Genomic DNA, 72,089 nt, shown 5'->3' on the forward strand with positions numbered 1-72,089 from the left:
AGTTGTGCTATATAAAAAAAAAACTGCTCAGCAATAAAGTTTTTGTTATTTTTTAAAGACAGTTACACTAATATTTGAGTGTCAAAAAGCTACATTTTTTGAAGATTTTTTTTTTAAAGATTTTATTTATTCATTTGACAGACAGAGATCACAAGCAGGCAGAGAAGCAGGCAGAGAGAGGAGCAAGCAGGCTCCCTGCTGAGCAGAGAGACCAATGCGGGGCTCGATCCCAGGACTCTGGGATCATGACCTGAGCGGAAAGCAGAGGCTTTAACCCACTGAACCACCCAGGTGCCCCTTTTTGAAGATTTTATTTACTTTTAAAGATTTATTTATTTTAGGGGGTTGAGGGGCAGAGCACAAGGGAGAGACAATCTCAAGCAGACTCCCAGCTAAGCGAAGAGCCCAATGCTGGGCTTGATCCCACGACCCTGAGATCACGACCTGAGCTGAAACCAAGAGTTGGACGCCCAATCAACTGAGCCACCCAGGCACTCCACTTAAGATTTTTTTTTTAAGGTTTTATTTATTTATTTGACAGAGAGAGAGAGAGGGAGGGACAGTGAGAAAGAGATTGAGAGAGAGAGAACACAAGCAATGGGGAGCAGCAGGCAGAGGGAGAGGGAGAAGGAGACTTCCTGCTGAGAAAGGAGACCGATGCGGGGCTCAGTCCCAGGACCCTGAGATCATGACGTGAGCCGAAGGCAGATGCTTAACTGACTGAGCCACCAGGTTTCCTCCCCCATTTAAGATTTTATTTTTAAGTAATCACTGTACCCAACGTGGGGCTCGCACTTACAACTCTGACATCAAGTCACATACTCCACCAACTGAGCCAGCCAGGCGCCTCCAAAAAGCTACATTTTTAAGTGCATTATATATAGAGTGAATATAACCAAAAGAACTCAAGTTATAGTTGTACCAGATTGACGTGACGGTTCAATAAATTTTCCAGATTGCCAGTCTCTCAAATACTTGACTAAGTGTACAACCCAGTACCTACTCTTGACTTTCCCTTAGATGCAAAGCTATTTTGAAGGTTGAGAAATATTTTTTGGACCAAACCCAGTGTGAATAAATTTCTTTTTATTCTCCAGACAAATATTACAATTGAAGAATATGTAGAAATAGCATAGAATAGAAAGCGCAAAGTAACAGGCTAGAAATAAACCCGAATAATGGTGTTTCTGCCATAATATAACATATATTCTTGAAATACCTTACATTCTGTGAAACCAGACATTAAAAATTAGACAGTTTAAGGGAAAAATAGGGTGGGGAGAGATTATCATACTTAGCCATAGTCTACAACAGCCAATAATACCCAACCAGAGAGAATTATGGAGAGAGGTGAAAGGATCACATAAACATAAAATTACTTATATCTGTGTGGCACGCTATCTTTAATAAAACTAGCTTGGTCCTAATCAGATACTTGATGGCTTATTGTTCATGCCATTCTTCTTACCTCTAATTATATATATAATGAAATGGACTTTTTCTTTTCTTTTCTTTTCTTTTTTGAAATGGACTTTTTCTTCATGGCATTGCAGCCAATGCAACATGGGCAGGGTGGAGGGAGGAATAAGAGAACTCAGAGAACCAAATTGCTCATGCACTCTTTTTCCCTCACTGTGGATGTGTGTGTGTGTGTGTGTTTCTTTTAATATCAGCTTTATTGTGGTATAATTGGCAACCAAAATTTGAATATGCATTTTTATCTTTTTGATGGGGGCACATGCCCAAGTTCATGTTATTTGAAATGCAAGCATAAGGAAGAACTTCAGGGAGATTGGAAGTAATTTCAGATGTTTCTGTGAAATCAATCATTTCAGAAAGTTCATGTGAACTTTTCATGTTGAGACGAGGGAATGAGGAAGCGTGGTTTCTTGAGGAAAACAGAGAATGGTGTTATATTTAATAAAAAACAGTTTCGAGAAAAGATAGTGAGCATAGTTTCAATCTAAGGTGGTATTCAAAAGATCAAATGACCTTTTTGGTACCCCGCAGTTTTATTAGGTGCCGTGTAGGGGCAACTCCAAGGGAGTATGAGCCTGTAATGATGGGTCACAGCCTCAGGGACCAGATGGGCATTGGGCATTTGTCTGCTGGGTGCCAACACTGCCAGATGGAGTGGCATCTTCCCAGCAAAGGACTGGGCCTTCTCTATCTGGGAGGACATATAAAGATGGGCACTGGTATATGGGAGTTGTCGTGGGCTGGCTGGAAGGCTACTGGGTACCAATTGCTTAAGTAACACCCACTTGGGGCTCTCCAGACCCAGGGGGTTCGGTCAGTGTGGGAGGGAGGACTCAACAGGCTTGGGGTAGCAATTATTTGCCAATGGGCAGGGGAGCATTTCTGAATTTAACAACCTGGTTTCAAGATCTTCCTAGTAAAATTTTTTTTTTTTTTGTGAAATTCTTAATTCTTTAGGGAGTTATCAATTAGAACAATGAACAAAGAAATTGACAAATAGGGTAGGGGGTTTATAGGTCAGAGGCTAATACAGAGTTAATCACAGAGGTAGAGCCTAAAACATTTCCTGCAGATGGCAACTTTCTCCAGTGCTTCTCATAGTCCCTTTGGCCTTGAATTAGTTTAAACTGGTTTCTTTGGTTCTTTTCATTTCTTTTCTTTGTTGACAGTTTGACATACCTCCCCACTCCCAAGTTGCTTTGCTCCTGCAGAAGATTAAAATTCTCTCCCAGAGAGCAAAAATGCCCACTAACCAAGATAAATTGTAGTTGCAAGTGTAAGTGTGTCTCATTTAGTGTGTTAGCCTTCAAGGGGGGGGGGTATGCATGAAAAATTGTCTGCAAAATTAATTTATGTAAAGTGATAAATTTTTTGCAGCTGATTATGTTTTCAGAGATAACTCTTCGGAAATGAGATCACGGTTCTGTGAATGCTCAGTAAAAGATATTTTGCTCCAAACAAAATGTACTGCTGCCGTAGAGTTCCTAGTTCAGACAGGCAGTGAAAAGTAGTGCTTCTTATACACTGTGAAATTAGCTAATTTATATGGTAGAATGGATTTGGATTTGAGCTTTCCAAGTCTTTTTTTTTTTTTTAATACGAAATTGTCTGCCTCCTGAAGTTTCTGTCAGCCAAGCAGTTATTTATGTTGGCAAGACATCACAGTTCAGCTCAGCTCTAAGCTTCATGCCATGATGTAGGACCTACAAATGAGCCCTAGACCGAGAGCCATAACCCTTGACTTCTAGGCCCAGCTCAGCTACTAGGTAATTGTGGGTTTGTGGCCTTTGTGTTTCAGTATGAATTCAAATGGCCTTCTACACCCAGTACACTTGGTCTCTTGACCTGCCTGGGCTTTGCTAATTTTATAGCATGAGTTTTCCAAGTTAAAGGTCTGCAAATATTTCGTGTAATAAATCACCACATACATGTTCTTCGGTGTTGATGGGGGAGATTAGCATGTTTCAAACATGCCAGCCTTATCAAATTACAATTTCCTTTCAGTATCTACAGAGATACCAGGTGGTAGGGAATCATAAAAATTCAGTGGATATGCATTTAAATGTCCATTTATTGGAACATTATGGGCCCCATTACTGTAGCTGCAGAATATTTCACTAACTACTACAGAGTTAGCCAAACAGTTCTTTTCAAATTAAATTGACATTGATGAACCTAAACAGTAATTTATAACTCAAGAGCACGAACAACAGCAATAAATAATCTCACCAACTTTGAGATACTCCCATAATATACCAAAACAAAGTATCCTTCCTCAAAGTCGGAGTCATGTCATCAGCATGTGCAGAGGGATTTTCTGTGTTCCTGCTGTGGGGACAGGGCCTGTACAGAAGGGGTTTCAAGTTGCAGCAAAAGTTAGGTAAAGGATGAGTATTAGGGTACGAACACCAGATTTTTAAAAAAAGATGTTATTTATTTATTTGAGAGAGAGAGTGAGTGAGCATGAGGGAGAGAGAGAGAACATGAGCGCATGAGCAGAGGGAGAGGGAGAAGCAGACTCCCTGCCTGCAGAGCAGGGAACCCCTATGTGGCGCTTGATCCCGGGACTCCAGGATTATGACCTGAGCCAAAGGCAGATATGTGAATACTTAACCCGCTGAGCCACCCAGGCACCCCTGAATGGCAGATTTTTTTTTTTTTAAGATTTATTTATTTTTTAGAGATAGAGTTAGAGAGGGAGAAGTGGGGAGGAGCAGACGGAGAGGAAGAGAGAGAATCTCAGATGAACTCCGCGCTGAGCATGGAGCCTGATGCAGGGCTTGATCTCATGGCCCTGAGATCATTAACCAGAGCCAAAACCAAGAGTCAGACGCTTAAGTGACTGAGCCACCCAGGCACCCCCTCCCCACTGTTTTTCTATCTTGCCTGCCCTACAAAGTCCAGACTAGGATAAATGCAGCCCTTATTCTTTCCATCCATCCACCTGGGTTGTTGAGGGCTCTTGAAGAAAACCATCTAACTGCAGATTTGCACCACGAAGGGACCGCTAGAATATCAGCAGTAAGGCCTCAAGGTCCACTCCACCTCACTACTGTGTTAGTTAAAAAGGCATAATTTCAGAGCTGACCTGGAAATATGAAAGGGAAATCACCAGGTTCAAGACAGAAATAAAGAAAGAGGGAACTCAGAGCATTCACAGTGATGTTCTGGTGGCCCAAAAGACTGCATGTAAAATCATTTATACGGGCTAAAGTTTAACATCCACAACCTAGAAAAAGATTCAGGTTCCTATGCCCTTGTTGCAATCACAATGTAGATTTCCCTATGCTAGGGCCATAGAAGGCTAGGACTGTCCACCCAAGAGAGATGTCCTTGGCTCTGTGCGAGGTGGCGAGCTGGAATTGGAATGCTAGACTAGAGCTGTCCACCAGCAAAGGCTGCCCCTATGTGTAAGAGTAACCAGAAGCCTCTGCCCATGGGTCTAGGAAAGAAGCAGTCTTGTCTCAGGTATGGTCTGGGGTGAGGGAAAGTAAGTCTCCTAGAGAAATTAAAACCCTAAACCCGTATCGTAAAGGTGTGGAGCCTGAACTTATAGTCCCCACCTGGTGTGGGAATCCCTGGCCAAAGAATTAATGTAAGCCCAGCAGTACCCAGTGTTGTAAGGCAAGTAAAATAAATAAGGGCACAACTATTATAAAGGCAAAATAAAACTTATTACTTGTAGATTTCATGATTGTGGATCTAGAAAACCCCAAAGAATCCTCAAACTATTAAGATTAATAGGTAAATTTAGTGAGATCGCTATATATGTATATGCAAAGGCAAAAAAAGGAAACAAAACTAAAATCTTACCTCATGCCTCAAACCCACTGGTCACCCCATCACTCAGCAATGATCTTGTCTTGTACTGCATAGGGAAAAAGGAGGCTCTGAGTTTTGAGCTCCCACAGTTTCCTGACTTTGTGACTTCATACCTTCCTTTCAGCCTTACCCTTGCCTCCTTTCTGTATTCATAAGGGGCACCCCTTTCCTTTTTCCTTTTACGAACACTTTTCTTTATGCTTTTAAGTCCCTTCCCTCCCTTCTCCACTGGAGTAAAGATAAGGCTTTTTTTTTTTTTTTTTTTCAATATATCTTTGTCTTATGGGGTCAACCTGGCTCCTTCCCTGTAGCCTTTAAAGATACTCAAATTGCTGTTATCTTAAACATACACACACACACACACACACACACAAACAAAAAACTATTACAAGCATTGGCAGACCATCCACCCCCCATCATCTCTAGCTATCACGATTTCAGAAGAATAGATGAAACTTGCTGTATCCCTTTCCCACTTTTTTAAAGACTCTTATTTCAATCAGATTTCCCTTCCTGTTACAGCTCTGAAGTGGATTTTTGTTTTTGTTTGTTTGTTTTTTATCAAAGTGACCAAGTGGCCTTCTTTTTTTTTTTTTTTTATAAGATTTAATTTATTTATTTGACACAGAGAGAGAGATCACAAGTAGGCAGAGAGGCAAGCAGGCTCCCTGCTGAGCAGAGAACCCGATGCAGGGGCTCGATCCCAGAACCCTGAGATCATGACCTGAGCTGAAGGCAGAGGCTTAACCCACTGAGCCACCCAGTGCCCCCCAAATGGCCTTCTTAACTGCTTAACTTCTTTTTTTTTTTTTAAAGATTTTATTTATTTATTTGACAGAGAGATCACAAGCAGGCAGAGAGGCAGGCAGAGAGAGGAGGAAGCAGCCTCCCTGCTGAGCAGAGAGCCCGACGCGGGGCTCAATCCCAGGACTCTGAGATCATGACCTGAGCCGAAGGCAGCGGCTTAACCCACTGAGCCACCCAGGCGCCCCTAACTGCTTAACTTCTTAACAGCTCAAACCGATGGACACTTTCCAGTCCTCTGGCAGCCACAGTTGGGTTGCTCATTTACCTTACCTATACTTTGTGAACTTCTGGGTGTTTGTATATATCTGATTGGTTCCTTGACTCTGTCCCTAATGCTCACCCAGTTTTGGCTCAGGTCCTGTGGTCCTAGCTGAGGGTTGTCTACATTCCTCATGATGGGAACAAGGGCTTGGGAATTTGGATATTTTACTGGGTGAAAGTGTGGAGTCAGAGCAGGCAAAGGTCTGAGATATAACATAGGAATTAGAACAAGACTATGGCACTGTCATTGAGACAGCCTCTGGAGTCAAGGGGTTTTTCTCTGGCCCTTATTATTCACTGATGAATATATGCACCCCAGGAGGTAGGAAGTGAGTATAATACACGGGTCACTGGACTTTTCACTTTTTGCTGTAACCACTGTAGATCAGTGATTGATGATTGATTTGGCATTGGGACGTTTTACAATCCATGGGGAAGGGAGGAGAGATGGGTGCAGATGATTAAGACTGGATTTCTTGCCAGCCAGGAGGAAAGAGCGCTCAGCGTCCAATTTAGGTGGGCTTAAAGACAATAAAGAGACATTAGCTTTCTTGCACAGTTAAGTTTGTGAGTTGAGATCCACACCTGTTTCCTATTAAAAATGTCCACTAATTGGGTAGCCTTTAGTGTAGGGAATATCCATAATTATCTAGTTCCCTGAATCTGGCACACTGTGGGACTCAGCTGTTGAAGCAGAAATGGTCTGCTGCACAGATTTCCGTGATGGATAGGACTACTTCCTACTGCAGAGCAAGCAGAGGGATAAAGATCATTGCACTGAAGAGGTGAACTTGTCGGGTTACATGACCTAAAGAAGGGGACTTGAGGGACTCATGATTTTGCAATGGGTAGAGACTGAGAAAGAAAGACATTTGGTTATTACAAGCCCTGAAATACATTTGTTCTAAGCAACATTTCTGCCCAAATGCATTAACTAATGCAAGAACAAAATTTGAAATTTCAGCTCGTTATCATTCCAGTTTTGGCAGCGCAGTTTTCCCTGAGGCTTTTAATTCTTTCCTTAGAGTCCTCTATATTAATTTTGAATCCTTGATGTGTTTTCAAATATTGGCTTAAATATTGGCTTAAGTGTTTTCAAATATTGGCTTAAAGTGTCACAGGTTATTTTATTTAAGTGAATAAATTAGCCATCTAGATGTATCCTATTTAATATACAAATGCACACTTTCATGGAAATAAAACAAACTTCCATAGGAAACTGTTCATGTTATCAGGTGTCATAGGAAAGTCATGCATATTTATTTATTCTCAGAGTCCTGGCTTCTTGCTTATATTATTGTTAAATCATTTATTTATACCATTACCTTGTTAGGAGTGGGACTAGATGTCCTGAAGCACTTCTTTCTTATTTTCCTCACATCCTGTATCACACACAAACAAATATTTAAAAGAAAACCCCGTTGATGTACATATAGGAAGCATTTTTCTAGCCATGATGATCCCAGTGGCAAAGTATCCTCTTCTACACATTCATTCCACCCATCTCAGTCTTTTGACTTCCAAATTTCTTAGCATTGGACCCCTGAACCTTTATTATATTGTGAACAACCTTTGTTTATTTTCAGGCAATGACAGAATTGAAAGTCTGGAAGGTACTTTAGAGCGTTACTACTCAAAATGTGGGCCATTTTGCCCCATCTCTGTTAATGTTCACTCTCCGTCTGTAATCTGAATCACCTGTGCCCTAAGTGTGTAGGGTATGATTTTGCCATAGCTTTTTGGATATCTTTGTAGATGTCAGCTACTATATGAGTGTCAACATGCTTAAAACCAAAGTACATGCAGACATGGCAACACATAATCAACTCACCATACCCCCTTCACGTGCTTCCTTTTCTTTACTGCCTTTTTTGTTAATGACATTACCATCTCCTTGGTCATCTCAACTGGACATGGAAAGAGCCTTACAACATCTCTGTCTCTCTTTCAGTACTACTCCTCAATTTAATCAGTCCATAAAAGCTGTTAATTAAATTTCTGTCAGCCCTGGGCGTAGATCCTTTCTTCCCTATTCATCATCACTGTTCTTACTGTTTTGATTTACATTTTCATTGTCTGTTGCCTTGCCTAATGCCAACTCTAACTTACTTCTCTGTCTTCTCCAGTCTGTCTTCCCTCCAAGCCAATTGTATGATCTATTTCTGCATCACAAATTACCCCCAAACCTAACAGCTTGTAATGACAAACTCACAGTTTCTATAGGTCAGAAACCCAGGAGCAGTTTAGTTGAGTGGTTCTGGGTCAGGAGCTCTCCTGAGGCTATAGTCAAGGTGTTTTTCCAGGCTGCAGTCATCTGAGACATGGCTAGGGAAAGCTCTGCTTCCAAGCTCACACATAGCATTTTTAGCAGGCTGTTTTTCACCACTCGGGCCTTTCCACCAGGCTGCCTTAGCATGTGGAAGCTGGCTTCTCCCACAGAGTGATCCAGGAGAGAGTGGGAGAGACTGAATGATCTCCCCAGATGGAAGTTGCAGTCTTTTTATAGCCTAACCTTGAAAGTGACATCTATCATTTCTGCGGTACTTAATTCATTAGAGGAGAGTCACTAAGTGCATTCCACAGTCAAGGGGAAAGGAATTTTGTTCCATCTCTTGAGAGGATTGGTATCAAAGAATTTGTGGGTGTACCTTTAAGGCCACTACAATTTGTCCTCTGGCCATAAATTCTTTCTTTCTCCCCTGTGCAAAACCCATGTCAAAGACTTTGTGGACATACCTTTAAAATTACCATACCACCTTACACTTCACAGAAACAGGGATCTTGAGACGTATCTTTGCTTTAAATATTTTTGCTGATTCCACTTTACATATACAGGAGGGCTGAAACTCCCCAGGTCTTTTACCATCTGGTCCCAATTACATATTTTCCATCACTTGCTTATGGATCCTGCATATAGTCAAGCCGAATGATTACCATTTCCTAATCACACCCGAAACTTAAAATTCTCTGTACCTTTGTGGATGTCATTTCCCAGCCCGGAAGGTGCTCCCTTATCTCTTTTCAAATTCTCTGTAAAAGCCCTAGCCATACTCTCATACATTATTTCCTTCATAAAGTGTGACAGCGCCCCCCCAAACAGAATATATCCACTCTATTTGATTGCAAATTCCTAGAAGACAGGAACTGTACCTTGATATCTCTATATCCCTCAAAACAAGAAAATTTCATTACATCCAACAGATGTTCTACAAAGGTTGAGTTAAATTTATATGAAGATAGTACTTCTCTAATTTAGGCAAAAGAAATACTTTCAGCTATTTGTGTCCATGTGGTACACCAACACCATGGTAGCATTTTATTTGTTGCATACAATCTGTCTTTCAAAGACACAATGCCAATTTTACTGTGTGGGGCACCCTGACAGAATTGGTGGTAGAATTTCCAAATGATATCAACATCTTCAAAGTAACAGCCTTCTGCTGCTGTTTGCAAGGCCAAAAAAAGTTCATTTACCAACATGTTGATGGACCGTGTATATCCTAGAAATGATGGAGCTGTACAGTGTGACTGTCTTTAGCCATGCTGTAGGAGGACATCTCCTGTTTAATTTCTGAGCTCTCCCCTCCCCCCGACATCTTCCCTCCTTTCACTTTCTTTCCTTTGTTCTTCCTGCCTTTCTTTCTTCATTTCATTGTCCATGTCACTTTCTCCTCTGACCTGTCCTTGTTAGTTTCTCCCGACACACCGGGGTTGGGATGGGATCACTGTCCTTTAAATTTAGTCAAACAGAAGTTCTCTCTTTGTTAACAGCTTTACTGAGGTACAAATTACATACTGTGAAACTCATCTATTTTAAGTGTACAGTTAATGATTTTTAGTTAATTTATAGAGTTGTGACACAATCGCCACAATCCAGTTTTAGACCATTTCTTTCATCCCAGGAAGATCATCTGTGCTAACTGAATTAAAAAAAAAAAAATGTACCTTTTTCTCTTTTTTTATAATGATAATACAAAGTCACTTGGACAATTTAGAAAATACGTAAAAGCAGAAAGAAGAAAATAAAAATGATCTTCATTCCGCAACCTACAGTGATCATTGCTATTGGCATATATTTAATCCCTCTCTCTATTTTATCTACCTATTTATTCATATCCTAGAAAGGAAGATACTATATAGGGGATGCTGAGAAGTTGATTAGCTCTGGGGACACCAGCAGCTGTGTATTAATAATTTAATAATAGCAGAGAAGATCTCTTTTTATCTTACTGATTTTAAAGAACTTGACTGAATTTTTGACTTTGAGATACCACATTACATACCTATTTATGTGTGAGGCTAAGAAGCCAATTAAGGCAATGAATAGGCCAGTGTGTAGTGGGATTGCAGTGTGGGGGGCAATAGGGGTGGTTGAGGGGGTTGAGGGGGGAAGAGGATACAGTGGTTATGTCGCCAGCTAGACCCCAGGACCTGCTTGTGCTCACTAACCTTTGTCTTATGTTTTCCCTTAAGCTCTTCTGGCTTTCCTCTTGACTTGGGCAAATGAAACCCTAAAATATCCCCAACTCCCAGGTGACGTGACTGCCCTGACAAGATCTCCTCAGGCCCAGACCACCCAGACATTTAGAGGTAAACCCCCAATTTGCACTTGTGCAGATGGACTGTGGAGTGACCTCTGGAATGACCTATAATCACCTTTACCTCTTAAAAATGCTAAAATCTCTGCCCAGGGAGGAGCCTCAGCCTCATTTACATAACATACAAAGTGTGTATAGGCATGTTTCCTTAAGGCTTGACCACCAATGGCCAGGCTTCCCTATCTAAATATTCATTCTAACCCTAAACAAAACCCTAACCTAAACCCATTCATCCTCTCTCAGAGAGTCTGGAAGACTCTAAATGCAGAAATTGTGAGGTGTGGTGGTGGCAGGGATGCAAGCTTGGGAAGATTAGAAGAAATCTTGTGAGGAAAACATGAGAAGTTGGGCTTCAAGTGCCTGCCTCCAGAGTAGGGGCTCTTGGGGGTCCCCAAAGTTTCTTTGAAATGGGAAAATGGGAGGAAAGTTGAATTTAAAAAGGAAGTGTTTATGATGATGCAGTAGGAAGTTATCATGTCAAGAGGCTTCTGATTAGCTTAGTTGAGTACCTTGCCCAGAGTAAGAGTCAACAAACTAAACAGTAAATGAGGACTGTGAGTGTCGTGCCAAGATTTGGAATTGTAGGATTAAGATGGATATGTGGCTTTTGGGATTCTTTACCCCTGGCCGGGAAGTTGGCAGTTTGTTCTGTGTTAGCAAAGACGTTGGTTAAATTGTTGCCCGTGGCACCTTGGGACTTAGACCTTGTAAGTACTGAGGCTGAAGCTTTGGGGGAATGGGTAGAAAAACAAGCCAGAGTGTTAGAAGATGCCAGTGACTTTCTGTGGCCTTCAGTAGTTCTTACAAGAGAGAGGCATCTCAACTTGGGGCTATTTTGAAACTTTACTATTAGAGGTCTTTCTGCCAATAATCCAAATTGTTTGAGAGTCAGGATATCATGACCCTTGCAGGACTAGAAAAGGTGAATTGTCTGTGAGAGGCTAAAGTAAAAAAAGAGGGCAGGAAACAAAGTAGGTAGTGAAACTGGGGACTGGGAACCACTCTGTACTGCCACTCCTTCTCGTCTTCTGCAGCGTGTCCTCTGTCTGGTACAGGTTTAGAACATGCAGCCTGTGGGTACAGAGTACCTGTGCCTCTTCTTCCTGCTACTGTTTGCATTTCTCTGAGTCGGAGGTCAAGAGGGACACCATTAAACTGAAGGCCAGAGGCGAGGCAGAGTACTAAGACAGCAGTTCTTAGGTTAGGGTCTAAATTCATGGGCTGTGACTTGACAAGATTTCTGACTTTGGTTCTTAGCTCAGAAAATGGACTGAATGAATAAAAGCAAAATACTTCTGATGAAGTTCTAGAACCTAGGTGAGGTTCGGTGGGCTGAGGTCCGGAGCCGATGACCAAGAAAGAATTCTTGAGACATCTTTGGTGCAAAATGGTGGTTTATTAAAGCATGGGGTCAGGACCCGTGGGCAGGCGGAAATGCAGCTGCCCCAGGTTGTGAGGGATGGCGGGTTATGTACCCTGCGGTTGGGGGAAGGTGAGGGGAAGGGAGGTTTCAACGGAGCTTTCATATGCTAAAGAGGGCCAACAAGGTGCCAGGATATCGGAGGCCTTGCCCTTGCCCTTGCGGCTGGATCAATGTTGTCTTTAGGCCAGCCATTAACATCAAGATAGTTGGGAGATTCTTGGTGGGGTGTCACAATCCTGCTACCAATCCTCTTTGTTAGTGAGATTTAGGTTTAGAAGATATTTAACTTTATTTAGGGCTTGAGGAACTGAGTTATTTGCCTCTGGCTATTGATTTGTAAACCAAGGGAGACCCCTGTCTTGCAGGATTGTGATCTCTGCAAGTTAACTATTTGTTTATCGTTTATGGCAGTCAGGGGTGCCTGAGGAATGCTACACACTTTACCGACGGGGAGCGGATGGAGAGGGGGTGCGAGGTGCCAGCTTTTGCTTTGTCTTCAGCCAGCCTCCTGCTCCCTCATCACTTCCTAAGCTTTTAAAGAAGGTTGCGTTGCAGGAGAAACCCGACGTCCAGTAGCAAAAGTTCGTGATCTCCTGGTTAACCTAAAAGGTTATTTTCTGGACCCCAAACCTGCAACAGTGGGAATCAAGTTGCTAAAAGATGCAGCCCCCTAAGAGGAGATTCTCCTACCAATGCCCAACTCAGATGGAGATAGAGAGGACAGTGAGTAAGAGGGCTTCTGTCAGAAAACAAAGCAAGAGGCAGCTGGTTTTCTACAACAGGGAGTTGATATTCCTCTCAAGTAGGATATATTGCTTATGATCATTGTGGGTTTTTTCCTCCTTTTTTTTTTTTTTCAAATGGGAATTGTTTTTCTTTTTCTTTTTTTTTCTTTCTTTCTTTCTTTTTTTTTTAAAGATTTTATTTGTTTATTTGATAAAAAGAGAGAATGAGAGAGAGAGCATGAGAGGGAAGAGGTCAGAGGGAGAAGCAACTCTCTGCCGAGCAGAGAGCCCAGTGTGGGGACTCCATGTAGAACTCGATCCCGAGACATCAGAATCATGACCTGAGCTAAAGGCAGTTGCTTAACCAACTGAGTCACCCAGGCGCCTTGTAAATTGTTTCTCTAATGGTGATCTTGTTTCCCACTCTACTCTCCCTCCATCCTTTGTATACCGGATCTGTCGGGGTGGTTAAATAGTCTATCCAGACTTCTTGGGGCGCCTGGGTGGCTCAGTCAGTTAAGCATCTGCCTTCAGCTCAGGTCATGATCCCGGGGTCCTGGGATCAAGCCCAGCATTGGGCTCCCAGCTCAGTGGGGAGCCTGCTTCTCCCTTTCTCTCTGCCTCTCTGTGCTCTCTCTGTCTCTCAAATTAATAAATAAAAAAATTAAAAAAAAAATCTATCCAGACTTCTAGGCAGTAAGAAACTACATGTAGACTTGTCTGGGAAATAGTGCCTAGATACCTTGAGTAGAATAGTGTAATGAGATTTGGCATTGGGGCATATCCTTTTGGGAAGGGGTAAATGTAATTTTGGTGACATATTGAATAGTTGCATAATGTTGGGAGAACACATTTTTAAAAAATTTTTAAAATTTACTTATTTTTTATTTATTATTATTATTATTTTTTAAGATTTTATTTATTTATTTGACAGAGAGAGAGATCACAAGTAGGCAGAGAGGCAGGCAGAGAGAGAAGGGGAAGCAGGCTCCCCGCTGAGCAGAGAGCCCAATGCAGGGCTCGATCCCAAGACCCTGAGATCATGACCTGAGCTGAAGGCAGAGGCTTAACCTACTGAGCCACCCAGGTGCCTCAGGAGAACACATTTTTAAACTGTGTGTAAAGAAAGGTTTATAGATGCTACCAAGTCAAGGTGTGGACTGTAGTGAGTCCTAGATGCCATTGTTTGCTACAACTGTGACTGAAACTAGAATTCCTTCCCTTTCCTTTTCAGTTAATCAAGTTGATAATTTCTCTTTTTAGTACAAATGAGTTTGAGTTGGTTTTATTATCACTTGCAACTGGAAATGTCTTGACTGATAGAACACACATATATTTAATACATATTATCTTATAGGGGAGGAAAAATAATTTTCTCTCTACTTGCTAGGTTCTTGGCTGAGTACACTAGCAATAAAAGACAAATTACCGGGTGAGAAACAAACAGAAGTTTTGTAACATTGTATACCTCCTATATACTTGGGGAAAGACTCAGGAGAACTAGGTAACTCCTGAGAATGGCCCAAGCCAGGTTGTGATGCAGATTTGAGTCCTGCCTTCTCTAGAGATTTCGAATCATGTCCCTCTGGCTGGTACTGAGGGAGACACCCTTAAAAATGTGATTTCCCTTATGTATGTAAATGTCTTTTTACAAAAGGGTGAGCTTCTGCTCAGTTTTCAGAGCTTTATCTGAATCTGCTGTTTCTTAGAAATAAACAGCCCCAAATAATCCTTATCCCAAAGAGGCATATTTTGCTGTGGCAAATTCTACTCTCCTTCAATTTCAGAGTCTTGTATACACACAATTTCCAGGAGAAAATGGTGTTAGCAACTAAGAAAGTAGACATAAATTTGTAAGTAGATCAATTTGTTTTTTCAAATATAAACTGATGTGGGAAACAAAGGCAGAAAAAAAATCATTAAATTTCCTTACTACCTACAGCCCATTGATAAACTCTTGAAACAAACAGAGGGACTTTACTCTAGGAACTCAGCTGCATTGTTAATGCTTTGCTAAGGGCACAACGCAATCTTAGCCCAACACCCAGAATCCTGTAAGTCTACTTTAACATACAGAAATTCCTTTGGAAACTTCCTTTATTTGTACCCCCACTGCCCCAGATAACATGTTGGCAATCACCCTCCAAGCATATGACCCACGGATATACATCTGAAGAGTCTCAGGGAATAGTGATAAATGACCTTTCCTAACAATAGCTAGCCCCCTCAGGATCCTGGAAACCTTGTTTCCAAAATACCTGGGAGGCAGAAACTATACTTAACACCGTCCCAACTTGGAGTATATGATGGGCCACCCCTCATGCCCCCAGGGCAGCTCTTTTTGCCCATGGGTCCTGTCCCCCTGCTTTAATAAAACCACCTTTTTGCAGCAAAGATGCTTCAAGAATTATTTCTTGGCCCCCAGCTTTGAACTCTAATGTCTTTCCTACATCATAAACTTTTTTTTTTTTAACAGATTTATCCTTTGAAGAGAGGGAATATTTCTGGCCATGTTTGCATTCAGGGATCTGATTAAGTTAATTAATGGATCATATATTTCTCAGATTTTAGTTAACAGCCACAGCCATGTGTGGGTTCTAAACAAACATAAGGGAATCAGGTAATTTGTTATGGTATTTTAAAAATTGTGTTTCATTACTGCTAAATACATTTGGGTGACAATCTAATCTTCATGACCATCTAAAGATCCTTGGCCAAAGAAATTTTACAAATACTTTCCTAAGCTGTGAATCTTGCCTGTGTGATTTACAGATGTCTAAGGATACTGGAATGATATATTAATGCCGACAGAAAGATAATTGCTTTCACTCATAATTAAATTAACATTTTCCGATAACATGTTAAATATTACTTCTCTGTTCAGGCATTGAAGACTTTGTTCCACACCGTAGACCATTTCATTTCAAGTGAAATCTGAAATGGAAAAGATTAGGTTATGTAGCCTATTTGCTAAAATTCACTATTAATAGTATTATTTTCAAAGAGCTCCTCCAGGACCTTGCTTGCTTTTTCCCCCAACTTCCAAAATTTTTACGTAGTTTTCTCTTCTCCTTTACCTCGACCTAAAGAAAAAACAAAAAAAAATCCCTTCTTGAAAATCCGTTTTTGATAGTTTTAATGTAGCTTGGGGAAGGAACAAAATTGGATAGGTTTTTCATCTGTCATTTTAACTTGGAAGGTACCACTATATATTTTAACTGTCTGGCCCAGAATAGGTAGACAGTAAATGGTAACTCTTATTACTGTGGGAGGTGGCGATGGTGGAGCACTAGGAATTAACCAATGTATTTATTACCTTTATTCCTATGTATGAAATTGGGCTTTTGATGAATTTGGATGAGCCTATCCTACCTGGTACATGTGAAACACACATGTTTCTTATGCTTTGATTAATTTTTGGATTCTTTTTTCCTCTTAGTTTTCTAAGAAGTATTCAACTTGAATTTATTTTGTGAGAAACACAAGGAAACAAGATCTCCTTAAGCATGTTGGCATTTTTTGGTGGGGGTCTTTGTGCCATCAGACTTGGTCCGTAGCATTACTTGATGTTTAGTACCGGTAGATCCCTCTGACTGCAAACTTGCATATTCTTTCAAATTCCTTTCTCTTTGTTTAACTGAATTCATCATTGTGATGAATTCATCTGATTCAACTGATTTCATCATTGTGGCATCATTCCACGATGTATAGAGGAGGAGGCCTCAGCTTTGGTGGGCGGAGTACATCATATCAAATTCCATAAGCATTAACTATTAAGCATCATGCAAATGCAAGGCCCTGTAGGAGAAATATCAGTATAAAGATGTGATCTCTGACCTCTGGTGTTTGAAATTTCGTTGGAATGATAAGACAAAATCTGCAGGTGACTAGCATAAGACAGAAGATAGCAAAGTACATGCCATTATATAAAGTACTTACTCTGTGATTGACTCTTTTAAGTACTTTAAAAATAGTTAATCATTAGAACTTTAAACAATTATTATTATCTTCATTTTCATATGGGGAAACTGAGGCACATGGCAGTTAAGTAATTTGTCTAAGTTACAAAAGAGGTAAGTGGTTCATCTGGGTTTTGCCCCCAGAGAGTCCAGTTCTAGAATCCGCATTCCTGTATTAAGCCAAGTGCTGTGTGCCTATCGAGTGAGTGTGTGCATATGTGTGTATGTGTGCATATGTGTGTGCATGTGTGTGCAGGGAACAGAATGGAATTTAAAGAGGATGTGGTGGGGCACCTGGCTGGCTTAGTTGGTAGAGCATGCAGTTTGTGATTTCAGAGTTGTGAGTTTGACAAGCCACATGTTGGGGGTAGAGATTACTGAAAAAAAAAAACCCAGATGTGGCATTTGAGCTATATCTGTTTTCATGTGCTTCTATGTCCAGTTTGTTCCATCTTGATCTTTTCTTAACTTTCCAATTAAACTCTGCTTGAAACCCTTCAAAATTCCTGGACCTCTGATTTCTCCCATTAGCTAACCCTATCTAATCAGGTCAGAACTTTATGACTTTGGACCAAAAGCCTTTGTGAAATTTCTAGGGCAAAGTAAAAGTACATTATGTTCTGTAGAAAAGTTGTAAGATTTCAGATGAACAGAATGTAAGTCACTGAGTTTATGACCACACATTATAGAGGCTGGGTTTATTATGGGAATTACCAGACCAATTCATCACTGCATCCAGTTGGTTCCAGTGTCCAAAATCACTTTAACTCTGATTTTTGAAGTGGACTGAGTAATGCTAGGAAGTGTGGATGATGTGTGTATGTCTGTGTTGGATAATAAGTGAAGCAAGGATCCCTGCTTGGGCCTAAGCTGTGACCAGTCCTGTAATTCACATATATTTGGGAGGAGATATTAATGGGGCATCGAGGGTCTGTACGCAGGAGGGTTTGGGGAGGAATAAGAACAAGAGAGCTCAGGGATGATTATGGAGAAAGACTCTGGGGAGGAACGCATGGTGTCTGTCTTGGAGATTTTCTCTAAAATGGCGCCATGGGCTCATGGTTAAGGTTTGTGGCCTGAGGAGCTGCAGGCAACAGATTCCGGAGGGACTTTTCTGCAGAGTATATGTATAACTCAGGAACACAAAAAATACCATGTAGTTGCCCATGTGACAAAGTATGACCAAAGTGGGGAAAGGGGCATTCTTTTCCCATCCTAGGGAGCTCAGGGTGACCTCAGGGTGTCAGGAACCCTGGAGAAGATAGGGTGATCCTCAATGGGGACAGTGGGCAGGGGTTAGAGCCAGCCTAAGTGGTAGGGACCTGACTGATTCATTTGTAGTGTATGTGAGACACATTTGGAGATTCCTGAAAATAACCTAAATGGGTCTGCAAGGTAAAGATAGGAGAGAGTGAGATGTGGCTCACATTCTGCAGAGTACCTACTAGCTAGTGCAGCCCAGAAAATGGGTGATATAGTAACTTATCTTTTACATATTAGTTCTTGAATGAGTTCTGTTATGTGCACTGTTCTGTATTCATAAGACAGGCTACCATATGGGCAACCAAGAAGACGACTTTGAGACAAAGATTCTATGCAAATAGTTCATTGGTAAGTTAGTCCCAAGAAACACCGATAGGGAGTGGGGAAGTGAGACAGAGAAAAGAAAGAAAAGAAGGCAGCCAATAAAGGGTAGGTTATTTTGTTTTTTTTTTTTTAAAGATTTTATTTATTTATTTGACAGAGAGAGATTGAGAGAGAGAGAGAGAGAGATCACAAGTAGGCAGAGAGAGAGGAGGAAGCAGGCTCCCTGCCAAGCAGATCCCAGGACCCTGAGATCATGACCTGAGCCAAAGGCAGAGGCTTAACCCACTGAGCCACCAGGCGCCCCTAAAGGGTAGGTTATTAAGCCAGTTACTACTGTGGACAGCTGGGGACAGTCTCACTGGAGGAACCCTAGGAAACAATGTAGAACACAAATCTCAGAGTCAACTCTCCTGAGAGGCAAGGGAGTTGGGGTATTTAATTCACCCACTCTAGTGAAGTCATCGGTAGAGGGTTATTCCCAGGCGGATGTTAATTGCCCAGCACTTCTACCAGAGAAAGCTGCTCTGACAGCCAGAGCACAGGCAGAGAATGGCACAGAGTGGTAGTTGGAAGTCAGGTTGGTATGCATGGAAATGGGAAGTGTGGGGGTTGTGGGTGGGGTGCAGACAGAATCTGCTACTATTATGGCATGGAAGGTCTTCCGACTTGTTAGTTGTGCTGTTTAACATCGTTTGGATTGTGTTGTGGCTTTCCCTGCCTACCCACACCGGAAAAATTCTACCATCTCCTCTTTTCCTACTTCCATTCTGCATGACTCTTCCTCTTCGTCTTTCTGCTTCACTCTGTTTGTCACTTTTGGCCTTGGTTTTGGCATTGGGGACCTCTAGACAGTTATTTCCTTTTTTGAGTCTCATTTCTTCCTAATATTTAAGGTAAGAATAATAATCTTTTTAGAACTCTGTGTGTTGAGGAATGATTTAACATATAAAAAAACATGTCAGGGGCGCCTGGGTGGCTCACTGGGTTAAAGCCTCTGCCTTCGGCTCAGGTCATGAGCTCAGGGTCCTGGGAACGAGCCCTACATCGGGCTCTCTGCTAAGCGGGGAGCCTGCTTCCCCTTCTCTCTCTGCCTGCCTATCTGCCTGCTTGTGACCTATCTCTCTGTTAAATAAATAAATAAAATCTTAAAAAAAAACAAAACACATCATAATCTGATTCAGAAGGGCAAATTCTTTTTTTTTTTTTTAATTTTATTTATTTATTCGACAGAGAGAGAGAGAGAGATCACAAGTAGGCAGAGAGGCAGGCAGAGAGAGGAGGAAGCAGGCTCACTGCTGAGCAGAGAGCCCGATGCGGGGCTCGATCCCAGGACCCTGAGATCATGACCTGAGCCGAAGGCAGAGGCTTAACCCACTGAGCCACCCAGGTGCCCCAGAAGGGCAAATTCTTTTCCTGTGGCCATACTTGTTTTTCCCTTGGCAAAGCCAAAATTTGGGGACCTTATCTTTCTGGTACCTTCAAGAGCAGACATATATAGATAATGGCTGGATTTGTCTTTTAAAAGAAAACTATAGGGGCTCCTGGGTGGCTCAGTGTGTTAAAGCCTCTGCCTTCAGCTCAGGTCATGATCCCAGGGTCCTGGAATCGAGCCCCACATCTGGCTCTCTGCTCAGAAATCTTTAAAAGAAAACTATATTTTTTGTTATTTTTCTAATATTTTATCTGAGTTAATTTTATCGCATTTTAAATTTTGGTATTTAGTGGAATAATGCAAAGCATACTTCACTGATATCTAAGCATATTGTATTCTGCAATAATATCTAAGCATATTACATATTATTACATATTAATAATAATATCTAAGCATATTACATATTATTTTGCTGTCTTTTATCATTTAGCTTATCCCACAAATAGTTGGGGTAGGAAACAGGGGAACTCAGCTTTATGAATCCACAGCCATGGCTCTGCCCTGAACTTAGGCCAATTTCAGAGCAATTTATTGATTCAGGAGACTGTGGTCTTTTATATTCCTGGCATTTTGTGTCTTGTGGTATCTATGTTGGCTGTTGATTTGATGGATTACTGCTTTGTGCTCTGAATTATTTAAGGTGGAAGGAGTGGGAGGGAAAAGGAAGGAAGGAGTGGGGAGTTGGGAGGAGGAAGGAAGGCTGCTATTATTGGCTTCTGAGTAAGTGGTAATTACTACAAAGGTACTTTCCTATATATATTCATGCTGTACATGATTACAAGTCCTTTTAAAAACATTAAAAAAATTAATCCTCATAGCTATTGCAAAGAATGAGCAGGAAAAGAAAGGATCTATCAATAACAGGTTTGCACTAATCCTTTGGAGGAGGCAATTGTGAAGAAAAGGAGACTTAGAGAAGAATAGGATTCAAGTATCAAGGCAATGAAATCACACCTTTGGTTTGCTTACCGAAAAAATAATGTGCCTACCAGGGTTTATGTGAAGGTCTTCATTATTTTATATGCTAGTGCAGGGAAGGGTGGCAGTACTGAGATTTGAACCAGTTGTGGCCCTGGCAGTTCTGATATGACTCATTTTGAGAAAGGCCTTTGATTACCATGAGCCCTGATTTCCTTATCTGCAAAAAGGAGATAAAAATACTTGGGTGATATACCACCACATGGGGCATTTGTAAGAATTTAATAAAATGCATGTAAAAGCACTATGCAAGTTGTAAAGAACTGTAATGGGGTGCTACCTGTTGATATTTCCCTGATAATGAACACAGGATCCTGTAGAATCAGGACAGTATAAAGCATAAAACCAAGAGTTGACTTCTTAAAAACATTATTAGAGATCCAAAGTTTACTTATTTGGAGGTTTAAGATTTGTCTGGTAGAAAGTTTTTGATTATTTGTTTGTTTTTAGAAGTAAAATAACAACACTGGTTTCTTTGCTCCATGCCTTTATGGAAAGTGGAGAAGTAATATTAAGATAGCATTTTGGAGGCACATTTATCCAGAAATTTGGATAAAGTAATGCTTATGTAATATAGAATTGTTAAGGATTTTCCCAGTAATGGCAGGAACCTCTACTGTGTTGGGTTGCTGGGTTTTGAAAGACCTAAGCTCAAGTCCATATTTAGCTACACAATAGTTGTGTGATCCAGGACAAACTATTTATTCTGGTTTTGTTTTGTGTGTGGTCTTTTTTTTTTTTTTTAATTTATAAGATAAGACTGCAAGTTCTCCTAGGGATCATTGTGAGGATTGAATGAGACACTGGGAGCAAATTCTCTGAAAACTATAAACAACTCCATAAATATAAGGTGATGTAATTATTATCATTACTTATGTTCAAAGAAATAGAAACCAGCAAGCAAATATTTAATAATACAAGTTGAAGAGAATCAAGCCAGAAATTAATGAGGTATAGTCAGTATAGAGACACAGATTACTTTCTGATGGTTTCTTTCCATATGGTTTTGGTAGGGGATGCTTACTGGTGATAAATGGGAAACTATGCAAATCTGATGCATGTGCACAGTTCCTTTCAAGATTCATACCATGTCTTGCTGGCAAGCTATGAACTTCTAAGAGTTTAATTTGAACCTGTTCAGTCTATTGCCTATTTGAGATTTAGTGGATTGTTAATAAGTTTGATTTAGTCTGCAGCAACTCCATAAGAAAGCTATAGGGATAACAGAGCTCCAGGTGTCAGAGGGTGGGGTAGAAGTTATAACTCTGCAGAAAGGGCAGGGCTGGGTGGCTATCCAGGCCAGGTCTCCACAGGATATCCTTAATGGGGTGAATTTGCTGCAGCCCATGTTCTGGATGTCTGCGCTGTAGCATATGGAATCCAAGTTTGTCAACTTTTGGAGTAAATCTTTCTTTCTGAAGTAGATTCACATTATCTCTACTCATCATCCAAAGTCTAAGATCTAAATACCAATTAATTTTCAATGAGAAATACAGTTCCCAAGAAGGACCAAGTTTTCTAGTTAACATGTGAGAAGGCAAATTACAGTCAGAAAATTTCTTGGTGAACTTAGTATCTAAACAGGTATCACTGATCATTTGATTAGAATGTGAAAGCATTTATCAGTCCAACTTCCCCGGTGGAAGCAACAAAATTCTCTGTTGACTCATCTAAGCAGAAAAGGAATTCACTGAAAGTTCTTGAGTAGCTCACAGAAATGATGAGCAGCTAGAGAACCAGGCTCAGAAAACAGTAGGAACCAAGAGAGGCTATGAATAGAGAATAGGACCGGGCATGCTCTGTTCTACTCAGGGTACCATAGCTGTCCCAACTCTGAGCTGGTAACGTTGCCAATACCTATGGATTCCCAATGCTGATAGTACTGCAGGCTTTTTGAAAATATTCATACCACCATGTGTAGCCTCTCAATTGTCCCTGCATCTTTGTTTCTCTCCTTCAAAATTCAAAGGCCCAGGTAGGAGCATCTGGTTGCTGAATTTAGGACATGTGCGTCTACACAACTATTAGGGTGCTAGGAGGGGAAGTACAAGGTCCCAGACTGCTTCTCCAAGCGTAGTCTGCAGACTGGTGGCAGGCTATGGACTAATCGTTTTTATTTTGTGATGAGGCAAAGAACTTGTGTTATAATGTAAACCAACTTAGTTCTTTCTCTATTGAGAAAACTTGGCTATGGAAAAAGTATCAGCTTAATTAAACAGTGTACTACCAAACAGAGCAGCACCTCCCTAGACTTCATGATGGGAGGCTAGAGCCTGTCATCAGAGGGCTACCCAGGAAAGGAAGGGTGTTTTGGAAGCTGTGTAGTCAGAAAACAACCAATGTACAGTACAAACGAGATCAGGACTCATTAGGACTACTCCACCACAGAAACATACCTACCATTGGGAATGTGTGACTTATGTGGATCTGGACATACTCTTACTTGGCTGGTGCTTGTTGGGCTTGGTGAAATTGATTCTGTTGCTGCTACTTTTTTTCTTACAGGGTGGGTATCTAACTACCCTCTTGGGATTTTTTTTTTAAATTTTATTTATTAGAAAGAGGGAAAGTGAGCACAAGCAGGAGGAGTGGTAGGCAGAGGGAGAAGCAGGCGCCCCACTGAGCAAGGAGCCCTATGCAGGATTCGATCCCAGGACCCTGGGATCATGATCTGAGTGAAAGGCAGATGTTTAACTGACTGGGCCACTCAGGCATCCCTTGGGAATGTTATAGACACATTTTATGGTCTAAGAGCAGTTCTGTACTACTAAGATGGACTATGTTTTGCTATTATAGATCAGTCCGAGCTGCCTACCATGTTCCCCACCTAATGAGAGATTATTTCTGTATCTTTTCAAATGTTATATGGTGGGTAGTTTAAAAGAATTGAAAATTTCTGGTATGATTACTTGGAATAGAATGGTTAATATTCTGCATCTGTTAATGGACTCATGCCATAATTATTCATTTTTCCTATGAGGAAAAGAACTGGAAATCTGTTAACTTTAGTCATGTTAGTGCAGCCTCCTTCCAAAGAGATTTGCATTGGTGAAGGAAAAATTATTTTTCCTGAGGCTAGCCGAAGACAAATGTGTTTTAGGCATTTATTGGTTCAATTAAAAACTGATCTTTTTTAGTTTCTACATCCCATAACTCCAGATTCAATGGACTTGACTTTACCAAGTTGATCTGTTTTAGTGTTATGAAAATGAAAGTGTAGTAAGTGGCTAGGGGTGAAATGTAAAGTCAAGGAGAGTGGGGTAGAGGAGGAAAGAAATAGTGCATGAGAGGAGGACAGCAGAGCATATACCATCATCACATCAGAAGATGGAAAGGGGACAGGTAGGTCTCCATCTTTACAAGGTACAAAAATTCTCTGAGGTTTCACATTTATGGGACAAAGAACAGTGTATCAGCAAACATTTCAATGAATATTATGCAACATGGAGGGTAGAGATTGGAGATATTAAAATATAAACACATGCAAAATTATAGCATATTCTATATGGTAAATGTTCGAGGCTGAGTAGAAGCAAGCAGTATTAAGGACTCTGAGAGGTTAATAAAGTTACCTTGGAGGAGTTAGACCTTGGTTAGACGTTGAAGGATGGGATGGTAATGTCAAGAACTTCAGGCTCTGAGATTTTACCCTTTAGCTTGCTACCGTTTCGTGGACGCTGCCAGAAGACCTAAGATCAGAGAGCGGGCTTTATTGCCCCTAGCACAGTAAGCAGAATGAGCTAGAAATTTTTTTCTTATTTTAAAAGAGAAATTTATAGAAGGAATAACAGGGGAAAATAAAGAGATCAGGATGTACAACTTGTTCCTGACCCAGTAGAAAGTATGAACCCAAAATGGGGTTTACCAGAGTAGATGTGGCCCAGACAGTAGGGCTGGCTAAACACAATTATCTCTAAGATGAGGGCTGGCTTCTGGCTCATTCCCTATTTTTCCTTCATGGCTCACTCCTGCTAGCCTTGGTCTCTGATTTCTGGAGAGACCCCTAATTCTGCTTCTAAATGAAACATAGTGAATGAGGGGTTGTTATCCAAGAGTCTTTTCTCTTTCAGGGTCACGTTGTCCAGTACTGTTGCTAGGAGTTCCACGTGCCTACTGAGCACTTGAGCTGTGGCTAATCCATATTGAGATGTGCTGTCAATGCAAAATACACACTAGATTTCAAAGATTTAATTTAAAAAGAAATGATCTAATTAATAATTTTAGGGGCGCCTGGGTGGTGCAGCCGTTAAGCATCTGCTTTTGGCTCAGGTCATTATCCCTCGGTCCTGGGATCGAGCCCCGCGTCGGGCTCCCTGCTTGGCGGGAAGCCTGCTTCTCCTTCTCCCACTCCCCTTGTTTGTGTTCCCTTTCTTCCTGTGTGTCTCTCTCTCTGTCAAATAAATAAATAAATAAAATCTTAAAAAAATATATGTGGGTACAAGAATTTTTTTTTTTCAGTTTGATTGAAAATACAAGGAATTTTAAATTCTATGTATGGTTAGTATTTGTGGCATACATTATATTTCTGTTGGGCAGTGCTGCTCAGGTACATTTGAGAAAGAGGGGAGGCTCTCTTGGTTCCTCCTTGTTATCCTGCAAGTGTTGTGTGACTTCATGTGCCATCATGGACCACAGCTGGGCATGACCTGGCTGCTGATCTGCATTAAACTGCAGTTGTCCTTGATGTGCTCCCACTGCTGCCTCAAACCAGAGTGTTCTTAGACTGGGGCGGTGGTTGGTGGGAGGGTGTTGGGATATGGTCAGGACTCACCTTTCCTTGTGACCCTATCCTCTCACTTCCCTTCATAGCACTCCCTCACAAAAATTTGTAGGTGAATTAGGCTTTCCTAAAGGGTCAAAGAACACTAAAGGAAATTGCAACCTAGGAAGGAAGAATTTTTATACCATGTATTGACTATGCCTTATTTCGCATGGCCTGTGGAAAATGGAGTCAAAGATTTAAGTGCATTCTGGCTTTCTGAAAATCCCACCAAAACAACCTGTTGATAAGACAAAACTGAGTTTATCCCCTTTTTTTTTTTTTAAAGATTTATTTATTTATTTGAGAGAGAATGAGAGAGAGAGAACATGAGAAGGGGAGAGGGTCTGAGGGAGAGGAAGACTCCCTGCTGAGCAGGGAGCCCGATGTGGGACTCCAGGATCATGACCTGAGCTGCAGACAGTCACTTAACCAACTCAGCCACCCAGGTGCCCAAAACTGAGTTTATTCTTACTGTGGTAAGGGGGAGCATACCTTGACAGAGTCTTGGTAGCTTCCTTAGGGGGAAGGGCTGAACTGGGATATTTGTGAGGTTTTAGAGGCCAGTTTAAAATGGGCCTTTCAGGGGTGCCTGGGTGGCTCAGTCAGTTAAGCATCTGCCTTTGGCTCAGGTCATGATCCCAGGGTCCTGGGATTGAGCCCTGCATGGGGCTCCCTGCTCAGTAGGGAGCCTGCTTCTCCCTCTCCCCTGCCACTCCTCCTGCTTGTGCTCTCTCTCCCATGTGCATGCTCTCTCTCTCTAATGAATAAATAAAAATCTTTTAAGAAAATGGGCCTTTCGTGAAGAGGCTTGATTAACACTGAGTAAAGATCAAGATGTAATAAGTTAGGATTGGTGGACACAGCAAGGCGTGGATCTTGAGGTGAATGTTTTAAAGAGTCATGGGGAGTAAAGTTGTCAATGCTGTCTGTCGAAGAGTTGAACAGTTTTATTTTTTATTTAAATGGTTTTCTTGGTAAAGATTTCTGGAACAAATAATAAAGTTATCTATGACTTATCCTCTTAAACGAGGATATTTTGGAAGAGTAAAGTCATGTTGATGAAGACAGTGGACTAGTAAAAGTGGTCTTAGTGAAACCAGCTGAATAGGAAATGTAGATAGTAGGCTGTGTGGGGGTGGATGGGGTGGTTCTTTACCCTCAGCAGGACATGTCCCCAGTTTGAGTTACTCAGTCTGCAAGACTCCAGAAAGGAAGTGTTGGGTGTTCTGCATCTACTGAAGAGTAAGGTACACATTGCCTCACCACACACATATAGACAGATATGGCCTGTCTTACTTGGGTTTCCCCAAGAACAGACTTCAAGGCAAGGATTTGGGTGGAGATGTTTTATTTGGGAGGTGATTCCAGGAAGAGACAGGGAAAGTGGAGTCAGTCAAGAAGTGTGTGAATGGGGGCACCTGGGTGGCTCAGTGGTTAAGCCTCTGCCTTCAGCTCAGGTCATGATCTCAGGGTCCTGGGATCGAGTCCCACATCGGGCTCTCCGCTCTGCAGGGAGCCTGCTTCCTCCTCTCTCTCTCTCTCTCTGCTTGCCTGTCTGCCCACTTGTGATCTCTCTCTGTCAGATAAATAAAATCTTAAAAAAAAAAAAAAGAAGTGTGTGAATGAGTGGGATACCACTGTGGGCGACAGAGGTTCAGACCCTTTTGGGACCTTCTGAGAGATTATGGAACAGTTCCCTGAGGAGTAGGATGTTATGATCTTAATCTACCCACTCCCATCCTAGCATTTCCAGGGTATGTAGGCAAGCACATTCCTTTAGTGGCCATGGAACACCCTGGTGGAATCTCTTAGACTATAAGGTAATTCTCTGCAGGTGACCTCTGGGAATATCTGAGGGGTATAGCAGAGTACCTTCAGCGTCTGCTACATTGCCCAATAAGGTGCTAGACCCATAGCAGGTGCTTAATAAATGTTCATTGAATGAATGAATAAACATACATGATTTAAGAATAAGCCTTAGGGGGTGCCTGGGTGGCTCAGTGGGTTAAGCCTCTGCCTTCGGCTCAGGTCATGATCTCAGGGTTCTGGGATCGAACCCCGCATCGGGCTCTCTGCTCAGCAGGGAGCCTGCTTCCCTTCCTCTCTCTCTCTGCCTGCCTCTCTGCCTACTTGTGATCTCTGTCTGTCAAATAAATGAATAAAATCTTTAAAAAAAAAAAAAGAAAAAAATGAATAAGCCTTAGTTCTCAGACTATAGTCAAAACTTGAGTAGGAAGAAATTTTTCCTTATCTGCCCCATAATTGTAAGGTTGCTCCTCTTGTAATAGAGTTAGTACCTCAAATGATTATGCATCCATCTCTTTTGCCCTCTTTTCTCCCCTTAGGCCTGTCAAGAATGAGTAAAGTGTGGATCACAGATTCCCTTAATGACAACTATTTTAGCTTCATGAAGATTAGAAATTAACTTACAAAGGAACAGCAATTTTCTTTTTTCTTTCTTTCTTTTTTTTTTTTTTTTTTAAACAAAGGAACAACAATTTTCTTAGATGGGAAATACACCCCCCTCCCATCCCTGCCAGTGGGGTTTGGGGAGTTGGGAGATGAGCTGACATGTGTGTTCTTCAATGACAGAGTTGTTTGTTTCAACATCCTTTCTCCCTGGTTTTGATGTATTTTTACTGAGATTCTCTGAAAATGATGGGATTTGGGGGGGTAGACTATGAGTCTTCAAATCTCATGAATAGAAGCCCGATCTGCTGAATGTGAAGGCCTTGGTGAAAGTCAGTGCCAACATCATGAAGAGAGGTGATCCAGGAAGACAAGAACTAAATGTATGTGAGGAGGCTCCTCTAACAATAGATAAAACTACAAGATACGTAGCAACCTAGAAAAATAATTATTTAGCAAAAATTTATTGAGTGTTAACCATATATTATTAGGAATTTTGCTAATATTATATACCCAACTATGATACAGTAAAATTGTATTAATATGAGACTATGAATTTTTAGGTCATTAATTAAGTTATTTACTATCTGTCATCTTCTCAGGGACTAATTTGGGGGAAACCAAGTTTCACTATATTATGTGTGAAGTAGAAGTGTTAAAGATACTTTTCTAAAAAATGTTAAAATCAGGACTTGTAATAGATATAAAATGAACACATATAAAATATATTATTTATCTCATTAATTACTGGGGGAACCAGTAAGATGTTTCAACTAGTTCAAAGGAGAATTCAAAGAATGCACATATAAAAGCAATCAGAAATGCTTCTGTTGTGGAGGGAAATTTTTCCTTTACCCTTCAAGATTCTTCTAGCTGGTCTGAGAATTAAATTGACAAAAGTTTAAAAGGAGAAAAAACAAATTTAATTCATATGTACAGATATGGGATATGTACAGATATATGGGATCCAAGAAGTGTTATAAAATGAAATTCAACTTTGTAAATTTGAAGATTTAATTGGCTTTGTTAAGCAATTCATGAATTGGGCAGTATCCCATCTAGCAAGTAGAGAGATATTCGGATGAGTTGTGTAAAATAGAAGGTTTCTATAGGAAGGAGGGTTGCAGAAGTAAAGAAAGAATTGTTTGGATCTCAGGACCCTGGGATCATGACCTGAGCCAAAGGCAGACGCCCAATAACTGAGCCACCCAGATGCCACAGGACATCATCTTTTTGGTGAGAAGGGAACCAGCAGGGTTTTTATCATGCAAATTATCTTACTAGTGCTTATCAGATTTCACATTGACTGTTAAAAGGTCACATTCCTAGGAGAGGTTGAAACTGTAATGGACTTGGTTTGTTGTTGTGGAGGGTAAATGACTCCAGTTTGGTCTTGTTTTTTCTTTTCTTTCTTTCTTTCTTTTTTTTTTTTAAGATTTTATGTATTTATTTGAGAGAGAGAGAGTGCACAAGAGAGGGTAGTAGGGTCAGAGGGAGAAGCGGACTCCCCACTGAGCAGTGAGCCTGAAGCCGGACTGGGTCCTGGAGCTCCAGGATCATGACCTGAGCCAAAGGCAGTCACTTAGCCAACTGAGCCACCCAGGTGCCATTGTTTTCCTTTTTAGCAGAAGTGACCAACAGACATTAGACATAAAGATCTGTAGGACTTGGTAGGACAAAACAAACTTATGTTTGGGAGCTTCAATTAATAAGGAATTCAAAATAGAATTTAGGCTGGGGTAGTATATCAGTTAAAGTAACAAGGTTTTTTTTATATAAGCTTCTTTGGCTCTGACTTTCCCTCTCTGATGATAAGGATGTCTCACTGCCTCCTGGTACAGGAAGAGTACCTTTCACATGGGACATTATTTCCTGCTTTCTGGAGGGCCAAGAGGGTCAGAGTGTTCTTGCACTGACTCTTTCTTACATAACTTTAATTCAGAATAATCAGTATGCTACTGTGTCATATCTTGGGGCAGCCTGCCTTAGGCCCAAGCACTTCTAGAATTCAGAAGTAGATATAAAACTGGTCAATATCTACAGACAGTAATCCATTCCATCCACTAAACTATTCATTTGCATTTTGATGAATGTGAATCATTTACATCATTATCATTTTTGTACGGTTTACAGAGTTGTAAAATAACTCAAACACTCTGAAAGGTATAAGCTCCCAGGGAATTGGATAACTTAGAAGGGTGCACCAGATGGGACACCCAGAAAATAATTTTGTTTGGTTCATTTCATAGTTTTTCACAAATTTATCTGACAGAAGTAAAGAAATATTCTCTGAGCAGTCTATTAGGAAGCAGAATATAGATTGCAGACTGACCAGGTCTTCTGAATCAAAGGAAAAATGGTTTCTTGTGGCAACACTGCTTGCTACCCAGGAGATAGCTGATGAGTCATTTGGGATTGCATTTTTTAAGTACAAGAATACTAATCTTTATTGGGGAAAGAACAATTAAAGAGAAATTTGATGAAATTTGCCTTCGGGAGAGGAATAGGAGTAATTTAGCTGGTATTTCAGTTACAAATTGTTCAGCTGCAGATCAAAACTATTGAGGGGAAAAAAAGGAAGTTCATAAAACTTTCTTAATTCAGACTCCCTAATTCAGATTTCATAATGAATTTTGACATAAACTGTCATGATTACTTTTATTTTCTGTTTTTTAACAACTGTATTGAGATATAATTCACGTACCATGGAATTCACCTATTTAAAATGTATAGGTTTTTTTGTTGTTATATTCACAAGATGTGCAACCATAATCATAATCTAATTTTCATTCCCCCTAAAACAAACTTGGGACCTATTAACAGTTACTCCCCACTCCCACCCTTCTCTTTCCCCCAAGCCCTAAGAAATCACTAATCTGCTTTCTGTCTCTATGGATTTGCCTGTTCTGGACATTTCATATCAATGGAATCATTTAGTATGTGTTTTGTGACTGAATTCTTTCACTTACCACTTGGCATAATGCTTTCAAGTTTTACCCATTAGTACTTTATTCTTTTTATTGCCAAATAATACTCCATTGTACGGAAGTGATGTTGTGATTTGATAATAGATATGATTTTGTTAGGTCCGTGATCAAAGGAGCGAGACTGATACAAAGCGAAGGTCAAGCAGAGCTTTATTTTGCGCCAGTATCGAAAATCAAACCAACCGGACAGGGCGGTCTCCAGCAGACAGCGCGACCCCTCCCAGCCTCACAGACTAATTTTTATAAAGCAAAGGCCATGTGGTTGAGCCTGCCCACACACAGGTCGCCAGTGAGATTGTAACACACAGAGAAAGTTGCATAGTCATGCTAGGTCACACACGGGTGGCCAATTGAATTACCATTCACCCTATAGTAGCTATTTGAACTAGCCTATCACTCTGGTCAGAATTGGCGCCCAAAAGTTGCCCAAAAGGCAGGGCCCACATTCTTTGATGGTTAGGGAGGTGCTTTACTGATTGGATGTCTCCACGTGGCCTGACTCATCCTTGCATTCTGCACTCTGTTATCTCCCCCTGACCTGGCACGTCCTGGTATATGGGTTCTGTTATCAGGGGCTGGTGGGCCATATTTTACTGGTTTCCCAGACTTGTTTCTAAGTAAGTTCCTCTTGGGGGGGGCAGGGTCAATCTAAGTTTACTGCATAAACAACAAAATGGCTATTTAACCGAGATAGAGTCTCTCTGGTTAAGTAGACCCTTACAGTTTTTGCCCCCCACCCCCTTTCTGGCACAGAGCTACTGAAAACCTTGGAATTTCCTGGGCTGCCTGGTTGGCTCAGTCCGTTAAGCATCCAGCTCTCGGTTTCAGCCCAGGTTATGATCTCATAGATAGTGAGATCAAGCCCCACATCAGCCTCTGGGGAGTCTGCTTGGAGATTCTCTCTTTGCCCCTCCCCTCACTAGCATGTGTGTGAGCACATGTGTGCAAGTACTCTCTCTCTCTCTCAAATAAATAAATCTTCTTTAAAAACCTTGGAATTTCTGTCCTTTGTTATGTTAATGAGGTCAGTTTTGGAAAACACCTGATGATGGGGGCTGGTTGCCAGGGAAGCCAGCCAGGTGATTGGAGGGTTGGAACTTTCAGTTCCAACCACTGACCTCTGGGGAGAGGGGAAGGGCTAGAAGTTGAATCAGTTGCCATTGGCCAGTTCTGTAATCAATCATGCCTCCATAAAAATCATGAAATGATGGGCAGGGTTCAGAGAGCTGGGTTGGTGAACAAGTGGAGGTGCTGGGAGAGTGGTTAGTTTGTAGAGAGCATGGAAGCTCTGTACCCTTTCTCCATGCCTTGCCCTGTGTATCTCTTCCATCTGGCTGTTCCTGAGTTAAATCCTTTTTTATTTTTTTAAGATTTTATTTATTTATTTGAGATAAAGATAAATAGTGAGAAAAGAGAGCACAAGCAGGGGGCAGAGGGAGAGGGAGAAGCAGACTCCCACTGAGCAAGGAGTCCAATGGGAGGCTGGATCCCAGGACCCTCAAGATCATGACCTCAGCCAAAGGCAGACATTTAACTGACTGGACCACTCAGGTGCCCTGAGTTATATCCTTTTTTTTTTTTTTTAAAGATTTTATTTATTTATTTGACAGAGAGATCACAAGCAGGCAGAGAGGCAGGCAGAGAGAGAGGAGGAAGCAGACTCCCTGCTGAGCAGAGAGCCCGATGCGGGGCTTGATCCCAGGACTCTGAGATCATGACCTGAGCCGAAGGCAGCGGCTTAACCCACTGAGCCACCCAGGCGCCCCGAGTTATATCCTTTTATAATAAACTGGCTATTTAGTAAAAAAACAAAGAAAAAAGGAAAAAATGTTTTGCTGTGTTCTGTGAGCTGCTCTAGCAAATTAATTAAACCTCTTTCAGTTAATTTCTGAGGAAGTTACGGGAACCTTTAATTTATAGCCAGTTGGTCAGATGTACCTGGAACAACCTGAACTGGGCATCCTGAGTTGGAAGGGATTGTTAGAGACTCCAGTCTGTAGCCAGTCAGTCAGAAGCATAGATAACGACCTGGGGTTGCAAATGCTGTCTGAAGTGGGGTGAGGGAGCAGGACTGAACCCTTAACCTGTGGAATCCGAAGCTGTCTTGGGTGGGTAGTGTTAGAATTGAGTTGAACCCCAGCAGGGTGTCTGAGAATTGCATAGTGTTCTGTGGGAACCAGCCCCCCCCGCCCCGAACAGACACATTGGAATTGGGCCCAAGAGCACTAAAAAAGTGAATGTACCAAATCCTGAACCATTTGTCAGTTGATGGATATTTAGGTTGTTTCCACTTTTTGATTATTTTGATATGGGGCTGCTATGAACTTTTGTGTACAGGTGGGTTTTTTTTTTTTAAGATTTTATTTATTTGAGAGAGAGCAAAAGAGAGCACACACACGAGCAGAGGAAAGGCAGAGGGAGAGGGAGAGGGAGAAGCAGACCCCCACAGCAGGAAGCCTGACTCGGGGCTTGATCCCAGGATCCTGAAATCATGACCTGAGCCAAAGGCAGATGCTTAACCAACTGAGCCACCCAGGCGCCCCAAGTGTTTGTTTATTTTTATTTTGTAAACTTTTTAAAAAAGATTTTTATTTATTTGAGAGACAGAGAGAGAGAACACAAGAGCGGGGAGGGTTAGAGGGAGAAGCAGACTCCCTGCCGAGCAGGGAGCCTGCTGTGGGACTTGATTCCGGGACTCCAGGATCATGACCCAAGCCGAAGGCAGTCACCCAACCAACTGAGCCACCCAGGGAACCCCCACCAAGTGTTTAAAAAAAAAAAAGTACTTATTTACTTGAGAGAGAGAGTGGGGAGTGGGGTGTGGAGGGGCAGAGGGAGTGGGAAAGCAGACACACCATTAAGCATGGAGACTGGCTCTGGGCTTGATTATAGGACCCTGAGATCATGACCTGAGCCAAAATCAAGAGTCAGACACTCAACTGACTGACCCACTGAGGTATCCCTGTGTGCAAGTTGTTGTTGTTCTTTTTAAAGATTTTATTTATTTATTTGAGAGAGTGAGAGAACCAGTACCAATTGGGGGAGAGGCAGACAGAGAAGGAGAAGCAGGCTCCCTGCTGAATGACCTGAGCCAAAGGCAGATGCTTAACCGACTGAGCCACCCAGCTGTCCCTGTGTGCAAGTTTTTATGTGGACTTATGTTTGTATTTCTCTTGGGTATATACCTCGGAGTCAAATTGCTGGTTCATATGGCAACATAATTTTTAGATTTTTGAAGAATTGCTCAACTGTTTTTCAAAGCAGCTGTACCGTTTTATATTCATACCAGCAGTGTATGAGGGTTCCAATTTTTTTACATCCTCTACAGCCTTTGTTATTGTCTTTTTTTTTTTTTAAAGATTTTATTTATTCATTTGACAGAGAGAGAGAGCACAAGTAGACAGGGAGGCAGAGAGAGAGAAGGGGGAGCAGGCTCCCCGCTGAGCAGGGAGCCTGATGCGGGGCTTGATCCCAGGACCCTGAGATCATGACCTGAGCTGAAGGCAGAGGCTTTAACCCACTGAGCCACCCAGGCGCCCTTTGTCTATCTTTTTGATTATAGCTATCCTGGTGGGTGTGAATTGATATCTCATGTGGTTCTGATGACTAATGATCTTGAGCATCTTTTCATGTTCTTATTGGTCATTTGTAGATCTTCTTTGGAAAAATGTCTATTCACATCCTTTGCCCATCTTTTTAATTATTAGTCTTTTTATTATTGAGTAGTAAGAGGTTTTTTTTTTTTTTGCATATTCTGGATACTGGTCAGATATATGATTTGCAAATGTTTTCTCTTTCTCTGTGGGTTTATTTTTGCTTTTTTGTTGGTGTACTTTGAAGCACACAATTATTAATTTTGATGATGTCTGATTTATTTATTTTTCTTTTGTCACTTGTGTTTTTGGTGTTGTGTCTGAGAAATCATTTCTAACCAGAGGGCATGAAAATGTATGTTTATGATGTCTTTTAAGAGTTTTATAGTTTTAACTTCTACATTTAGGTCTATGATCCATTTTTTAAAAAAGATTTTATTTATTCATGACACAGAGAGAGAGAGAGGCAGAGGGAGAAGCAGGGAGTTCTGCCAGGAGGTCGATGCAGGACTCAATCTCAGGATCCTGGGATCATGACCTGAGCTGATGGCAGCCACTTAACCATCTGAGCCACCCAGGCACTCCAGTCTGTGATCCATTTTAAATTAATTTTTCTGTATAGTGTGAGGTAGGGGTCCTACCTCATTCTTTTGCATGTTTTCCCTCTCCAGGTGTGGAGAACGACTGTCTTTCCTCCACTTGCTATTCTTGTCAAGAATCAATTGACTGTAAGTGTAAGGGCTTATTTCTTGACTTGAAATTCTATTCCATTATTATTTAAAAAAAATATATATATATATCTCCATATGCCAGTTCTACAGTTCTCTCTCTTTTTTTTCTTTTATTAACATATAATGTATTATTAGCCCCAGGGGTACAGGTCTAGTGAATCGCCAGGTTACAGTTCTCTCTTGATTACTGTAACTTTGTAATAAATTTAGAAATTGGGGGACACCTGGGTGCTCACTTGGTTAAGCAGCTGCCTTCGGCTCAGGTCATGATCCCAGGGTCCTGGGATCGAGTCCCGCATCAGGCTCCTTGCTCGGCAGGGAGCCTGCTTCTCTCGCTGCCTCTGCCTGCCATTCTGTCTGCCTGTGTGTACTCGCTCTCTCTGGCAAATAAATAAAATCTTTAAAAAAAAAATTTAGAAATTGGGAAATGTGGTTTTCCAACTTTATTCTTCTTTTCCAGATTTTTTTTGGCTATTATGGTTTTCATTTTTGTTTTTTTGCATTTCTGTATGAATTTTAAGATCAGTTTGTTAATTTCTGAGGAGAAAAGGCAGTTGGATTTTGATAGGAAATGCATTACATTTAAAGATCTAAAGAATACTTTTAGAATTTAATGAAAAGATTTGCTAAACTGAATTGTTATTTTCTGATATTTGAACTTTATCCATTCTCATGTAAATCTGTTACTGTGTTCATTTTATTTCATTAAGTAGAGTGGATCTGTTAAGACCTTTGCTGATAGCACATTGGCATTGATTTATTTATAATGCTCATTTCACAGATGTGTTAAATTTTCCCTCCCTAGTTAGTTCAGTTTATAATCCCAAAAGATGGGGAGAAGATGATAAGATTTGTTATAAAAGTAGTGTAACACATCCTGGTAATGAAAGGACCTGTCTTTTGACTGTTCATTTGTGTTCCAAAGTTTGGTATTTCGTGTTCTAATGTGTTTCATCAAGCACAAGATGTTAAATAGATCGGTAGTTTTTGTTGAGTTTTCCCCATAACTATGTAAACAGATGTAATGAATTTTAATGCCAAAAATTGTTTTCAGGGAGATTAAATTTCTTTTTTTATTCAAATGTTATGAGATTAGCAAGTGCTATTTTAATAAAGAGAATTTTTTTTTCATTTTGAACATAACCTCAAGATTTTATCAGCTTCATAAAACCAAATATGAAGCTTAGAACTGGATCACTTGGCCTTTTCTCTTCTTATCTCCTCCCGGTTCAAAATTCTTGCATCTCTTAATAGCCAGCATTTTCTTAGATATGTGGTTGGACTCAACACATTCAAGCTTCAGCACAGTCCTCTTTGTAGTTTTAGGGTTTTTTTTCCAGAAAATCGGCTTAGTCTGCCTATCATGGACACTCTGCTTACTGTTATAATGCTTCTTTCCCTGGGCATACAGAGAATCCTTGTCCTTCTTGTATTGTGTCACTTTGTGGGGTTGGTGGTTGCCACACTTCTTACAGAAAGTCTAGCAGGTTTTAGGAACATTCACCATGTTTGCAAGAGCACTATCAGCAGGGAAGGCAATAATGAATATTTTGAATGAACCCATTATAATCACCCCAAACTCCAGAAAAGCAAATGTATTTGAATGAAAAACAGAGTTACTTTTAAGAATTTAGAGGCACCTGGGGTGCCTCAGTGGGGCACCTGGGTGGCTCAGTGGCTTAAAGCCTCTGTCTTCAGCTCCTCTGTCTTCAGCTCAGGTTGTGATCTCAGGGTCCTGGGATTGAGCCCCGCATTGGGCTCCCTGTTCAATGGGGAGCCTGCTTCCCCCTCTTTCTCTCTGCCTGCTCTCCACCTACTTGTGATCTCTGTCGAATAAATAAATAATATCTTAAAAAAAATTAGAATTATAAACTCAGAGTATGTCTTATGTATACCTGAGATTATGTTTGATTTTATAAAAAAATTGTCAAATCAAAACATTTATTATTTAAGATGCTATAAATTAATCTGGAATATAAAAGCATTTATTAGAGATAATTTTTATCTCTATTGTTAAATAAATAAATATTTTTTTAAAAAAATTTATCTATTTGACAGAGAGAGGGCACAAGCAGCTGGGGGGGAGGGGGGAGAGCGGCTGGCAGAGGTAGAGGGAAAAGCAGGCTCCCCAGGGCAAGGAGCCCAATGCGGGGCTTGATCCCATCATCTGGGATCATGAGCTGAGCTGAAGGCAGATGCTTAACCAACTGAGCCACCCAGGTGCCCTTATAGACATAAGTCTTAAAAATATTGACCACAAAGTGTCACTTACCATCCTACCAAGAAAATGAAAGACATTTAGGCAGGGCGCCTGGGTGGCTCAGTGGGTTAGGCCTCTGCCTTTGGCTCGGGTCATGGTCCCAGGGTCCTGGGATTGAGCCCCGCATGGGGCTCTCTGCTCCGCAGGGAGCCTGCCTCCACCTCTCTCTCTGCCTGCCTCTCTGTCTGCCTCTCTGCCTACTTGTGATCTCTGTCTGTCAAATAAATAAATAAAATATTTTAGGAAAAAAAAAAAGACATTTAGGCTGTAGAGACAAACTGAAAATACCTGTGACCCAGACTGGTTTGGCTTTGAAGCAGGTTGGACTTCCAGAGCTACACAGAGTGAAAGTGGGACGTAATGAGCCAGGCAGGACTTAGGCTAGCATACATCACCCAACAATAAGGAGGAATTAACATCACAGTGCCTTAAAGAAACCATAAATTTGAACTGAGTTGACATTGAATTCTTGGAACTGGCTAGAATTTGTAATCAGAAAAAGATCACCTTGAAAGCTAATTTCCCAAAAGGTAGCACCATTTGATATTGTTTAGCTATGAAGTACAAAAATAACTTGGGGACATGGCAGCATGAGTTACCAGGAAAATGTCTCATTCCTGTAATTAGGAGGGTGATACGCTTTGCTCAGAACAGAGTTCTGGTCCCTTAGGGGCTTGGGAACTGAGACAATGGGTCCATCATTTAACCTTTTCAAATGAACTTTATTAGTCCTGGTAAAGGAGGCTGTACATCATGGGTGTCCCAAGGCCAAGATCTTCCCAAGCGTATGTGGCCTGTGGTGGCTCATTTGGTTCCCCTAAGTCTTGCCTTGGACATGACTAGATGATGTTGAAAGTATTGACACATTTAGTTGGGTTAGACAGGAGCTGATCTTTCTCATTGGGGTAACTAAAACCAGAATGAAACAGTTTTCCTTTAATTATTAATTATTAATTGAAAGAATGTTCAGTGAGCACTAAGATTTGGAGATATGGAGATGAATGGGACTTAGGGCTCCTGGTCTGGTGGGGAGACCCACATGCCAGATTTCTGGAAGAATGCTGTCATTCAGTGAGTGAAGGATTAAGAAAGAATAAGTTTTGGAGGACAGTGAGTTTCATTTGGAGACATTGAGTCAGGGGAAGCCTGTGGAACATCCAAGTAGAGATACCTGGTAGACATTTGGAACCGTATCTGAATCCTAGGAGAGAAGTCCAAATCAGAAGTCTGGCTTTGGGGACGCCTGGGTGGCTCAGTTGGTTAAGCAGCTGCCTTCGGCTCAGGTCATGATCCCAGTGTCCTGGGATCGAGTCCCACATCGGGCTCCTTGCTCAGCAGGGAGCCTGCTTCTCCCTCTGCCTCTGCCTGCCACTCTGTCTGCCTGTGCTCGCTCCCTCTCTCTCTCTCTGACAAATAAATAAATAAAATCTTAAAAAAAAAAAAAAGAAGTCTGGCTTTGTGAGTCATCATTTTACATATGCTAATTGAAGTCACTGGCACTGAATAAGTCACACACAGACTGTAGAGAGTAAGGAGGAGAGAAGGATTAGAGCTGAATCCCTTGAGAATCCTTCCCTTTCAGTGGTGACATCTGATGAATGCTATTATCTAACTACACACTGCTCTCACATTGAATTTACATTTGAAAAGCATGAATAAACTTGCAAAACATTTTCAAAGGGAGATTATCACCGCAACTACAGACACTGGACATTTTGAAAGTAAAATTTAAAATTTAGGCCAATAATAAAATCCAAAGTATCTTCAGAATCAGAGCAAGTTAAAGCATTAGCTATATTAAGGGAATAAAAAATGTAGTCAGAGTTCCTGAACTCAGAGTAAGCTCTAATAACTTTGTTCTTATGGGAAATATAGGACATAATATTTGAAGTCAGAACTGTCTTGAATTCATGGTTGAGATCAATATAGAACAAGTAACAAAAGGACCATTCAAACAAATACTGGGCAAATTAAGAAGTTATCTGGGATCCAGACTTATTGATATCCTTGACTGAGATGGGTTGAATTTTTAAGTAAGTCTCAGTTATCGATATAATGGTGTAATAAACTTCCTCAAAACTTCATGGCTTAAGACAATAACAGTTTCTTATTTCTCATGGATTCTGAGAGTTGGCTGGGCTCCACTAGGTAGTTTTTCTGCTAGATGTGGTGTTGGCTGTATTCACCTGGGAGCTCAACTGGGGCTGGAATGTCCAAGATGGTATCACATACACATCTGGCCTCTGCTGGAATGGTTAGGGGCTGGTTAGGCCTCTCTCTCCTTATTTAGCGGTGTAGCCTGAACTTTTTAACCAGTTAGCTGATTCCCAAAAACACGAAAACAGAAACTACAATTCCTCTTTTTAAAAAATTTATTTATTTATTTTGAGAGAGAGAGAGGGAGAGAGAATGCACAAGAGGGTGGGGCAGAAGGAGAGGGAGAGAGAATTCCAAGCAGATTCCACACTGAGCACAGAGCCGGATGCAGGGCTTAATCTCATGACCCTGAGATCATGGTCTGAGCCGACACCAAGAGTTGGATGCTTAACAGACAGTGCCATCCAGATGCCTCAAAACTACAAGTCATCTTCTTTTTTTTTTTAAACTACAAGTCTTCTTAAGGCCTTAAAGTTCTTATAGTTCTTAGGAGTACTAGAATGTCACTCTTGTCTCATTTTATTGACCAAAGCAAGTTACAAGACCAGTCCAGGGGAAAATAGCCTCCCCCTCTGATGGGAGGAGTGACATGTGTGTACAGGGATAGAGGGAATTTTTGGTGGTCATGTTTGGAAATGATCCACACAAGAGTTGATTTCCCTTTTCAACTTGGCTGCAAGTCTGAGTAGGAGATTATGCTTGGTGCTCACTTCCAGGTGAACACTAAGAGTTCCTGGTGGCATTGTTGTACCTATAACTTTCTAATGTTATTTGGCTGAAAAAAAAATCCACTGAAAGGAAGTTCATAAAAACTTACAGGTCCTTCTCAAAACAGACCTTTGCCACTAAGTTACATAAGTTTCTCTCCTCCTTCCTCTCAGTGTTGCTCAGCTTTATTTCAGTATCTTAGTCTTCTAATAAAGTAAAGGAATTGTTATTGTGAAATTCTATGAAAACATCTTTTCCAGATACATGATGGAAGTATTGGTGGTGCTGGGAGTAGAGGAGGTATAATATGTTGAGAGAGTTATTTCAGGGGTGGCAGAGCAGGTGGTTTTGATGAAGTTTTAGAATATAGGTGAGGTTCAGTGGGGTGAGGTCTGGAGCTAACGACCAGGAAAAGATTCTTAAGACATCTTTGGTGCAAGATGGTGGTTTATGAAAGCACGGGGACAGGACCCATGGGCAGGAAGAGCCGCTGCCCTGGGGTTGTGAGGGGTGGTCCGTTATATACTTGCAGTTTGGGAGGGGGTCAGGGATAGCCTAAGTCTCTAAGGAATTTTGGAAGCAAGGTTTCCAGGACCTTGAGGGGGGCTAGCTGTTGTTGGGAAAAGGTCATTTATTACCGTTGAGTAAAACCTTAGTTATGAGACCCTTCAGATATATATCGGTGGGCCGTATGCTTGGGGATGATTGCCAGCATGTATCTTGGAGGGTTTAAAGATAAAGGAAGTTCCTAAAGGAATTTTTATATGTTAAAGTAGACTTACAGGATCCTGGTTGGGGGTAGGGGTCGGTCAGGCTAGGATTGCCTTTTGCCCTTAGCAAAGTGTTAATGTGCAGGCAGTTGAGTCCCTAGAGGAAGGTCACTCTGCCTGTTTCAAGGACTGTCAGTGGACTCTAGATAGTAAGGAAATTTAATAACTTTTCTTCTGGGGCGCCTGGGTGGCTCAGAGGGTTAAAGCCTCTGCCTTCAGCCCAGGTCATGATCCCAGGGTTCTGGGATCGAGCCCCGCATCGGGCTCTCTGCTCAGAAGGGAGCCTGCTTCCTCCTCTCTCTCTGCCTGCTTCTCTGCCTACTTGTGATCTCTGTCTGTCCAATAAATAAATAAAATCTTTAAAAAAAAAGTAACTTTTCTTCTGCCTCTGTTTCCCACATCAGTTTGGGGGATGTGATCTGTATCATTAATTGGGTGTTCAAGGGTGCCAGTCACCAGTGATGAGGGAGCAGAAGGCAAGCCGAGGGCAAAGCACAAGCTAACACGCCCCCGTAGTCCTCCCCCAAGACAGAATATCTGTGATGTTCCTCAGGGATTCCTGGCTGCCCTAGAACAAAAGGGGAAAAACAAACGGTGAACTGATAGAGATCACAGTCATGCAGGACCTGAGTCTCCATCAGTTTGCAACTGTCTTAATGATTTACAAGAAAAAAGCAATCTCCAGAAACCTATAGACTCAGCTTCTTGGAGCCCTAACATCAGTCTCCCCTCCATAGGTTAAAAATTCTTATACAGTCAGTCACTTCTCACAACCCCAGTGCAGCTCTTTCTGCCCACGGGTCCTGTCCCCATGCTTTAATAAAAGCACCTTTTTATGCCAAAGACATCTCAAGAATTCTTTCTTGGCTGTTGGCTCCAAACCCCAACACTTCAGACCACGTCAACCACTGCCCTTCTTCAGATGTGGAGTAAGTGTGTACCTCCATCAGGAATCTGGAGCTTGGCCAGAGGTCTCCAGCAGATAAGGGAGATTTGAAACAGAATGAGGTTGGATTTGTGAACATAGGCATTTTTCCTGGATTCTGAAGCGCCGGCAGAGCTTGGTGGTCACATAGCTTAGAGTCAGATGAAGAAGTGGAAACAATGACTCTCAGGTGAAAGTATGACATTCATAGCCTTTGGTCTTCTCTTTCTTGCAACAGAGTTTTCAAAAAAGGCCCAGGTTGAGGAGGGAGAGGGGGATGTGCAGAGAGAGATAGAGAGAGAGAGACAGAGAGAGAAGTGTAGTGGTATGGTTGTTTGTAGCACAGACTTCGTGATATTTTAGGAGGTGATATGTATGATGGTTTGTGGAAAAGAGATATAGTCAAGGTGGCAGAATGGTGGGATTAGACAGCATGTGTGAGAGTGACTTCTTAGGTAGGATAGGGAAAAGCTCCTGGGATTTGGGGTTGCCTGAAAACTGGAAAGGAAGAGGGTCTGGAAAGAGGGTTTAACTAAGAGTTGTGTGGTCCTTGTGGTTGCATCCCTTTATGTAGAGATTGGGCTTCCTGGTTGGAAGATGCTTCTTTGACAGTGGTACCTCTCAGGCTCACTGCTTTGATGACATTACCTATCTAAGGGAACTTCGGACCCCAGCTCTGTACTTGGGAAGATTGACTCTTTTTGCATTATTCTTATCTTTTTGTTTTCTTTCTCCTAGTGGTTTCTAATGTAATTCTGGGAAATGTCAGTCTGTATCCACTCTGCCACGGAAATACAAAGAAAAAGATTTTCACTGAGTTGTTGTTCAGCTAAAGAGTGAGGGAGACAGGTACTGTGGGGCTTGAAGGTATAAAGCTCATCAAAATGAGATAACAAAAAGGTGAATACAAAGCCAGGGAGGGAGAGGGTTGGTTTCTTACCATAAGTTATCACTTTGCTGCTGTTAAATCCTAGTCAAGAGCCTTTCTTCGCCTTTAAGGGTTTTATCTGAGTGTTTTTGTCTTACAGCAGTGGTTTTCAACTGTAGCAGGAGGGGTCCTGTTTCGTTGAGAAGAGTTCCCTGTCTGATGCTCAAACTCTGTTCTCTTCCTTCTCCCTTCCTATCCAGTTGAGGAGGATTGCACCACGGATTCTCTACCAGCTGCAGAATAATATTTAAACTCATGCATCAAACATTCACAAACCTTTTTAACGTGGTTCCCCAGACCATACCTTGCACTTCCTCCCAGCTCAATCTGTTACTGTGGCCAGCATCTACCAGGCCTCGTACTGTTTCTCAGCTCCACTGCTTAGCGCTAATGTGCTTGACACTTCTTCTTGTATCTGCCAAAGGTTTTCCCCTTCTTCAGGGCCCACTCAGGTCCTTCTTATTTCATGAAGCTTTCCATAAATGCTCCGGCCATACTGATTGGACCCTGTTTCTGAAAGGGAGTTAACAGGGGGGCCAGCAGTGGGAAGAAAGGGCTGTAAATGCAGAGACATAAATGGATTATTCACATGGAAACCTGTTGACAACCTCTTATAGTTGAGTTAATCTAATGACATTCATGCTTTTGACACAGATTTCTAGTGGTATGAATAATTTTTCTGCTCAAACGGTTCTGAAATCCCCTCTGCCCTCCCACCACAACTTTTGAAGTTTCTTAATGAAGGAAATGTCACGTAAATTGACCACATGACTACTACAGCCTGCAATTAGTTTCTCACTGTAGACTTGGAAATGATTGTTGGTCCCAACAACCTTTGAAAGGTGTATGTCAAACAATGCTGTAGACTGTAGCTATATTAATTATAGGTAGACTACAGATTTGGCTTTCTTTTTACTTCCATGGCATTAATGACTATTGTTGAAAATACTGCATGTCCTTATCTTAGATTCTTTCAATATGGTGCATCTCTAAGACTTTACTTCCGAGTGAGTCATTAACATCGCTGAATACTACAGGTTTTTGTTTTTTTTTTACTTCGCAGCTAAATTTTGAATGGCTTATCATCTCATCATTCATTTACCAAATAATAACTGAATGTGCCACATATTCAGTATTCTGCACAATTTATCACAGATACGAAGATAAACAAGGAGCAGTCCCTGCCTTTAAAGATCCTATACTATAATAGTGGTAGTAAGATACGTTCACAAATAGCTATAGTATACATGTGAAAAGGAATACAAAGTAAAATAAAAAGGAAAAGGTGCTATGAAAAAGGCTTAGCTAGAAGTTTTTGGGCTAACCATTCACCATTGTTTGGGAAGATTATGGAAGGCTTTTTAAAAAAAAAAAGATTTATTTATTTGAGAGAGAAAGAGGGAGAGAGCACAAGCATGTGCCCGGGGAGGAGCAGAGGGAGAAGGGAAAGAGAATCCTCAAGCAGACTTCCTGCTGAGTGCAGAGCCCAATGCAGGGCTTGATCTCAGGATCCCGAGGTTCATGACTTGAGCTGAAAGCAAGTCAGACGCCTAACCAACTGAGCCACCCAGGTGCCCCTATGGAAGACTTTTGACACACTTTCTCTTGGTTTGGAGGCACTGCACTCTGGTGGTTTTGTTCCTCTCTCTGGCCGTTCTTTCTCTGGCTCTGTGGTTGCATCTTCCATCTAGTGTTGGTGTTCTTCAAGGCTCAGTTCAGACTTTCCCTCTCTTATCACCCGATCCTTTTCTCCTGGGTCATCTCATCTATGCCGTTATTTCAGTAATTATCTATAAGCCCATGACGGGATGGTCAAACATAACCAAAGTCACGATCATCGGTTTTGAACCTCATCTTCTAATGAATGACACCACCATTCATTTGATTCCAGAAGCCAGAAACCCAGGATTCATCCTGGGTACTTCTCTCCTTCGTCCTTTTTTTTTTTTTTTTTTTTTTTTAAAGATTTTATTTATTTATTTGACAGAGAGAGAAAGAGATCACTAGTAGGCAGAGAGGCAGGCAGAGAGAGGGGGAAGCAGGCTCCCTGCTGAGCAGAGAGCCCGATGTGGGGCTCTATTCCAGGACCCTGAGATGGTGACCTGATTCGAAGGCAGAGGCTTAACCCGCTGAGCCACCCAGCAGGTGGTCTTTATTGTGGTCTATTACCAAGCCCTAGTAACTGTATCTTTTAAATACCTCTGAGATCTCTGTGCTTTTTCTCTATTTCCACAGCCTGCTCCCTAGGTAAAGCTAGAACTATCACCAGACCAGTGTGGTAGACTCCTCATTGGTCTCCCAGTGTCCACCCTGGTCTCTTTCCAGTCCAGTCTCCACACAGAAGTCAGTACCATCTTTTCAAAGTGCAAGTGTGATCACATGCCCCCTCCACTTCTTGACCTTGAAGTTCTCCAGTGATTTTCCGTTGTTCTGTATTAAAAACCACAGCCTTACACAGCTCCGGTCTTGCTTACTGCTCCATCTCTTCTCAGAGTACTTTTTCATCATTCTCTGTGTCATAGCCAAACTGACCTTTTCTCAATTCTCTGAAAATATGATGCATTTTCTGTAACAGGGTCATAGCACACATTGTCCTCACCCTACTCCTCCAGTGCTTCATAAATCTTACTTGTGTTTTGGATCCCAACTCAGGTGTCCCTTCCATAGGGAAGCCTTCCCTAGATTACTGTCTTTTATAACCATTTCTTTATTTCACAGCACTCATTCCATTTATAATCATATACTAGTGTAATTATTTGACCATGAGCCCCATGAGAGCAGGCGCCAGTTGGCAGGGTACACGACAAATGCTTGTTTAATACATGTTTCTTGATAAATGCCTAGCATTTGGATTTGGAGTCATGGAGATTGGTTGGGGGCAGGGAGAGGATAGAAAAGGTATCTTATCCAGGTAACAAAAGATTATTGAATATCCAGACATAGGAAAGTGAGTGAGATCATGTATGTAAGAGCAAGTAATGTTAAAAGGCTATTCTTGGTAAGTAAATGATATCACAATTAGTACTCAAATAATGGCATGGTATTTCAGTCTAGATATATATAATTACCTCCACCATTTCCCTGTTGGATGTTTATATTTTCTCCCCTATTTTCATTAGCATGCAGAAACTGTAGTGAACTCATATATATTTGTATGCTATAAATTCACACTTTTTTTTCCCTCACTGCTTCACTCCATGAGTATAAGCAAACTAGTCAGGACTTCTTTAGGTTCACCTTTGCTTTAAAAAATCCCTGTAGTTCCATAAATCCATAAATACAGTGGTTGATCAGTAAATATTGCTAACTTTACTGATTGATAAGGAGTTATCACACTTAAAGAGCCATCTCATTATAAATCTACTAAATGTTCTAGCATTTTGAAATGTGCCAGACTCATTTCAAGAAGTCAGCTTGAAAACTACTGAGCTAAAGCAGAAGAATGTGCGGAAAGGACAAGAAATAGCTGAGTTAGGTGGAAAGAATCTGAACGAGAGACTGAAGTAGACAAAGGGCAGTGGTTATTAGTAATTAGTAAATATCAAAAGCAAATAAGGATAAGACATGCTTAATGATTGTGCTAGAGGTAGAGTAGGCAAAGCACAAGTAGAGGATCCCATTATTCTTCAAAGGCTATGTGGTCAAGTTAACTGGAAAATATGACAAACTAAATCATAAAGACAAAGGTCAAGATGCAAGCTATGTTTAAAATTCCCGTCAGTTGCATGGCTAGAAGAGGATGAGTGATCAAGTGAGCCACCTGGGGCAGTTGAACAGCTTTACTTGTCAAAACCATTAGCCATGAACCTTACTTAACAGATGAGGCAGTCACCTTTAGCAAGTTGCTTTTCCACAAGTAAAATCAACCCTAGATGGTCATTGATTAACTTGAGTAATACTTGGCGACTCTTCTTCTTCTTCTTCTCCTTCTCCTCCTCCTCCTCCTCCTTCTTCTTCTTCTTCCTCTAAATGCTTGACTCTTCTCACAATTGCAAGGCAAAATTCATGGAAAATGGGTGAGAGCTTACTCCATAGTTTATCAGTCCAATAGCCAGTGGTTCTGGAATATGTGTTATGAAAAGCCTTGGACTCTTGTTCTACTTTTTAAAACACCAAGAGAACATACTGGAATGGTTAGACATACCTATTTGTACAATCTTGTTTCAGAATTTCTGGAGCCATCGGGGTGCCTGGGTGGCTCAGTTGGTTAAGCATCTAACTCTTGATTTCAGGTCAGGTCATGGTCCCAGGTCCTGGGATCAAGCCCCATGCTGGGCTCCTGGCTCAGTGGGGAGTCTGTCTCCCTATCCCTCTGCCCTTCCCCCCACTTGCTGGAGACCTCTCTCTCTCTCAAACAAATAAATCTTTAGGGGTGCCCGGGTGGCTCGGTCAGTTAAGTGTCTGCCTTCGGTTCAGGTCATCCTGGGATCAAGTCCCACATTGGGCTTCTTGCTCTATGGGGAACTTGCTTCTCCCTCTGCTTCTGTTTCTCAAGTTTAATGTTTCTCATGAATAAATAAATAAAATGTTAAAAAAACAACAAAAAAAGAAAAAGTAAATCTTTGAAAGAAATTTAATAAAAAACGAATTCCTGAAGCCATCAGATAAGGGCAATTTCTTTACATATTATAAACAGTATATTTTTTCTAATTATAAAAATATTACATGATTATTGAAAAAAAGAAAGGTATAATAAACTTAAGAGAAGCAGGATCATCCTCTGCCCCACCATAATCAACACAGTTATCTAGGGACCATTTTTGAATGTTTTCTTCCTGTCTTTTAAAATACATTTTTAGGACAGGGTTGAGATCACACAACATATAACATACAAGATCTGTTTTCATTCTAAAGCTATTTTAATTTATTTACCAAAGAGCAACCACATAGTACAAAAACCATGATCTGAACCAAATACTTTGATGAAATCAGGCCAGTAACTTCTTGTTTTGTCCAAACGCTAACTTACACCTTTCCTTCCTCATCCTGTTTATTAAGCTTTGCATATCTGTGGCTCCATTCTCCCTTTCCAAGTCTCCTCCTCCTTGACTATGCATATCTGTATTGATTTTTTTTTGTTTATCTGTTATTCACTAAATTCAAGAATTCATTTATTTGATGTCTTGTTTTCTAAATTTTTAACGATTATATGTCTTATCTCACCTTACTCTTTGATGGCAGGAGACATTCATTACACAGTTTTTATACCTGTCTTAGTAAGTAGTGAACAGCCAGGCATATGGTAGGTGCTGAAGAAATATCTAGAGTTAATATCAAAACTGTTTTAGCAAATGGTTGCATGAGAAGATGTAATGGTTGAACTGTCCAGACCTATGCAAACAAAGAAAAACTATAGTTGCACCATCCAGTATGGTAGCCACTAACCAACCACGTATGTGGCTATTGAGCACCTGAATTATGGCTAAAATGAATTGAGATGTGCTGTAAATGTAAAATACACACTGAAATTTGAAGATTTAGCATACAAAAAAATAATACTTTGTATTTTAAAAGTTGATTATTTATTGAAATGACAGTATTTTGAACATATTGAGTTAAATAAAATATATTATTAAAGTGAATTTCATCTCTTTTTACCTTTTTTAACATGCTTCTAGAAAATGTAAGATTACACACGTGGCTTGTGATATATCTATATTTATATTTATATACATTATGACATATATGTGATGTGTGTGTGTATGACAGTGCTGTCCTGTATGTCCTATAAAACTAATATTTGAGGTCATCCTTTCTACAGCACAGAAATTTATTATATTTCTACAAAATTAATTTACATTTCATTAAACATTTTTTTTGAAAATCTTTATTTTTTTTTTTTTAAGATTTTATTTATTTATTTGAGAGAGAGACAGAGAGACAGAGAGACAGAGAGAGAGCAGACTCCTGGCCAAGCAGGGAGCCTGATGCAGGGCTCCATCCCAGGACTCTGGGATCATGACCTGAGCTAAAGGCAGACACTTTATGACCGAGCCACCCAGGTACCCCTTAGTTTACATTTCAATCAATGGTAATGATTTTTGCATTACTGACAGTTTTCTGTAACTTAACTTCTAACTTTAGGAAGTTGTAAAATAGGGTGCCTGGGTGGCTTTGTCAGTTAAGCATAGGCCTTTGGCTCAGGTTGCTATCCCAGGGTCCTGGGATCAAGTCCTGTGCCCCATGTCCTGTGTCCCATGTTGGGCTCCCTGCTCAGTGGAGAGTCTGTTTCTCCCTCTCCACCCCACCCCGACTTGTGCTCGCTTTCTCCCTCCCTCTCTCTCTCAAATAAAATATATTTTTAAAAGTTGTAAAAAAAAAAAAGTTGTAAAAAAAATAAAGTTGTAAAATAGCCTAATCAATGGAACATAGTCAATCAAAGTTGCACACCCCTATAGAATTAAATCATCTTGGGAGGGTTGCCTGGAAAATGCCGAGCACTCCACTGAAAGGACACTCCGTAATCTTTTACCTATTTCTAAATCTTTGACAATTTTTTCTCAAAGCATCTTTGTATATTCTTTTGTTAGCATCCTAAGTGATTCTAATAAAATCACTTTTTCTTTTCTAGTTAATATGAGCAAAATTTTTGTGAAATGCTTATTTAAGCCAGAAACCAATGCTTTAGGAATTATGAAGTCCCTGATAATAAGGAAGATTGTTGAGGGTAGAATGTTGAGGGTAATGCAAGAACTTTAAGAAATGTCTAGAATAGAATCAAAACACAGTTGGAATGATTGAAAATATTAGAATTGAGTAATTACATTTTGTTATGATTCCTCAGCTTATCATACAGTTGTTGAAAGGAACGCATTATAATTGAATGGAAACCAGGTTCTCTTTTACTTTTTAATTAGCTGGAAACAAAGCCTGGCTGTTAGTTGACTGGACCCAGTATAATGTTTTCATCCCCTATTTTTGATTAATCAAAGTGCTATTTCATTTAAAGGGAATGCATTCTTTTTCTTTTTAAATAAAAAGACTCTGGAGACAGACTTTGAAAAAATAATGGAGAGCTCTTTTTGCAATTCCGTGTCTGTTTACTTTGCTATGAAGATTGACAAAAATTAATTAGTGGATGTCTGTTGGGAAATGGAACCGTTAAAAAACAAAATTCAACTGAGAAAATTTGAAGATCTAATTGGCTTTATTAAATAATTCATGAATCGGGCAGCATCCCTTCTAGCAAGTAGAGGGGAGCTCCGAAGGGCTACAGAAAGGGAAGGGTTTTTAAAAGTAAGACAGGGAAGTCATAAACACAAAAAAATGAATTATTTCAGGTGAGGTCACCATCATTTGGCAGGGGTCTTAGGAAGTAGATTACCTCAACTTCCTTTTAGGGATAGAGAGGACCATGTGACAGATTACCTCATTGGTGTTTAGCAGAAGATTCCTGACCAGTTAAGACTCCATTTCTGTAGGAGGTTGAAAAGGCAGTTAGGTTAGGTATTAGGCCCTGGTTTGGTGACTTGTCCTACTTGATGCCATTTTGGACCTGAGGTTTTCTTCTTTCTTTCTTTCTTTCTTTCTTTTTTTTTTTTTAAAGATTTTATTTATTTGTCAGAGAGAGAGAGATCACAAGTAGGCAGAGAGGCAGGCAGAGAGAGAGAGGAGGAAGCAGGCTCCCTGCTGAGCAGAGAGCCCGAAGCGGGGCTCGATCCCAGGACCTGGGATCATGACCTGAGCCGAAGGCAGAGGCCTTAACCCACTGAGCCACCCAGGCACCCCTCTTTCTTTAAAAAAAAAAAAAGATTTTATTTATTTATTTATCTGTCAGAAAGAGAGAGAGAGCGAGCACACACAAGCAGGCAGAGGCGGAGGAGAAGCAGGCTCCCCGCCGAGCAAGGAGCCCAATGCAGGACTCGATCCCGGGACCCTGGGATCATGACCTGAGCCTAAGGTTTCGGCTCAACCGACTAAGCCACCAAGGCGTCCCTGATGTTTTCTTTATTTAAATAGAACTCATAACCAGTGAAGTGGGTAAGAAAAGTTGACATTATCATTTTTAATACTTAAAAAAAGGTGTAACATTTAAAAACATAAAAATACAGTTTATTTTTATTATCAATTTAAACACCTCTGTCTTAGACCAAAAAGGATTAAAATGCCCCCCCAAAACATAACAATGATAACTTCTGAGTATTTTTAAAGTATTCAAAAATTCTAAGTATATGACTGCTCTTCAGAGTTGATTACTCCAAAATTTATTTAATATTTGGCACATGTTCCCTTTCCTACTCTGGCTTAGATCAAGGCAGTTCCCATAGGTTTGTTGTTGGTGGTGTGAAGGCAGGAAGAGACAGGTAGGTCTGAGTCTTGCCCAGCTCTTACCCCAAGATTCCCCTTTTGGTACGCCCAGGATTCATCTCAGTTTCTCTAGCCCAGAGTTGTCAAAATTGAGGACAAATGTTTGTGTTATTGACACAGTCCGAAGGACTAAAGAAACTTTGAGGCTTTCCTTTTCCACTTATCTCTATAGCATCACGCTTTCATGCAGAAATTGGCCTAGAAGTTCCCCACTATGTTTTCATATCTGCAGTGGATTGGGGTTCTTTAAATAACAAAAAATTGAATACAATTCTTAAGGCTTATTTTACTTAATGTTATGACTGAGTACACACTGAAAAATTTTGCAGAAATTAGAATTGGGAACGCCTGGGTGGCTCAGTGGGATAAGCTTCTGCCTTCGGCTCAGGTCATGATCTCAGGGTCCTTGGATCAAGTCCCACATCGGGCTTGATGGGGTCCGTGATGAAAGGAGCGAGACTGATACAAAGCGAAGGTCAAGCAAAGCTTTATTTCATGCCAGCACGGAGAATCAAACCGACCGCCCGGGCTGTCTCTTGCGGAGAGAGCGACCACCCACAACCTCACAGACTAGCTTTTATAGAGCAAAGGCCATGTGGTTGAGCCTGGCCAATGAGATTGTAACACAGAGAGCAAGTTGCATAGTCATGTTAGGTCACACGCACATGGCCAATTGAATTACAATTTACCCTATAGTAGCTGTTTGAACTAGCCTATCACTCTGGTCAGAATTGGTGCCCTAGTTTGGTGCCCAAAACGCGGGGTTTACATTCTTTGGTGATTAGGGAGATTTACTGATTGGATGTCTCCACCTGGCCTGACTCATCCTTGCATTCTGGGCTCTGTTATCTCCACCTGACCTGACCCGTCCTTGTATTTGGGCTCTGTTATCAGGGACTGGTCGACCATATTTTACTGGTTTCCCAGACTTGCTTTTAAGTAAGTTCCCTTTGCAGGGGGACAGGGTCAGTTTAAGTTTTACTGCATAAACAACAAAATGGCTCTTTAACCAAGATGGAGTGGCTGTGGCTAAGTAGGCCCCTACAGGGCTCTCTGCTCAGCGGGTAGCCTGCTTCTCCCTCTCTATCTGCCTGCCTCTCTGCCTACTTGTGATCTCTGTCTGTCAAATAAATAAATAAAATCTTAGAAAAAAAAAAGAAATTAGAATTATATATAGTCACTATTAAAATTGTACATTACAAGAAACAAGTGTTGGTGAGGATGTGGAGGAAGAGGAACCTTTGTGCATGGTTGATATGGGAATGCAAACTGGTTCAGCCATTGTGGAAAAACAGTATGGAGATTCCCCCCCAAAACTAAAAATGGAATTATGACATGATCCAGTAATTCCACTACTGGATACTTACCCAAAGAATATGAAAACCCTAATTCAGAAATATACATGCACTCGCATGTTGATTGCAACATTATTTACAGTAGCCGAAATATAGAAGCAGACAAGTGTCCATTCATAGATGAATGGATAAAGAAGAAGCGGGATGGATATATATGTGTGTATACACACAACATGTATACATATATACACATACATATACACACATACCGACATACATATACACCTGTATATTCGTATACATATATGTACACACATATACATATATACACACATATATAATGGAATATTACTCAGCCGTAAAAAAGAAAGGAACCTTGCTCTTTGCAACCACATGGATGGATCTAGAGAGTATAATGATAAGTGAAATAAGTAGAGAAAGACAAATACCAGATTTTACTCATATGTGGCATTCAGGAAGCAAAGAAAAAGAGAGACAACAAAAAAGCAGGTTCTTCTGGCGATTCACAGACCTATACCCCTGGGGCTAATGATACATTATATGTTAATAAAAAATTAAAAATTTTTTAAAGGCGGGGGGCACCTGGGTGGCTCAGTGGGTTAAGCCTCTGCCTTCAGCTCAGGTCATGATCTCAGGGTCCTGGGATCGAGCCCCGCATCGGCCTCTCTGCTCATTGGAGAGCCTGCTTCTCCTTCTCCCTCTGCCTGCTGCTCTGCCTACTTGTGCTCTCTCTATCTCTCTGTCAAATAAATAAATAAAATCTTCAAAAAAAAAATAGGTGAAGCAGATTAAGGGTCCACTTACTGTGATCAGCACTGAATAATGTATAGAATTGTTAAAACACTGTTTTGTACACCTGGTACTAATATAACACTGCATATTAATTATACTAGAATTAAAAATAAACAAGTAAAAGAAAAAAATTGTACAGTGGTGGGGATAAAAGATTATAAGGTTTTTCCTAAATGTATCTACTTAGTGCACTCTCTCTTAATAGCATGTTTTTGTTGTTGTTTTTTTAAAAGATTTTATTTATTTATTTGGCAGAGATCACAAGTGGACAGAGAGCCAGGCAGAGAGAGAGAGAGGGGGAAGCAGGCTCGCTGCTGAGTAGAGAGCCTGATGTGGGGCTTGATCCCAGGACCCTGAGATTGTGACCTGAGCTGGAGGCAGAGGCTTAACCCACTGGGCCACCCAGTGCCCCAATACTGTGTTTTATTATCAGTCTCTCTCCATATTTATTTAATTATTTGGATGATTTTAATGCTTTTTAAACATATAGTGAATTGTAATCATCATTATTATTATACTAAGAATGTACATCTTTGGAGAAATGTCTATTTAAATCCTTTACCTATTTAAAAATTTGTGCATTTGTCTTTTTATTATTGCATTGTAAGAGTTCTTCACCTATTCTAGATACCAGTCCCTTATTAGATATATGATTTATAAAAAATAGTTTCCCATTTTATGGCTTGTCTTTTTACTTTCTTGATGATAACATTTGCAGCACAAAGTTTTTAATTTTGATAAAGTCCTGTTTATCTATTTTTTCTTTTGCCACTTGTGCTTTTGGTGTCAGATCTAAGAAATCATTGCCTCATGGGGTAATTAACTTTTAATGTCTCCTAAAGGCCATAGAAAAAGGCTGAGTGAGCATTTGGAATAATGATGTGAGGATGTATTTGTATTTTAGACTAGACTTCATGTTTTAGAGCACTTTTAGGTTTATAGCAAAATTTAGCAGAAAATACAGAGATTTCTCATACTCCCCCTGCCCCACACATGCCCATCCTCTTCCACCATCAGCATTCCCTACCAGAGTATTTATTATAATACGTGAACCTGCTTTGACACATCATTATCACCCGAAGTCTATAGTTTACATTAGGATTCACTCTTGGTGTTGTGCATTCTGTGGATTTTGACAAATGTGTAATGACATGTATCTATTATTATAATATTATTTAGAGTATTTTTACTGCCCTAAAGACCTTCTGTGCTCCCCCTATTCATCCCTCCCCCTTGTCCCTAACTCCTGATAACCACTGATCTTTTTACTGTCTCCATAGTTCTGCCTTTTTCAGAATGTCATATAGTTGGCATAATACAGTATGTTGTCTTTTCAGAATGGCTTCCTTCACTTAGTAGTGTGCATTTAAGCTTCTTTCATGTCTTTTCATACCTTGATAGATCAATTTTTTTTTTTTTTTTTTTTTTAGCACAAAGTAATATTCCTTTGTCTGGGTATATGACAGTTTATTCATTCACCTACTGAAAGACATCTTGGTTGCTTCCATGTTTTGGCAATGATAAATAAAGCTGCTATAAACACCTGTATGTAGGTTTTTGTGTAGACATAAGTTTTTGGATACTTTGAGTAAATACTATGGAGCACAATTGCTGGATTGTATAAAAAAGAGTATGTTTAGGGGCACTAGGTGGCTCAGTCTGCCTTCGGCACAGGTCATGATCCCAGGGTCCTGGGATCTAGCCCTGCATTGGGCTTCCTGGTGACCAAGAAGCCTGCTTCTCTCTCTCCCACTACCCCTGCTCATGTTCCCTCTCTCGCTGTATCTCTCTCTGTCAAATAAATAGATAAAATCTTAAAAAAAAAAAAAAGAGTATGTTTAGTTTTGTATGAAACTGCCAAACTGTCTTTCAGGGTGGCTGTACCATTTTCCAATATCCCCAGCAGGGAAAGAGAGTTCCTGTTGCTCTGCATTCTCACCAGTATCTGGTGTTGTCAGTGTTTTTGATTTTGGCTGTTCTAATAGTTATGTAGTGGTATCTCACTGTTGTTCTCTCCCTGATGACATAAGATGTTGAGCATCTTTTCATATGCTTATTTGCCTCTGTAGTCTTCTTCTTTTTCTTCTTTTTAAGGTTTTATTTATTTATTTGAGAGAGAGAGAGCATGAGTTTACAAGTAGGAGGGAGGGGCAGAAGGAGAGGGAGAAACAGACTCCCCACTGAGCAGGGAGCCCAACCTGGGACTCTGATCCCTGAGCTGGAGGCAGACACTTAATGACTGAGCCACCCAGGCACCCTGTAGTCTTCTTTGGTGAGGTGTTTGTGTAGATTTGTTGCCCATTTTTAAAATTGGGTTGTTCATTTTCTTATTGTTGGGTTTTAAGAGTTCTTTGTGTATTCTAGTTAATAGTCCTTTCTCAGAGATGTCATTTGCAAATATTTTCTCCCAGTCTGTGTCTTGTCTTCTCATTTCTCTTGATACGATTGTGTTTCACTGAATCACTCACTTCACATTCATTTATTGAGAATCTGTTAGGGTTCAGGTTCTCTTCCAGGCTCTGAGGATATAAAAGTGATTAGTATATAATTTTGCCTTTAGGTGTTTTTGGCCTCATAGAGGAGAAGTACAAATAAATAGGTGATTAGAACGTACTTCTAAGGTAAGCAGTCTCAGGTTTCTTGAAGAGGAAACTGAGACATAAAGAAGGAAAAGGATTTGACAGCAGGCAAAAGTATGACAAAGGACTGTCAGAAGCAGAGAACATTTCATCACTATGACATAAGTTGTCAGTATGATCTTAAGCTCTTGTTGCTATGGCACCAATTTGTCTAGGCCAGAGGTAAGCAAACTATGGGTGTGGGCCAAGTCTGGCCTGCCATTTGATTTTATAAATAAAGTTTTATTGTAACACATTCATGCCCCTTTATTCACAGATTGTCTATGGCCACTTTTGTGCCACAATGGCAGAGTAGTTGTAACAGACAGTCTGTCCTGAAAAGCCTCATATATTTACTATCAGGCTCTTTATAGAAGAAGTTTGCTGACCGTGCTGTAGGCAAAAATTTATTAGAAAATGCTTGTACGTTGTCCTTTTTAAAAACATTGCAAATTTGTGTGCACCTGGCAGTTATTTATATGCCTGCAAGGGTTTGTGTTTGTTTTTCAAAATTTTCTCCTGATTTTTGCTTTTGAAATTTTAGCTAATTAGTTTTCATTCAACAGTTCTGCATAATTGACTCAAAATAAACTACGAATGATAATAACCTGCTCAAGCCCTGAAAATAAACTTAAATATTTGCTCTTTTTTTTTTCGGAAGTTTTATTATTTCTTTCGTGGCTTATGTTTCTCTCTTTTTAAAACTACAAATTCATGTTCAGTTCAGGGAAGTCAGATACCATGGGCAAGAAAAAGAACATTAGCCCATAATCTCACCTAGCATCCTAGGAAAATACTTTTTGGCAGCCTCAGTATGTAAGGGACCTTGAGGAACTTTTCCATGCATATGTACATATTTCATTACAATTTTTTACATAAACCATCCTCTGCTACCACCAAGTATCTTTAATAAGCATATACTTTCCTCTTTCTTTCATTATCTTCATGATTCATGTGGTTAGGACTGGTTTACTGATGAAAGATGCCAAGGGAGATAACCACAGAGTTACCACTGTGCTTGCATCCTTTTGGAGACAAAGGGAAAATGCTACAAGAAGTGAATTGGTTGCCTCTCCCATAAAACCATTGAGTAGTCAGGTATGATAACGGTGGCTTTGATTTTCCGGATGCTCCAAAACAAGAGTGGAGCCTAAAAGTTAGGACCCTGTACCAATTATCCATTGCCCTGGTAAAGCTGCATTATGAACAAGCACAAACCCTTAGTCTAAATCAACAGTAAGATCTATTGCTCACACATCTGGGGTGGTTAGGTAGGTGGCTGTGCTGCTCTGGGCTGGGCTCACTCACGTCTGGGACTTGGCTGACTGTAGGTTCCTAAAGGTTGGTTTCGGCTGATCATGGCTGATTCACTCATGTATGTGAGAGTCTTTGGTGGGCTTGCACTTTTATCTGGGGGTCACTTGGCTATTGGGTGATTAAGGCTGACTTCAGCCACATTGATTATGGCTGTTCCACGACTCTCATCTTCCAGCAGGCTATTCTGGGTATGTTCTCATGACAGTTTCAGAGGTATAGGAGAGAGCAAGTGGGAACTTGCAAGGCCTCTTGTGGTCTAGGCCTCATCTCTTGGACGAAACCCATGGGTGATTGAAGGGGTGAAGAAATAGGTCCTGTGTCTTCATTGAGATGAACTACAAAATCACATGGCAGAAGTCATGGAAAAGGGACAGGTGGAGAATTGGTACAGTCTACCACAGATTGATTATGTGACTGAGCGTGCTACAGGTGATACATACCTTTCAGAAGGAGTAGGAGTTTCATTTGTGGCTGGTCTGAGCCAGTGTCTGTCTTCCTATTTGCCATCTCTAAGAAGAACTACCTGTAAAGGACTCTTGGCAAGCTACTCTGACATTTCTTTCTTTTTGATTTTCTTCAATTTTTTTTAAAGTTATCAGGCGCAGATTAGTTTTTTTCTGCTTGTTCTGGAGTAATGTGAGATGAAGGAAGACATGGACATCCACTTCAAACAGATCTGTTTTCACTAAAAAAGTTGGAAAACTTTTTCAGCCCTTCTAGTTTGTAAGTTCATTATAACTGGAAAGACTTTTCTTTCAGGTCAAGTTTTCAAGAGGATGTCTCAGTTTCTTTGTGAGAAATTATTAGCCCTCTGAAAATCCTGTCTACAATGCTCACATTGTAATGTCTACCTTTTAGGAGTTACCTATTTTTATCATATTTTGGCATTTTCCTTTAATCTTTTTTTTTTTAAGATTTTATTTATTTATTTGTCAGAGAGGGAGTGCGCAAGCTGGGGGAGAGGCAGGTAGAGGGAGAAGCAGTTCCCCACTGAGCAAGGAGCCCAACGCAGCACTCAGTCCCAGGACCCTGGGATCATGACCTGAGCTGAAGGCAGACGCTCAACTGACTGAGCCACCCAGGTGTCCCTCTCCTTTAATCTTAATATCTGGGGCGCCTGGGTGGCTCAGTGGTTAAGCCTCTGCCTTCGGCTCAGGTCATGATCTCAGGGTCCTGGGGTCGAGTCCCACGTCGGGCTCTCTGCTCAGTGGAGAACCTGCTACCTCCTCCTCCTCTCTCTCTCTCTCTCTCTCTGCCTACTTGTGATCCCTGTCAAATAAATAAAAAATCTTCAAAAAAAAATCATTAATCTTAATATCTGTATGCTACGAGATGTGTGGAATTTCTTTTTTTTCTTTCTTTTCTTTCTTTTTTTTTTTGTCCTGAGACTAGGCCAAGTTATGAAGTTGTGAAATCTGAGGTTGGTAGGGATTATCTTGGGAGGGACTTTCAGTTTGCCTTTGGTTTATCTTTTAACCAGTTCTACCATCCTGCTTTCTGTTTCTGAACTCATTTCTTCTCCATCTCCCCCCTTCTTTCTCGGGTCCAGAGGCCTTTTAGGCTTGTCATATCCTGTCAAGAAAGTATACTGTCTGATAAGCACCTTTGTATTGACATGTTAGTAAATTTATGTATTATTCTTTTCAAGGTTATTGGCTTTTAAAGTGGAACATAGGAAGAGAGGCAATGCTGAATCCAAAGGAAAAACTCTCTCAGATGGTTGAACTGTAGACATGAACATAGAAGAGGTATTACATTTATTTTGGGAAGTTTCACAGCACTTCTCCCTTTATGTTACATAAATCATTAGCCGCTTTGCTGAAGGTAAAAATATGCCCTTGTTTTATTATGATTATTTCAGTATTATACAAAATATTAAATAATTGCTTGTATTATTAGAATAATATTATTATTGTCGTATAAGTTTGAATTTAATAAGCTCAGAGGGTAAGCCATTCTGAAACTTTAACTCTTTGGAGGAAGTTATATCTCTTTCATGACAGCTATGAAATGGCATTACTCAACAAACTCAGTGAATGGTATACAAGCAGGGGCAATAGTTTCTAATAAACCTCGCTTTTCTAGTTTACACTTGCCCATCTGATCCTGAGAGCAGCCCTGTATAAGTACGCTGCATAGATACTGTGATTTATTATTCCCATTTTACAGAAGAAGAAATAGAGGCTCAGAGAGTTTATTTATTTTTTTCATAATAAAGCTTTACTTATTTATTTGAGGGAGAGAGAGAGAGCAGGGGTGGGGCAGAGGGAGAGGGAGAGAGAATCCACAAGTAGGCTCCCTTTTGAGTGTGGAGCCTGACACAGGGCTTGATCCCTGAGATCATGACTGGAGCTGAACCAAGAGTCGCCTGCCCAGGTGCCCCATGAGGCTCAGAGAGTTTAAATGCTTTGGCCAGTTCCTGTGGCTAAGCCAAGGGAAGAGGTGGGATATGGCTCAACCTGGTCTTTTCACTTTAAGCCGGATTTCTTTCCTATACTGGGACCTCAGAACTGCTCACACCTTTTTTGTGCGGGCTCTCTAATCATTCCTGCCTCCACTGAAGTGTTTCAACCAGTTTTCTCTGCCCAGGAATCAAGTGGAACAGGTGTCTTGCTTGTAGGGACTCTGAAGAGCCTGGTGGACTGGCCAGTGGAGGGTTGTTCAGTCAGTGGATCAGATTTGCTTCAGAAACAACCTCACCCCCTAGTGGTGAGATGAGTATGGGCTGCCTTTTCCCCAAAGTGGGGGCTGTTGCAGGAATTGTACCTCCCTCCGGGATTTATAACGGAATGGGGATTCTTTTAAACAAATGCATCACAACCCAGTATCAGTGCTTAGACCAGGGCATGGGGGGGCTCCTGCCCTGGGCCCTTAACCTTAGAGGATCCCAGCACACCAGAAGCAATAAAAGGGGATGCCTGGGTGGCTCAGTCAGTTAAACGGCTGCTTTCTGCTCAGATCATTACCCCAGAGTCCCGGGATTGAGTTCCACATCGGGTCCTTCCTCACCGGGGAGCCTACTTCTCCCTCTGCCTGCTGCTCCCGCTGTTTGTGTACTCTCTCTCCCTGACAAAATTAAAAAAAAAAATAAATTAAAAAAAAAAAGCAATAAAAGGCAACGACTTTGGGGATTTTTTTTTTTTAAGGTTTTGATTATTTATTTGACAGACAGATCACAAGTAGGCAGAGAGGCAGGCAGAGAGAGCGAGCCTGATGTGGGGCTCGATCCCAGGACCCTTGGGATCATGATCTGAGTCAAAGGCAGAGGCTTTAGCCCACTGAGCCACCCAGGCACCCCAGGGAATTTTTTTTTTGAACTCATAAAATTTTAAAGTTTAAAAAGTTTTGTGAATTTTTAAAGTTTTAAAATCACTTAAAAAAAGTATGACAACCGAATTAAGTTACTGGGAATTACTGGAAAGAGATGTACTGGCTGACCCAGGCCCTCCAGACCAGAAAACAACCCCCCTGACCCCCCATCTCACCACTTTGATCAGAGAAGATGGTGATAGGCTGAGAATCTATAAATGTGTGTGTGTGGGGGGAGCACTGCTTCTGCCCCAGGAAACCAGAGAGTGACTGCTTTTGTTTAAAGCTGGCCTTCCTAAATCACTCCAAAGTGGGTTATTTGGCAAATGGGGCTACCAGATAACTGGGCTCCCTCCTTCCCTTCTCCTCAGCTGGTATAGTCTTGGGAAGTTCTTAGAACTGCCTTAAAAACTTGAGTTGATAAAGTGCCCTCCCTGGCTTCTTGGGGAGCTTGACCTGGTTGATTTGGGGCAGATCCAGTCAGACCTGGGTCTGGCTTTCACTCTGCCCCATGAGAACCATTCCGTCATTTAGACACACAGACAGCAGGGCTGGCTACTGGAGGAAGCCTCAGCAGCTTTAGCCTATCTGAGGGAATAGGGGCCCCCAAGCTGTTGTGGTGTTGGATGGGAAGATGGGCAGGGCTGTTGCTACAGCTTTGTTTGTAAGCTCTATATCGTTAAACTTTATGGAATGTGAACCTTCATTTATATTCTTGCTTTCAGGCTCTGCAAATGTTACTTTGCAAAGTCCTTGTAGTAGCTTTGAGGGCTTTATGATCTTTGGAACATTGCTTTGAATCCTTTCTCTGGGTTACTTTCTATTATGAGTTGAATTGTGTCCGTCCCAAAAGGTAGATTGAAGTCCTAACCCCTGGTACCTGTGAATGAGAGGTAGTAGTGTCTGGAATGTGTGGATATAGGGCTTTTACAAATGTAATAGAGTTAAGACGAGATCATTAGGGCAGACCCTCATCCAACAAGACTGGTGTCTTTGTAAGAAGAGGAAAACACCAAGTGAAGATAGACGAGATATAGGGAGAAGACAGTCATGTGAAGATGGAGGCAGAAACTGGAATGATGCTTCCCTAAGCCAAAGAACCCCTGGGACTCCCCCAAACTGGAAGAGTCAAGGAAGGATTCTCTATAGACTTTGGAGGGAGTGTGGCTCTGCCACCATCTTGATGTTGGACTTCTAGTCTCCGGAACTGGAAGAGAATAAATTTCTTTTGTTTAAAGCCACCAAGTTTGTGGTACTGCAACCCTAGAAATCTAATATATCTTCAAAGGTATATTGAGCTACCTAAAGAAAAGCAGCCTCGTTCTTTAGAGATACTCCTCTCCTGAAAACTTTGTCAGTGCTAAACACAGTCCTGGCCAAATTGCAAATAGAAGTAGGGGTGGACAGATTTTACCTTCTTCCGTTCTAGATTCTTTGGCTGTTTAATAATTAAATTGATACAAGGCATATTAACAGGAGAAAACCAGATTTAAATTTGTACATAAGGAAGCTCCACAAAAAGATGAGACCCAAGGGCAGTCAGGGAATTGAGACTTATACGACATCTTGAGCTAAGAAGCTGAGTAGGGCTGTGGGGATCCAAAAGGGAGAAAGGCCATTCGCAGGAAGGGAAAGGAGAAGTTTGGAAAGCAAAGGTGTCTTGTTACTGAGATAAATTTTTTAGGTAAAAAGATATCTCTGGTAATGGCTCTCTTCCTCGCACAGACCCCATTTCTGATGGCAATTGAGCTGGAGATAGAGTTTTTCCTGAATCTGCTGGGTTTTGATTGCTTTTAGGTCAAAATAATCCTCATGCCAAAGTGATACATGCCCTGTGCTAAATTCTGTTCCTTTCTGCTGGTTTCCAATGAGGAGCCTTCACATGGCTTTAAGAAGCATCTTTAGAATGAGAGTAATGTCCTCACACAGTGTCTGACTCTAATGTCATAGACAGAAACACTAAGACCAGCATGTATATTAGTGTCTCCTGGATTAAAATGACTGCAACATTCTGTCTGTGTAGTGGCATTTTACACATTCGGTTTCAAAGAGAACTGGAACAGATGTGATTGCTAATAAAAACCCAGGGTGGTTTTTTTTTTTTTTTAATTCTTGTGGGCTAACAAATTAATTCACTTTTATATAAATATGCTGAGATTTTGTGTTTCCAAGAGGAAGTTGGTAAATTGTTTTGGGTGAACAAATTTCTTTAGCATAGAAGGTTACAGGTTGATGTTAGAGACTCTGAAACTGTCAGCCAAAGCAGTGTGTCTCAGCATTTGCATCTGTTGCCTCCAGAACATATGAATGTTTAAACAATGTTTTAAAATTCCTATTTAGCTCCTCTGAAGTCATTTTCAGTCCTAGGAAGTGGAAATGGAGTTTACACCTGTATTTCCCAAGGGACTGATGTAATGCAATTTGTATAAAATAATCATGGGGAGTAAGAGGAAAGTGGATCTTTTGCACTAAAATAAAATCAGCCTCAAAAATCACTCTTTTCGGGGCGCCTGGGTGGCTCAGTGGGTTAAGCCGCTGCCTTCGGCTCAGGTCATGATCTCAGGGTCATGGGATCGAGTCCTACATCGGGCTCTCTGCTCAGCGAGAAGCCTGCTTCCCTCTCTCTCTCTCTCTGCCTGCCTCTCCGTCTACTTGTGATCTCTCTCTGTCAAATAAATAAATAAAATCTTTAAAAAAAAAAATCACTCTTTTCAGGGTCTGCCTTTCAGGACTCCATTTAGCTTTTAAATAGACTCATCTTTCCCGACTTGCTTTGATGAACCGCTCTCACTGCAGTTACTACTTCTGACATTAGCTACTTGTGCAATTAAGTTGGGCCATTCTTTTCTCTTTGGGAAGGACTCTGTGCAGCTCATCTGCATTTGTGAAGTGTTCCCTTTACTTGGGAGAGTGGCCGTGGATGAGCAGTTAAGATGATTCCTGGAGTAATTGAAAGTTTGTGATGGAGAATCCGAGCACTTACTCTTGGCAAAGCTCTGAGTGGTTATTAGCATGTGCCTACCTTGCCTCCCTTTTATTCTCTCATTACTACTCATGGAGTTACCAGCTAAACTGGTTTTTCTTATCTCAGGGAAAGAAGAAGAAAATCTGGTAAGCTTCTGTAAGGATTGAGGGAGAACTCCATATGCCACCACTACAAGTGACTGCATATTTGGCAAGCTGTTAAATAGGGAGATGACTCAGATAAAGGTTAAATTCTTGGGATGGGATTTTATTTTTTACTTATTCATTTATTTTTTAAGTTTATTTTTTTTCTGAGTAATCTGGTAATCTCCACCCCCAGCGTAGGGCTCGAACTCATGAGCCCCATGATCCAGAGTCGCATTCTCCTCCAGCTGAGCCAGTCAGGCCCTCCTGTGATGGGATTTTAGATATAAGGGTGGGAGACACTGTTCCGCCATGGCATGAGTGTGCCTGAGCTTAAGTCTGCCCTGGCAGGTAGAACAGGCAAGGCTGGAATAGATCAATGAAGCTGTAACAGAGAAAATTTGCTAGAGATTTGGCTCTTTGCGGATAGAGCTATTGTTGGGGTTACGTTTCCCAGATTGCTTTGCACCTTGGTGGGGCCATGTAACATTATGGTTTGTGAGTAGAAAGGATGTGTGTCACTCCTGGTTGGAGGTGACTGAGAAGCAGGTGTACCTTCTCATCCCACACTTTCTTCATCTGCTCGTCATCTTCAGAAGACTCTGAGACTCTGTGAAGATAGAGCCAGAAGATGAAAGTGGCCTGTCTCTGAATCACCACATGGAGGGAAACTGCCCTGGACTATTTTGAGAGCCAGAAGTGAAGTTTGATTCATCTCTAAGCCACTGCTTTGTTTTACCTCATTAGCTTTTAGTACTACCTAACATTCTATATATTGTTTGTTTCTCCTTCACTAAGTATGTAAGTGCTATGAGGGCAGAGATTTTTGTCTGTCCTGCTTGTTGATTTATCCTCAGGATCTAGAACATTGCCTGGGACATAGTGAGTGCTTGATGATACTTGTTGAGTGAATGAATGTGGGAATAAATGCAAGGAATGTACTTGTGCTATAATAGATTTTGGAGATCTCTATCCTGGTTTCATCACATACCATGACGAGAGAATTTTATTCAAGGCTTTTGTGTGTGTGTGTGTGTGTATGTGTGTGGGAGTGAGATAGAATCTCAGAATTCAGAATGACTTATTCAGAATTGTATTTGGAGAATCTGTGTTAGTTTTCTATTGCTATATAACAAAGTACCCCCCAATTTAGTCACTTAAAACAACAAAAAGTTATTCTCATCTGGTTTCTGAGGGTCAGAAATCTAGGAGTAGTTTGGCTGGTGGTTCTGGCTCAGCCTCTCTCATGAGGTTGTGGCCATGCTGTCAGCTGGGGCTGTGGTCAGCTGAAGACCTGACTGAGGCTGGAAGATTTGCTTCCAAGATGGCCCGCTCACATGGCTGTTGGCAGGTGGTCCTAGATGTTCGTGGCTGTTGGTCAGAGCCCTCCCTCAGTTCCTAACCACTTGGGTCTTTCCATAGGCCTGCTTACAGTATGCTAGCTGGCTTCCCCCAGGGCAAATGAGCAGAAAGGGCTGGAATTCTGTACTTTCTATATAGGTAATTTGAATCTTTCTGGTAGCTTGGATTGCCACTTCCATGTCCTTATTGATGGAGAAGGCATTGGCTTAAATCTGCATAACAAACCTTTCTCTTGTTCACTGTACTTTTCCTGGTCATTTCCCCATAACTGGCTTCCCTCACACCCTTCTCTCTCTCTCTTTTTTCTCTTCTCTCTTTTGTCCTTGCCTGTAGATGGTATTTAAGCCTGAATTCTAAGCCCTCTCTGTGAGTTACTCAGTTTTCCCAGGCTATCTCCCATATATACATGAGGTATATATGTTAATAAACTTCTGTTTGCTTCTCTTACTAATTTGCCTTCAGTTACAGGGGCCCCAGCTGGGAATTTGAAAGAGTAGAGGAAAAATAATTTTTTCGTTCCCTACTTTTTTTTTTTAAGATTTTTATTTATTTATTTGACAGAGAGAGAGAGAAAGAGAGAGAGAGAGAGACACCACAAATGGCAGAGAGGCAGGGAGAGAGAGAGTGGGGGAAGCAGGCTCCCTGCCAAGCAGAGAGCCCAATGTGGGGCTTGATCCCAGGACCCTGAGATCATGACCTGAGCCGAAGGCAGAGGCTTAACCCACAGAGCCACCCAGGTGCCCCCTCCTCCCCTACTTTGTCCAGAAGTAGTGTGGAACTGGATTTTGAACCCAAGACTGAATGGTGTAGGGACTCTCTCCCCACATAACCCACCTATGCTCTCCTCTTTCTTGGCTGCAGTCTGCCCCTTTCAGTGGGCATATAGTAAAACACTGTTTTGATTTTTATCCATTATTTTTTGTACTTCTAGTTCCCTCAGGAACCCCCAAAAAGATAAAATGGGGTGAATGGCCAGGCAGGATTATGGTATTCCAAGGCCTTTGACCCTAGTACCAACTCCAGTTTTTAAATTCCATCCTCTCTTCCTTGTACCGTCGAGGGGGTAATTTAGAGCGAGAACTGGGCAAACAGGAAGAGTTGAGAAATGTAGCAATGGCCAAGTGCCACTCAGGGGATATTTTTAGTTACCTAAATAAACTGTATTTCCACAATGTCTGCAGAGCTTATGGTTTGTGTGCAGTAAGTAAAATGATGGAAATGCCATGAAGGAGCCCAGCCAGATGACTTCATTTGTGTGCATTTTGTTCCAGAGGAGTCCCTTAAACAGCAGACGGGCTCCATGTGATTCAATGAAGGCACACAAGCTGCTCTTCGACACCGTTGCTTCTCTCCTATTCTGTTTACTGCACACCCGTCTCGCCACACCATGCTCCCAGGAGTTTCCTAGTGAATGTTCTGTGGGGGTGTGGATTAGCAGAAGAAACAGAGTTCTGTGATCAAGTAAGTTTTGGAAATGCTACTTTGTGCAGAGTTCAGTGGGGTTCTTTTCCATGGGATGTCTTAGTGCTGCTAAAACACCAAGGTGTATTATGCGGGTGGTATGTTCAGTAGTACTTTCCAAACTTATTTGAACACCAACTTTTGTATTGGAAGAACAGCTGTTAGTATTTGTGCCCATTATCAATTTTTTGTCTTTCAGCTCCAAATCTGCTCTTTGTTGCCCTGATTGTGATAATGGAATGTTTTTCCATTGCCAGCTGGCACCTGATTAAGCTTCATAGGTAGTGGGTGCTGGAGAAACTCTGGCGGAAGACCGGGCTTCTTTTCTTGGATCCTGTGTGCTTTGCTTCTTCTTGCTCTTGTGGTATTAGGTTGGCATGTGAGACATCTAGTGAAGATCACCCCACTGAGTTTCAGGGGCACCCCTGGAGGCAGTTCCATGGCAACTTTTGCGTGTGCCCCAGCTGTGGTGTGCCCAGCAACAACACTTTCCATGGATGCCCTGGCTGGCTTTCCTGTGAGTTCAGTGGCACCCCGTGGGTGGCACCCTTGTGGCTTTCTGTAGAGTCTGGCCAGTGCCCTTGCCAACTTCCCAGCAAGTTCAACAATACCTCTAAGGCCAGCTTTCTAATGAGTTTTATCAGCACCCCAGTGGGCAGTTTTCTTCCCACCACCTTCCCCTGTTGGCCCTCAGTAGGAGGATTTCCAGCTTGCCAGCCCCTGACTGCAGTGCCCAGCCAGGGCTCCACTTGTTTCATAGACCATCTCTGGCCCAGGGTGATCCGGCAAACTTCTCTGCCATCAGGTGGGTTGCAGCTATACCTTCCCCCATGAGGGCTGAATCCCAACCTTGGGGAGCCCTCTCTCCCCATCCCATTCCAATGTTTTCTTCCTTGAGTATTCTCTCTCAGTGCTAGACGTTTACTTCTCCTTCCCTTTTCCCCTCCCTTCTTCCTTTTCTTTTTAAAATTTGAGATGTAATTCACATACCATAAAATTCAGATTTTCAAAGTTTACAAGTCATTGGGTTTTAGTATACTCAAAGAGTTATGCAGCCGTCACCACTATCTCATCCAGACTATTTTAGTGCTCCAAAAAGAAACTCTGTACCCATTAGCAATCACTCCCCATTCCCCATTCTCATCTCCCTAGCTCTGGACAGCCACTAATCCCCCTTTTGACTCTATAGATTCACCTTTTATGGACATTTCATGTAAATACAGTAATATGTATGTGGTCTTTTGTGTCAGTCTTCTTTCACTCAGCGTAATATTTTCAAGGTTCATCCAGGTTGTAGCATGTGTCAGAATATTCCTTTTTGTGGACAAATAAAACTCCATTATGTGGAAATGCTGCATTTTGATTATCCATTCATCAGCGGTAGGAATTTGGGTTGTTTCCATTGTTTGGTTCTTGTGAATAATGCTGCGGTGAGCATTCATGTACAGGTTTTTGTGTGAACATGTTTTCACTTTTTGGGAGCATATACCTGGGAGTGGAATTGGTAGGTCCTACAGTGACTATATTTAACTTTGAATTTGGCCAACAGAAAGTATTAGGTGACTGATTGTCTTATTAAAATATTTACCCCAGCTTTATTTTAATTAGCAAGCAGACTTGATGATATTTAAAACACAACCCGAAGTGTTATTGTGAAGTGGAGATAACGTGAGCTATGGAACCAGTCCGGCCAGTGCCAGATCCCACACTTACCATTTTTACCCGAGATGTGGGACACTGAGAGGGAGGAAAAAACAGAGTGTGATCTTCCTCGCTCAGAGGTGATGGGTTGGGGTCAAATCCCCTCTCTACTACTGTTAGCTGGGATGTGGAACATTCTGACAGAGGAAAGAACAAAGTATGATTTTCCCTGCTCAGATGTAGAATCAGAACAATTATTTCTCTGAGACTTGATATACTCAACTAGGTTATGCTATGTGTGAAACTGGGGTCTTCTGGTTAATTAAACACTCTGGCTGAGAGAAATATAGTACAAATCCACTATGGGTAATAGAGTGCTTTTGGAAAGAATTTGATCACAAAACCTACACACTCAGCGCTTAAAGTACAAAAGCCCTTTGCAACCGTTTGAAGTATATTTCCAGAAATCAGCAGTGACGTAAACGGTCACAACTTGAGAGACCAGGAAGCAGGGCTAGCTACCACTGAGTAGTGAGGTGGCAGTTCAGCTGAAGCTGAGCTGAGAGACATTTTCTTGGCCATTCCAAGACCAGGTGCCTATGCCATTGTGTCTTTTCAGTATGTGTGACTTTAAGGTAATCCAAATGGGTTCCTCTATCTTTTTGTCAAAGTACACATTAATAAATTGTATGTATTGGTGCTGGGGTATGCTGCACAGCCACGCATTACTTCTGATTCAGATGAAACCACTGAAAGGTTTAGGAGTAGCTCCAAAGATCATTTAGCCTTTGTTAATTCCCAGCAGTTTTCCCACCCCCCTCAGTCAAAGGGCTTTCTAGTGGAGAAGGCATTTATATACTAGATGCATTAAAATGCTTTTACAGAATTTACTTTTCCGGTTAATGATTCCATTTTCTTCATAGGCTTATTGACTGAAACAAAAGTGATTTTCATGCAGGAGGCATGGTTACACACTTAATTTCTGAGGACTGCCAGCAGCCTGGTTCAGCATCGTGTGCTGTGAACTTTCAAGCTGTTAGGACCAGAGCGAGTCTGTGATTGAAGCAGGTCCACGCTCTGATGCAGTTTCTCTGGCTGTGGCAGTTTCTAGGACTTACCAGTGTCACATGGAAAACAAGGCTCTAAGAAAGCCTGCATTAACTGTGCAGGTGTTAGATAAAAATATCACTAATTCTAACTCACCTGGGGTAGAAGTACATGTGTAAAAATTAGATATAATTACAAATGCTTACACCAGGGGTGCCTGGGTGGCTCAGTTGTTAAGTGTCTCCCTTCTGCTCAGGTCATGATCCCAGGTCCTTTGATTCGGTCCTGCATCAGGCTCCCTGCTCTGTGGGGAGCCTGCTTCTCCCTCTCCCACTCCCCCTGCTTGTGTTCCCCCTCACTGTCTCTCACTCTGTCAAATAAATAAATAAAATCTTAAAAAAAAAAACCCCACACACAAAAAGCAAAAAACAAATGCTCACATCATACTACTGGAAGATCATGCTGAATGATATCAGAAAGTGAGATTATGGGGCACCTGAGTGTCTAAGTTGGTCAATCGGCCAACTCTTGCTTTAGCTCAGGTCATGATCTCATGGGTTGTGGGAAGGAGACCTGTGTCAGGCTCCTCGCTCTGCAGGGAGTTGGCTGGAAAGATCCTCTCCCTCTGCCCCTCCCCCCACTTGCTGTCTCTCTAAACATAAATAAATAAGTCTTTAAAATAATTTAAAAAAAAGAAATTCAGATTATTGTGCAATATGGGAATAATCTGAGGAAAGTTGAGTGGGGTAGATATTCTTACAAGTCACTGTCTTCCCTTATATTATTCATGCCTAAAGTTTTAGTGAAATACCTTTATTTTAGAGCTCTTTTCCTATGGATCATTGATATAAGTTCTAGAAACACCTGCAGGGTGGAATTCAGAAATGCCCAGGAGACAGTGTGACAGCAGTGATACCTGCCTCACAGATATAACTTGCTTATTAGATATCATATAGTAAATATTAAATAGTAAACATTATATATCAAGTATTACGTGTTACATAGATTATAATTTTAGGTTTTAATAGCTTGCAGGTTCAGAGAATGGAGTAGGATGCTTGGCCGCACACTGTATGTGGAATGCTCAGTTAGGAAGTATAAACAAACACTTGGAAAATGCACACTCATTCTGGTCAGTACTCTCATGTATATGACAATTATGACAATTATTAAATGCAGTCAAAGGCAACCTTAAAAGGTTTTCTACTACATACATTAATGTATCAGAACAAAATTTGTTACTTCTAATCTTCAGAGTTGTGATAAGTGATATTGCCAAAGTACTGCCAGTCTCTCTTAAGAAATCATACATAGTAGGAGAGGGTCTAGGAAAATAATAGATGGGAAGGTCCACATGTTAAGAAGAAACAAATAAATAACAGCACCTTGATCTTCGGAAAGCGAAAGGCCATGAGTTCCACAAACTATAGGCTGCTGAATTTCATATTGATTCTAAGCTAGGTGTCGGTGGACTTTTTCTCTAAAGGGCCAGGTAAGAAACACTTTAGGCTTTGTGGGCCATATGGTCTTCATCACAACTACTCTCCTCTGCTGTTGAAGCATGAAAGCAGCCAGTGTGTACATGAGCGAGCGTGGTTGTGTTCCGCTAAAACTTTACTTTCAAAAAAGGGTGGAAGGCCAGATGCAATATTCTAGAAGAGGTTTAAAAAGAAGATTGTGAGCTCTCTAAACGAGATGGGTTGATCTCAGGAGTTTGCATGAATGCAGTGCAGTGGTCTTCAGCCCTGGCTATACATTACAGTCACTTGGGGGAAGCTTTGAAAAATCCTTTTGCTCAGCCTATATCCCAGAGCAATCAAATCAGAATCTCTCAGATGGGGTCCCAAGAGTCTATCTTTTATTTTTTACTTATTTGGGGGGGGATGCAGGGGCAGAGGGGGAGGAAGAGAGAGAATCTTAGGCAGGCTCCATGCCTACTGTAGAACCAAGTGTGGGGCTTGATCTCACAACCCTGAGATCATGATCTGAGCTGAATCAAGAGTCAGAGGCTTAACTGACTGAGCCCCCCCAGGCCCCGTGACACCCCACCCCACCACTACCCAAGTCTTTTTTTAATAGAGAATTCCCAAGTGATTCCAAAGTGAAGTCAAGGTTGGGAACCACTGCATGAAGTCATGAAGTAGTGCTAAATTAACCTCATATCCTTTTCCTCTCCCTACTTTCCCTCCTCCTCCTGCTCCTCTCCTCCTTCTGATGAATGAGGTAGGCAGGTAACTCTATTGGGGCAAAATAGCAGACACAGTTCATCTGGATTTACACTAGCCATTTGCCAAAGTCTTTCATAATTGTCCTGATAGACAAATTAGAACAATGTAGGTGGATGACAGAGTCTGTTTCTGATGAATGGAGCGGATATGTTTGAGTGTCCCGACCCTTCCCAGTGGTGACTGTACAACAGACATCCAATACATCTTTGGGAGGGGACTGGCATCCCACCCTGTAGGAAATGGTTATAAATGGGGGCGCCTGGGTGGCTCAGTGGGTTTAAG

At 41.2% G+C, this 72,089-nt stretch overlaps 1 long non-coding RNA gene and 1 pseudogene across 1 annotated transcript; both read right to left on the bottom strand.

Annotated features, from left to right (window-relative positions):
• Nucleotides 1-12,459: 12,459 nt before the first annotated feature.
• LOC125092162 (uncharacterized) lies at nt 12,460-31,956 on the bottom strand. Its single transcript, XR_007124838.1, has 3 exons — nt 31,945-31,956; nt 25,843-25,863; nt 12,460-12,676 (listed from the first exon to the last, which is right to left on the bottom strand). It is a non-coding gene; the product is annotated as an uncharacterized LOC125092162 (long non-coding RNA).
• Nucleotides 31,957-36,731: 4,775 nt separating this feature from the next.
• LOC125092083 (60S ribosomal protein L36a-like) lies at nt 36,732-37,060 on the bottom strand (annotated as a pseudogene).
• Between the last annotated feature and the right edge of the window lie 35,029 nt (nt 37,061-72,089).

The sequence above is a fragment of the Lutra lutra genome, chromosome X (genome assembly GCF_902655055.1).
Source record: "Lutra lutra chromosome X, mLutLut1.2, whole genome shotgun sequence".
Lineage (NCBI taxonomy): Eukaryota > Metazoa > Chordata > Mammalia > Carnivora > Mustelidae > Lutra > Lutra lutra.